This window comes from Silene latifolia, chromosome 4, assembly GCF_048544455.1.
Source record: "Silene latifolia isolate original U9 population chromosome 4, ASM4854445v1, whole genome shotgun sequence".
Lineage (NCBI taxonomy): Eukaryota > Viridiplantae > Streptophyta > Magnoliopsida > Caryophyllales > Caryophyllaceae > Silene > Silene latifolia.
The window spans coordinates 8,975,228-9,047,316 of NC_133529.1; the positions used below are offsets into that span (position 1 = coordinate 8,975,228).

At 40.9% G+C, this 72,089-nt stretch overlaps 4 protein-coding genes and 2 non-coding genes across 6 annotated transcripts; 4 read left to right on the top strand and 2 right to left on the bottom strand.

Moving 5' to 3' along the window:
• The first annotated feature begins 19,481 nt into the window (after nt 1-19,481).
• LOC141652034 (putative WRKY transcription factor 75) lies at nt 19,482-23,193 on the top strand. The gene is made up of 2 exons (XM_074459693.1): nt 19,482-19,904; nt 22,796-23,193. The coding sequence occupies exons 1-2, from the start codon at nt 19,552-19,554 to the stop codon at nt 22,971-22,973; spliced, it is 531 nt and encodes a 176-aa protein (XP_074315794.1). The 5' UTR covers nt 19,482-19,551; the 3' UTR covers nt 22,974-23,193.
• Nucleotides 23,194-37,026: 13,833 nt separating this feature from the next.
• On the top strand, nt 37,027-37,133 carry LOC141654453 (small nucleolar RNA R71). Its single transcript, XR_012548012.1, has one exon. It is a non-coding gene; the product is annotated as a small nucleolar RNA R71 (small nucleolar RNA).
• Nucleotides 37,134-49,521: 12,388 nt separating this feature from the next.
• Nucleotides 49,522-50,947, top strand: LOC141652828 (putative carboxylesterase 2). Its single transcript, XM_074460433.1, has 2 exons — nt 49,522-50,104; nt 50,305-50,947. Exons 1-2 carry the CDS (start codon nt 49,621-49,623, stop codon nt 50,784-50,786), a joined length of 966 nt encoding a protein of 321 aa, XP_074316534.1. The 5' UTR covers nt 49,522-49,620; the 3' UTR covers nt 50,787-50,947.
• Nucleotides 50,948-53,772: 2,825 nt separating this feature from the next.
• Nucleotides 53,773-54,338, bottom strand: LOC141652035 (uncharacterized). The gene has a single exon (XM_074459694.1). It carries the CDS (start codon nt 54,214-54,216, stop codon nt 54,007-54,009), a length of 210 nt encoding a protein of 69 aa, XP_074315795.1. The 5' UTR covers nt 54,217-54,338; the 3' UTR covers nt 53,773-54,006.
• Nucleotides 54,339-61,051: 6,713 nt separating this feature from the next.
• Nucleotides 61,052-61,158, bottom strand: LOC141654454 (small nucleolar RNA R71). The gene has a single exon (XR_012548013.1). It is a non-coding gene; the product is annotated as a small nucleolar RNA R71 (small nucleolar RNA).
• Nucleotides 61,159-62,127: 969 nt separating this feature from the next.
• On the top strand, nt 62,128-66,147 carry LOC141651020 (uncharacterized). The gene is made up of 3 exons (XM_074458748.1): nt 62,128-62,658; nt 64,615-64,863; nt 65,329-66,147. Exons 1-3 carry the CDS (start codon nt 62,128-62,130, stop codon nt 66,145-66,147), a joined length of 1,599 nt encoding a protein of 532 aa, XP_074314849.1.
• The last annotated feature ends 5,942 nt before the right edge of the window (nt 66,148-72,089 follow it).

Here is a 72,089-nt window from a genome sequence, read left to right on the forward strand (position 1 = left end):
GAGATTAACCACGCAAGTTACGGAACTTGGGTACTTGATACTGGTTGTGGTTCCCATCTGTGTAATCATGTGCAGGGCCTCCGAAATCTCAAGCCTCTCGTAAAGGGTGAGGTTGACCTGCGTGTCGGGAATGGAGCAAGAGTGGCTGCCGTCTCGAGGGGAACATATGTGATCCGGCTTCCTAGCGGATTTGAGTTATCATTATATGATTGCTATTATGTACCCAGTCTTTCAAAAACATTATTTCATTTCGCACTTGACAAACTTGATTTTTCATTTGTAATTGAGAATAATACTTGCATTTTCTCTTTACACAATATGATTTATGGCAAGGCAGTCTCCATGAATGGAATTTATGTTTTAGATCAGACCACCGAAATATTACACGTAATGAATAAAAAGTTAAAGGTTGGTGACAAAGATCAAACGTATCTATGGCACTGTCGTATGGGACACATTAATGAGAAACGCGTTAAACAGCTCATCAAACATGGAGCTATCTCGGCCTTTGATTTTCAATCATTTGGCACGTGTGAATCATGTCTCATCGGTAAGATGACTCGTATTTCCTTCAAAGGTGTTGGAATGCGCTGGCGACCTATTAGGACTCATACACACGGATGTATGTGGACCTATGTCAATCACCGCACGAGAAGGCTATAGGTATTTCATCACTTTCACGGACGATTTGAGTAGATATGGCTATGTCTACTTAATGAAGCACAAAAGTGAATCCTTTGAGAAATTCAAGGAATACGAGAATAGGTACAGAACCTATTAGGTAGAAAGATTAAAACACTGCGTTCGGATCGTGGTGGCGAGTATCTTTCTCACGAGTTTGATCAACACCTAAAGGACTGTGGGATTGCCCTACAGTTAACTCCACCTTGAACACCTCAATTGAATGGTGTGTCCGAACGGAGAAATCGAACACTACTTGATATGGTTCGATCCATGATGAGTCACACGGTTTTACCTGATTCATTATGGGGTTATGCTCTTATGTCAGCCGCTCTAATACTTAACCGAAGTCCGTCTAAAGCTGTTGACAAGACTCCATATGAACTATGGAAGGGAACGGTCCCTAACTTGTCCTTTATACGGGTTTGGGGCTGCGAGGCTTATGTCAAGTGGAGACACGAGGATAAGCTCGGCCCGCGATCGGTCAAGACATACTTTATAGGTTATCCTAAAGGAACACTTGGTCATTACTTCTATTCGCCAACCGAACAACGTGTTTTTGTTGCGGCTAGTGCGACATTCTTAGAGAAGGAATTTCTTGAGAATGCAAAGAGTGATAGAACCTTCGACCTGTCGGAGGTTCCAGAACCAAATACCGAGCAACCATTGGAGGAACCTATTCCTTCAATCCCGGCATGTTAACATTCCCGAGGAACCTAGGAGGTCGGGTAGAGTCTCTATTCCTCCGGACAGATACATTGGTATGGTCGAGAAACATGACATAGATGACGTTCTACTCTTAACGAGTAGTGAACCCGCAACCTATAAAGGTGCCATGACAAGTTCTGACTCAAAGCTATGGCTTGAGGCCATGCAATCCGAGATGGACTCCATGTATGAGAACAACGTGTGGGATCTTGTTGACTTACCTGCTAAGGTTCGTCCCCTTCAATGCAAATGGCTTTACAAGATAAAGCATTCTGTGGAAGGTCAACAAGATATCTACAAAGCACGACTAGTTGCTAAAGGTTTCAACCAAGTGCCAGGTTTGCACTACGATGAAATTTTTGCACCCGTAGTCATGCTGCGTTCCATTCGGATTATCTTAGCGATTGCCGCTTTTCATGACTATGAAATTTGGCAAATGGACGTGAAAACCGCCTTCTTAAACGGCTTTTTGGAGGAAGAGTTGTACATGGTACAACCCGAAGGTTTCATTGATCCAGTACATCCTAAGAAAGTGTGCAAACTTAAGCGTTCCATTTATGGACTTAAGCAAGCATCAAGGAGTTGGAATCATCGCTTCGACCAAGTGATAAAAGACAATGGATTTACTCGATCGGTCGAGGAAGCATGTCTATATATCAAGTCGAGTGGGAGCAAGATTGTCTTCCTAATATTGTATGTTGATGACATACTCCTGATTGGGAATGACATACCTCTCTTAACTTCGGTGAAAGTATGGTTGAAAAACCATTTCCGGATGAAAGATGCGGGAGAGGCACAAAGAATTCTAGGCATCCGTATCTATCGAGATAGAGCACGACGGATGTTATCTCTCGATCAGAGTCTTACATAGACAAAGTCCTAGAGAGATTCAGTATGACTAACTCCAAGAAGGGGTTCCTTCCTATGGCTCCAGGGGTGCATTTGAGCCGATCTCAAGCACCGGAGACACCGGAAGAGAAAGAGCGCATGACACGGATTCCTTATGCTTCGGCTATAGGATCAATCATGTATGCCATGATATGCACACGTCCGGACGTGGCATATGCATTGAGTATGACAAGTCGATTCCAACAGCATCCAGGTGAATCACATTGGATGGCTGTCAAGAACAATCTTAAGTACCTACGGAGGACTAAAGATTGGGCATTGACTTATGGATCGAGATGACTCGAAATCTCAGTCTGGATTCGTTTTTACTCTTAATGGCGCTACGATCATTTGGAAGAGTTCCAAGCAAAGTGTTACAAACAGATTCTACGACTGAGTCCGAGTACTATGTTGCGTCTAGACATGTACAACGGAAAGCTCATCTAATCCGGGATTACGTGGAGCAAAAGGAAGTAGTGATAGAAAAGATTGCTACAGATGATAACATAGCAGATCCTCTCACTAAAGCATTACGACAAGATAAGCATGAAGGGCACGTAAATTCCATGGGAATCGAACGTGTTCCTGAGTTGTAGTACTCTTTTATGGATCAGATTCATTCTCTCTTGTACTCTATACGACATCATCGTTTTGATATTTTATATATATATTTTGTTTGTCATGTGGATTTGTACGACAAATTTTGAACACCACAAAGTGAACTGAACGAACATTATATCTTTTCGGTCCTTAATTGCCCACATGAGCTGATAACTCTGGCAATTATTTTGTGACGTTGGTTGATGGTGGGTTCAACGAGCCATAAGTCAACCGGTTGACTGACCAATCACAGAGGCGATTTATACGGATATTTCGTAGGACACACTTGTGACATCGACGTGGAGTCCTAAATGTTTTATAACATTCGGTGCCCGGTCGTGGATAGGACCTCCATGGTGATCCTAAGAGTCGATTCTTTTGACTATCGATTGTCTCTTGAGACTACGGCAGATTTTGGGTGACTTTGGTTTCTTTCTCACGGTCATCCGTAAAAGGGGGCCAAGTAGATTTTTCCGGGTCATTTCATGTCGTGCTTAGATCGGAAGGAGTCGAGTTGAAGGAAATATTCAGCCTTTATCAGTTACTCGATATTTCTCAGGGCCACTCGAGGAGTCAGAATCGAAATGCATGGCCATGCTCGGATACGGATTCGTTTTATCGGTTGAGTTACTCTCTAGTCGGGGAAACCACTCTAGATACAGATCGATTGTAAAATACGACCTTTGTGGATCCGGATCAGCAAATTGTTTTACATTGAGTGGGAGAAATTTTAAATGAATATGAGAATCGGTTATCGCACATACACTTGTACGGACAAGTGGGAGTTTGTTGAAATTTGTGTTCTCCGTTAGTGCGGATAACGTCATTGCACATGCACTTGTACGGACAAGTGGGAGCTTGTTGGGGTTTGTGTCCTTAACAGTTAGTGCAAGGACTTATAAACCTCTAAAAGGATCAAAGGGCATACTTTTGGTATTATTATCAGTTGATCCACGTTTATCAATAACGGTTGGCTTGCTAGATAAGTTTGACGTTATTGTCATACGGATGGCGGTGATCAACTGGTCCCTAAAAGTCACACCTATAGGATACGTTCGAGAGATGTGACGGTATGAAAATACTGACATGTAGATGCCAAATTTGACTAACCGGTTAGTTCGAGTTATTTGACTAATATTTAGTCAAAATGTGATGTTGAGATATTATATTTAATACGGATTAAATATCATGGGCTAAGCGAATTAACTGATTAATTCGTAACATTAAATATAAGCGATTTATATTTAATTAAATGTATATTGAATATAATTATACAATACTGTTTTGTCGGACACGTATTAATAATTGACTAACCCGTATTATTAGCTGATGCCTAAATTTCCGATAACCGATAACAGTTTATAATCAGACCGTGTCATATGCATTTAGCCATTGGGATTCGGACCACGAGTTCAAGTGAAGAGGAAATCAAAAAGCCCACGGGCTCTCCTCATACTCGGTTTGGCCGAAACACACAAAAGGAGAGCTCCTCTCCTTTTGTGATAGGGACAATTCATTTTACAGAAAACTAGGGTTTTGGAGAGTTTCTCTCTGAAACCTAGATCTCACATCTCGAAAACCTCACAACAAGTTCTCCCAATATTGCAAGGCAATCGGAGAACACCTTCTAGCACAAGGGCATATCTCGGACAAGTCTTGGGTGCAACAATTAGGAGGGAATCTCGTTTGATTTCTGTTCTTTACGCCGCACTATAAAGGACCCGAGGTTAATTCTTGTTCCTTATCGTTTCTCTATTGTTTTTATGTTTTATGACGATATTCGCATGTTAAATTTACGTTATAGTCCTAAATTTAGAGGGTCTTATACGGATATTACCCCTCAACTTCTTCTTTGGCAGGGGATACAAGATTGTTATCCCTGAGGAGGGCCAGGCCGTCTGTTGCCCTCCGCCGGGCCATACCGGCGTATACATGCGACATTTGGAGTACGGGCTCCGGTTTTCGCTGAATGAGTACGTCATGGCCATCATTAAAGCTAAGAACGTCGCTGTGGCCCAACTGCATCCGTTGGCCATGAGAACGATAGTCGGCTTTGTGTGGCTTTGTCTCTTCAAGGGGGAGGCCCCGACGGTAAATTTATTCCGCCGGCTTCATTTTCTCAGTAGTCAATCTCGGCGCGTCGGTTGGTACAGTGTGCACACGGAGAAAGGTTATGTCTCTGTTGACAAACTTACTTCTTGCAAAGACTGGAGAAATCGGTGGGTGTATGTTAAAGGTGGGATGACTATCCGCCGCCCCTATCCTTTCAAAGACCAAGTGAATTTGCGGTGTGAGACTAAGGCGGAGCATGACGGATGGGTCGGTAGGAAGAAGCTTAAAATGGATGCCGCAAGGTCCTTCTTAAGGAGGACGAGAAGGCGCGATGAGGCTTTTGAGTTGGACAAGAGTGGGTGCCGAAAAGATGGATCCCCCAACGCGAGATCATTCTTCGGGATGAGCCGCTTTGCCATGTCGGCCTCATACCGGCCCTAGCGTAGGGTGAGTGGGGTCGGTGTGAGGCCCATCACCGTTCTCATTGTGTCTCGAACTTTGATTTATTTCTTCTACTTAACTCTTGCTTTGTCTCTTTCGCAGGCCACTTTGGACCAGGACACTCGAGGATATCCTCCAGGAGAATGGGGCCTGCACAAAGATAAAATCGTTGCCAACTTGCATCCCAAGGCTCTAGCCCATGACCGCGGGGACGTCGCCGAATGATCTTATGGATCAACGGTGAAAAGCTTGAATGTGGTGGAGGCCCGGGCGAGGGTTGTAAGTAACATGCCGCGCCGCACGCGAAAAACAAAGCCTTCGGCGGTGATGGCGTCGACATCGGCTCCGCCTTCCATCCCCCTGTTCAGAAGGAGACGGTGGAGATCGTTTATATCTCCAATGGGGATGACTCCGATGAGGACGAGGGGTCGCCCCTTGTCCGTAAAAGAAAGAGAGCAGCCTTTACCGCCGATGCTTCGCCGCCCGACGAGGAAATGCACCCTTCGGCCAAGAAGGCCAAGCACGGTATTGATCTATCCGTGGCTCGGACTTAGCGGTTGATATCTCCAATGGGCATGTCTGTGTATGTTGATACTGATGCTTACTTTAAATTTTGTAGATCACCGATCGTCCGCCGCTCTTGTTGGGCGCAAGTGGAGGGGAATTTCGTGCAATGGGTGGTGATCAAGACGTCACCGTGAACTCTTCGTCCCGGAAGGCTTCCCTCTCCCGGCCCTACGGGCCAAAGTGATCAAAATGTCACCACTGTTCCCTCATCCCAGAAGGTTTCCGTCTCCCAGCTCATAGAGGAAGGCACGGAGCTGATCAAGGAGCTGGCGAGGTGGAACGATCTTACCGGTGCTCGTATCACAGAGCAGGAGAAAGCCGTGGCTCAATCCGCTTTTGAGCTTAATGCCAGTAAGAAGGTGGCCGCGAAGGCGAAGCTGGATCTTCTCAATGAGCAGAGGCTTAGGGGAGATCTTTGAGAAGGCGCTCTTGGGTGAAAGAAAACTCAGCAGACGTGAAAAGGAGGTCCTTGAGAGAGCCAAGGCGGCCGCGCGGCACCAAGCCGCGAAGCCTTGGAGAAGTGTAAACTTGTTCGAGGCACGCCGACCTCTACCTCCAGCGAGAGGAACGAATCCGGGGACCTATTTAAGGCCCGGCGGAGGTGATTCGGAGCAAAGAGGCGTCACCAGGCAAAAGGAGAAGGACATTGAGATGCTCCAAACCGTCATGCTCCCTAACATGTGTCTTGAATTCCGGATTTGGCCGAAGGAGCTGCTAGGGAAGTGATTGGGGAGCTCTTCCCTCTTGATGGTTCCTTTCCGTGGGCGAGATATGACGAGCGCTTGATGACAAGCTTGAAGCCAAGGAGAAAGCCGTGGCGGAGAAGGCCAAGGAGGCGGTGAGGGCGAAGATAGAGAAGGAGGCGGCCGCGGAGAAGGCAGCTCTTGCTGAGAAGGCTAAAGCGGCCAAGGAGGAAGCCGATCGGGCAAGGGCAGCTGAGGCTGCCGAGGCTAAGGCTGAGGCCGCTGAAGCTGAGGCTGCTAAGGGAACTGCTGGGTTGCCCATCGAAGAAGGTGCCGCTGCCGCTACTGATGGCGAGCAACAAAGGACATAGGGAGATGGTATCTGTAGCCTTTTGTCTTTTGGCTTATCCTTGTAATTTCTTGTAATTCGTTGAACATTTTTAATAAGAGTTCGTTTCTTCTGCCTCCGGCCTGGCCGAGGTTTTTACCTCACTTTTTTTTCTTGCGCTAGTATTTGAGCGTCTCAATTGTACTTTAGCGTCTATGTCTTCGTCTGGGTTGTCTCCTTACGTTATTAATTGAGTGTCTCTTTTGTTTCCGCCTCGGCTTGGCCGAGGCGGTCTAGAGTGCGTATCTCAATCGTGTTAACGCTTCTGAGGCATTTTGAACGCTTTGCGAGTACCACCTGCGCTGGTCGTTACCATCGAGGTGTCTGCTTCCTGGTGGTGATTGCCGCTCTTGTCGGTGTGTGACAGTGTGAGCCAGCATCTGTTCTTGTTATTGACTGCCGTGGCGTCTACCACTTGGAGTGACTGCGACGGCGTCAAACCTCTTGGGGTGACTGCCGTGGCGTCTACTACTTGGGGTGACTGCGACGGCGCCTATTTCTTCATGGAGACTGCTGTGGCGTCTACCACTTGGAGTGACTGCGACGGCGTCAAACCTCTTGGGGTGACTGCCGTGGCGTCTACTACTTGGGGTGACTGCGACGGCGCCTATTTCTTCATGGAGACTGCCGTGGCGTCTACCACTTGGAGTGACTGTGACGGCGTCCAACCTCTTGGGGTGATCGCTAGTGGCGTCTACTACTTGGGGTGACTGCGACGGCGCCTATTTCTTCATGGAGACTGCCGTGGCGTCTACCACTTGGAGTGACTGCGACGGCGTCCAACCTCTTGGGGTGACTGCCGTGGCGTCTACTACTTGGGGTGACTGCGACGGCGCCTATTTCTTCATGGAGACTGTCGTGGCGTCTACCACTTGGAGTGACTGCGATGGCGTCAAACCTCTTGGGGTGACTGCCGTGGCGTCTACTACTTGGGGTGACTGCGACGGCGCCTATTTCTTCGTGGAGACTGCCGCTCTTGTCGGTATGACAGTGTGAGCCGACATCGCATCGATAAAGACTACCGCTCTTGTCGGTATGATGATGTGTGAGTGGCGTCTCGCTTCTTCCTAGTGACTAGGGGGAAAATGAACATTTTGATGGAAGACTTGGACGATTTTTCATTAGGTAAAAACATGCGTCGGGGTGCCCACAGCTGTTTTGGACACCTCCGCCGCTACATAGAGTATTCCCAAGATTACCAGCGTCCTAATGGCCTATCAAAGGCACACCGTCCTAGTCAGCCGCTAGTTACATCCATGAGGTCGTCCTCCTGTTGTAAGGATAGACTTTTCCCTTTTTCTGATTTCTTTGCCACTGAGGGATTGCATGTTGCATCCTCTGGCGGCTATCTGGACGTTGACCACCTCGTCATTCTCGTCTTTGGAGACGAGCTTGTGTGCTTCCCCCCGGTCCGAGACATACATCAGTGTTAGGGCCCGGATGGACATCACTGCGTCAGCCTCACTCAGGGTGACTCGGCCTATGAGAACGTTGTAGGCGGACGAGCCGTCAATGACCACGAACTCAGCTAGGACATTTTTAGCCGCATTCTTTTCGCCGAATGTCACCGGGAGTCTGATTGATCCTAGTGGTACCAGGCCGGCCCCAGAGAAGCTGTATAGTGGGTTGGTGCAGGGGCTCAAGTCCTTGACTTTCAGGCCGAGGCTGAGGAAGCACTCCCTGAACATGATGTTCGTGTATGCGCCTGTGTCAATCAGGCACCTCTTGACTAGGTGGTTGGATATGTCCAAATTGACTACAAGTGGGTCGCTGTGAGGAGTGATGACTCCTTCATAGTCCTTCCTTCCAATGGTTATATCGGGGATGTTGGAAGCAGGGATCGCTGTGTTGGGCACAAAGTTGATGGCCTGATATAGCTCGTTCAGGTGCCGTTTGTGCCCATGAGCGGACCCTCCGTTCTCGTTGCCCCCGATGACAACATGGATCACTCCTATCCGTTCGAAGACGGATTTCTTACCCGAACTGTCGGCGTCAGTCTTTTGGCCTTTGGCAACGTACTTGCCGAGGCTCCCCTTCCGGATCAGCTCTTCAATGGCATTCTTGGATGCCGTGATCGTTGGTTAGATGGCGGTGTGGCGTGGTACTCACGATCTTGGCTCGTGTCACCGTCACTTTTTGGCTTGGGGGGTCTCTCCCACTTCTGGCCCTCGTTTTTGCTCAGGGCGAAGACCTCGGCGGCTGATACGACGAGAGGGGTTTTATCACTATACCGCCTCTGGTGGTACGTGCCCGAACTCCACCCGGCGCCTGTCGAGTCTTGTTTCCTGGCAGACTCTTCCGACCGTGACCTATTATTCTCACGGCGTCTTTCATCGGACCGTGACCCGTTGTTGTCACGGCGTCTTTCATCCGGGTTGTCCTCCCGGTGGCTCTTCTTTTCGGAGGGCTCGGCCTCGCTGGGGCCGACCCATGTCTTGTGATAGTCTTCTACCTTGATGGCCTGGTCGGCCATCCTCCTGGCGGCATCCAAGCTCAGGCCTCCGCACTTGATGAGCTCATTTTTTAAGTCTCCCCTTGGGAGGCCCTTCATCAGCGCGAAGGCCGCCAGTTCGGGATTAATTTCTCGAATCTGCTGGACCTTTCCATCGAACCTCTTCACATAGCTTCGTAGAGACTCGCCCCCCCTCCTGTTTGATAGTTAGGAGGTCCGATGTCTCCACGGCCCTTCTCTTGTTGCAAGAGTACTGGGCTAGAAAGGCGTCTCTTAGGTCAGCATAGTAGTATACCGAGCCGTCGGGAAGCCCTTTGTACCAACTTTGAGCCATCCCATGCAAAGTTGTTGGGAAGACTCGGCACCAGACCTCATCGGGATGCTCCCATACCGACATGTAAGACTCGAAAGCCTCAGCGTGGTCAGCTGGATCACTATCTCCTTTGTATGATAGGGGTGGCAACTTGAGCTTAGTTGGCACCTGGACTTCTAGGACGTAGGCGTTGAGGGGCTGTCTGACCACGTGTCGAACGACACGCGGCGATCGGCTCCTCGCATTCCTAATCCGGCTCCTCTCCTCGTAGCGGGAAGGACTTCTTCTTCGACTCGGACTTCTTCTCCAACTCTGCTGAGTCGGACTCCTCTGGTTCCTTTGGGGTAAGCCTCGTTCGTGTTGCGGGGACGCTGTCCTCCCATGAGTGCGGGAAGGACTTAGGTCTACCACGCCCACTTTGGGCTCCCCCGGCGACTTGGCTGGGTCAGCTTCTCCCAGTGCTCCGTTCAAATTTCTCGGAGTCACGTTTTGGGCCCTGGTCTCCTGGGCGGTTTCCGCCGCTCTTGTCGGCGTGACAGTGTGAGCAGGCGTATTACTAATTAGGTCCAGGACCATTTTCAGTTTTGTTATGTCAACCACATGTCCCATGATGGTGACCTGGTTGGTAGCGTGGCGTGTCCGGCATTATTGGCATCCCGAACTCCGGTTGGATTACTCCGCCGGTGGAGGGCTGCACGACTCCAGAATTGTTGAAAGTATCATCGTGGTAGAATGCGGTTTCGTCGGTCACGACTGCGTCTTGTTGTTTTGACATCTTAGCTTTTTGGGTGGGTTTTTGTTGTTTTTTTTTTTTGTTTGGGAATGAATGTGACTAGCTTCTAGTATCTCTCCCCACAGACGGCGCCAATTGTTCCGAGTGTAATTCCAGAGCAAGTATAGTTACCACCCGTGGCTTGTTGAATGATGTCTTGAGTTGGATTCTCCTTTGGTCTTAATCGTTCCTCTCGGCCTCTCCTGCAACAATGAACGAACTGAGGGCTTGGCTTTGTGCCAAGCGTACTCACTCCGACGCTCAAGTCAGTAAACTTAAAGGATAAGTTGTTACTTGGCTGAATGTATATTGTAGAGAGATAAGGAAGATATTACCAGATGAATAGTGTATTTAGGTTTAGTTGTGTATTTGTTGGATCCTTTCCTCAATGAAGGTTGAGGAGTATTTATAGGCTTTCACCTTTTGTCACGTAGTGGCCAAGTGGCCAAGTGGCTAGCAGGTGGAAAGACTGATCTACCCCTCGGCCGAGGTTTCTATGGCAGGCCAGCGGGCCCTATTGACTCACCGCCGAGGGATCTTGGATATGAGTACGCGGGTATGTGTCCCGGCTGGCAGGTTGTCATGCCGAGACCCAGGCTGACCGGCCGATGGGCTGCATCGGCTAGGCTATCTAAGTCGTTGACTTGCTGTGGATATCTTTGACCTTGCTCAATATGTTGACTTGGTCAGCGGTGCAGAATATGCCCCATCAGGAAGTATGGCCTAGAGTCATCATATCGAGCTCACGCCGCGGAGACCTGGCTATGGCATAGAAGGTACGGACATTTCAACTTACGTGCACTAGCCGACTTACACAAGCAGAATGTTGTGCAGGATTTTACAATGATTCAAGCAACTAAAGAACTATGCGAGCCTTGTCAACTTGGAAAGCAACACCGCCTGCCATTTCCAAAGGGCCAAGCATGCAGGGCAAGTAAAAAACTAGAGCTTGTTCACACAGACGTATGCGGTCCTCAAAGAACCTTATCTTGGAAACAGGTACTTTATCCTGTTTATTGATGATTTTACTCGAATAAAGGAGACAACTTTAACCATGAACATGATAATTAATTGATTACTACTACTAAGCATGCAATTGGCAACAAAAAGATGATAACAAATTAATCAAACCATAATCAAAGTGAAATTAGGTAAAAAGATGGTAACTTTGACTTCAAGCAAGCAAATATTCAAAAATAGGAGAAACATAAACAAAGGAAAATGAAATCAACAACTAAAACAAGAGGAAATAAGAAGTGACAAAGGAAATATACCAACAATTATAAGGCAAGAAAGATGATTGCATTGAATAATTGAAAAAGATGAAGAACAATGTTCGGCCTTCTTCCCCAAATATTTCTCTACCAACTCACTTTTTGATCTAAAATCTAGTATGGAATGTTATGTTTGCTGAAAATAGGGTTGGGTATTTATACAAAAGGGTCCATTAACGATATTACAAAGGTCGAAAATCAAAGAAAAGCCCAAAGGACCTCTATCCGGCGTTGGGAACGCCGGCCGCCTCTTGGGAGCGCCGGATAGAGGCCTGAACACCGGATGTAATCTCTGAACGCCCACTAGGCCAAATTTGAGCACCGGATAGAGGTAGGAACACCGCCCTGAAGTCTGAACTCCCATGGAAGTTGGGAAAATCTCAAGACGGTTCTCGATTTTCGCTTCGCTCCTTGCAAAAAGGTCCCGTCTCCATATCACCTCTCACTTTCTCCTAGAAAAGTGTGAAATAATATTATAATTACGCAAGGCCATATACAAAATGAATAAATGCAAAATCGACTATGGACTAGGCTAAATTAGCTAAAGAGTGTAACAAAATGAAGACAAAGTTAAGGGTTTAAGGCCAAAAATGTAGGGTGATAACATAGTTATCAATTATACACTGCGATATACATTTCAATTTGAGCTGTTCAGGTGGTTGTATCGGATCATGTTTCTATTTATCCCGGTTTTTTTTACCACGAGCCCGGGGTCGCTTCGGGAGTTAAACTATTCAATTTTAGCACCAAATAAAAAGTATTAAACTAATTTCAACTAGTATCCGATTTTCGCACGAGACTTGCTAATCGCATACCAACAACTTCAAATGTCATCGGGTTACTTCTCAAAAAATTTTAGGCCACTTTGTCTGACTCGATAAACCGTAGGTGTGATTTACGTTCATTTTTATTTCGGGACCCTAATATCCCGAAAACCATATATTATAATTTATACACTCCATTTTGAACCATTCAGGAGGCCGTATGCCCGTATCGAGTAGTTTTTCTTTTTTCTCCCGGTTTTTATACCACGTTTATGGGGTCGCTTCAGGATTTACCATATTCGATTTGAGCCCCAAATAACAATCATTAAAACATTTTTAACGTATATCCAATTTTCTCCCCTGAATGGTTTATTGGATACCGACAACCTCAAATGTCATTTGTTGCTCCTCAAAATTTTTAAGGCTGCTTTGTCTGACCCGAGAATCCATCCTTGTTATTTATGGACATTTTTGTTCCGGACTCTTAAATCTAAAAAATCATGTATTATACACTCCATTTTGAGCCGCTTAGGAGGCCGTATCGGTTCATATTTTTTTTCTCCCGGTATTTCTACTATGTTTTGGAGATTGCTTTAGGAATTACCCTATTCGATTTCATCCCTAAAAAACAACCACTAAGCCCTTTTTAACGAGTCTCCGATTTCCGTCCAAGTTTGGGTTATCACACATCGACAGTCTTAAATGTCCTCTGTTGCTCCTCAAATTTTGTGAGACTGGTTTATTTGACCTGAGAAATCATCCTTGTGATTTACGGACATTTTTTTTCCGGGGCTTTAGAATTCCGAAAAACGTGTATTATACACCTTAATTTGAGCAATTCGGGAGGCTGTATCGGGTCTTGTTTCTTTTTCTCCCAATTTCTCTTCATCGTTTATGGGGTCGCATAAGGATTTTCCCTATTCGATTTCGGCCCAAATAAAAAGTATTAAAACATTTTTAACGAGTATCCAATTTTCGCCGTTGACTAGTTTATCGCACACCGACAGCCTCAATTGTCATCCGTTGCTCCTCAATATTTTTGAGGCCGGTTTCTTAGACCTAATAAATTAAACTGTCCATGTGATTTACTGACATTTTTTCCGGGATCCAGATATATCGAAAATCGTGTATTTTACACTCCGTTTTGAGCCATTCGGGAGGCCGTATCGGGCCGTGTTTTTTTTTCGCCTGGTTTTTCTTTCACGTTTACTGGGTCGCTTTCAGGATTTACCCTATTCGATTTCAACCTCAAAAACAAGTATTAAAACATTTTTAGCGAATATCTAATTTTCGCCCGTGAATGGGTTTATCTCACACCGACAATATCAAATGTCATCTGTTGCTCTTCAAAAATTTTGAGGCCCCTTTGTCTGACCTGAGAAAGCATCTGTGTGATTTACGGACATTTTTGTTCTGGGACCCTTAAATCCCGAAAACGTGTATTATACACTTCATTAAGAGCCGTATGAGAGGCTGTTCCGGGTCGTGTTTCTTTTTCTCCAGGTTTTTTCTATGACGTGTTTGAGGTCTCTTCAGGAGTTACATTATTCAATTTTTGAGCTCCAAATAAATAGTATTAAACTATGTTTAACGAGTATTGGATTTCAATCTCTTTTTTTAATTTTCGGACACCGGGAACCTCGATGTTATCCGTTATTTCTCAAAATTTGTGAGGTCGCTTTATCTAAACCGTTAAATCGTCTTTGCGATTTACGGACACTTTTGTTCCGGGACTATGAAATTCCGAAAATCGTTTATTTGAAGAACATAATTGACGTATTTGATGAAATACGTCAGTTTCGCTCATAACCGACGCAACAATTACGTCGGTTTTGTTAAACAATCGGTGCAAAAAACTTAACTTAAAGGCGAAAAATGTATTCCCGCCAAAAGTGAGTACTTTTTGCGCCAGTTTATTAGAACCGACATAATTCAACAAAAGCAATAAGAATTTTTTCTACTAGTGTACTGTACGAGTTCTTTCGCGACTCTCCCTTGTTGCCTGCACTCGTGTCCTCTTTAGTCTCCATCCTTCTTCCCTAAGACACGGCTTGTGCCCCATCCACTACACATCCTCTCATCACTGATCAACCGCCTCAAACACCTTATACTTTTCTTGAAAATTCCCCTGCCACTAGCTCTTCATCCCCTCCACCGTCCCCTTCTCATCCTCCCCCAATAAACCTATTATCTGCTTATCCAACAAAATAACCAACCTAGATCCAAACATGCGGCCCTTAAGCGCCCATATCCCCTCAGGCACCCATCATGGTTAAGCAACCCTTAATCAACCTATAATGGCACGCAACCATGGGGAGGAGTTCACAACCCTCCTCTCCAACCACACTTGTGGTCTTTTATTCCTTCCGAATCCACTCAAATCATTATTGGTTACAAATGAGTGTACGTTTTGTATTAGGTATAGCCCCCAAAACACCATTCATATATACAAAACTCTTCTCGTTGATAAAGGCTTCCATCATTGCCTAACATTGACAATTCTGAGACCTTTAGCCCGGTTGTCAAACCCACCACCATTCATCTTCTCTTTTATCCTCCTATAACACGTAGTTGGTCACTTTGCCAACTCGATGTCATCAATGCCTTTTTTTAAGGCACTCTCTCTGACTCAGTTTAGACTCAGTTTACACGTCAGTCACTGGCTTTCCAGGACTCTTCCAACCCTACATATGTTTCCAAATTAAATCATGCTATCTATGATCTCAAACAAGTTCCTCGAGTTTGGTACATTGAGCTCAAAACTTATCTTCAATTTTACGGGTTTCGTTCCTCTTTATCTGTTTCTCTATCTTCATTTTCCATCACAACTCCGACATTATTATCTATCTTGATGATATCATTGTTATTGCTCAATTATCCTCACGTCTCATCTTTTTTCTTCATTCCTTCATCGTTCGCTTTTATTTGAATGATCTTGGGTTACTGTCCTACTTTTTGGGTGTAAAGGTTATCCCTACTACCTTCAGATTATGTCTTACTCAAACCAAATATCTTCATGCCATTGTCACGCTTTTTGGCATGCTTGATTGCAAACCGGCTTTCACCCACTTTACATCTTACTCTGCCGTTACTATCTCTATAGGGTCTCCCATCTCCAACCCAAACAGCTACTACAGTACTATCATTGATAACCTCCAATACCTCTATCTGACTCATCCTGATATAGCTTAGTGTAAACAAGTTGGTTCAATATATGCAGGTACCTTACGTCTCTCATTGAACCGCGCTCAAACGACTTGTTCGATGTCTTAAACGAACTATTCAGGTTGGTCCTAATCTATATCGTACTACACCTCTTATCTTACATTCATATTGAAATGTGATGCAAATTTGGCTGGTGATCGATAAGGACAGTTATGTCTTAACCACTGGTTATATTCTATTTTTTGGGTAAAAGTCTGATATCTAGGGTATCTCTTAAGCAACATGCGTTGACCCGTTCATCCCATTGAGGCTGAAATCTGTGTCATTGCAGCCACTACGACCGAGGTAATGTGGATCCATGGCTTGTTGACAAATCTTATTGGTATTCCCGTATCTTTCCCGCCTGTTGTCTATGTGATAATTTAGGGGCATACACTACGACCCAGTTTTCCCTTTGAAATGAAACATTTGACTCTTGCTTTTCATTTCGTTCATGAGCAAATTCAGTGTAATACTCCATTGAACCGAAGAAGTTATTCGGGTGGGGTAACCCCTTGAAGAGGTCCATTGGTTGACTTAAAATTTGACTAGTGCTTAAAGGGATTGGAAGTACTACTCATATCAACAAAGTGCACTTTCTTTTCTGGTTATCCATGTTAAAGAACTCCACAGTTAAGCGTGCTTGACTGAGAGTAGTCTTAGGATAGGTGACCTTCTGGGAAGGTTCCCGGGATGCGCATGAGTGAGGACAAAATGCGCTGGAAAGGACCCGTGTTGATCTGTGGGCTATGTACACTGCCTGGCGAGCTACCATGAGTGACCGCTCCCGACTTAGGTTTGGGTCGGGGTGTTACAAGTGGTATCAGAGCAACCCTGCGAGCGTCTGGCGAGCCTATGGTTTAGAGTACCCGGGTCACCGACCTAGCGGGGGAGGATTCTGGGATTGGCTAGTTGGTTGCAGTCAGATGCTGCCAGGCGCAACGAGGACGTTGCGTTCTTCAAGTGGGATTGTGTAATACTCCACTGAACCGAAGACGTTATTCGGGTGGAGTAACCCCTTGAAGAGGTCCATTGGTCGGCTTAAAATTTGACTAGTGCTTAAAGGGATTAGAAGTACTACTCATATCAACAAAGTGCACTTTTTTTTTTCTGGTTATCCATGCTAAAGAACTCCACAGTTAAGCGTGCTTGACTGAAAGTAATCTTAGGATGGGTGACCTCCTGGGAAGGTTCCCGGGATGCGCATGAGTGAGGACAAAATGCGCTGGAAAGGACCCGTGTTGATCTGTGGGCTATGTACACTGCCTGGCGAGCTACCGTGAGTGACCGCTCCCGACCTTAGGTTTAGGCCGGGGTGTTACATTCAGCAAGGCCAGTTACGTGTTTAACATATCTCTGTTGATATCAATTAACATATGTTCTTACGAAATAGTTATCTCTTGCTCGGTTCGAGCTTCTTTTAGCCAATATCGGCCTATTTTTATGATCGTCCATCTTGTAAGGGCATGTCAAGAAAATTACCAATTCCTAGTTGTTTCCATATTCTGATATTGGCTTTGTTTAGGACAGTTTCCTTTTGTGTCCTAGCTTCTCTACTCATTTGTATAAATTACTTACACAATTTACTGAAATACCAATTACTCCCTTTATCCCGGTTATTTATTGTCCTTTTCTATTTTTGCGTATCTCAGTCAATTGTTGTCCTTTCTATTTTAAGAATGAACTTGAAGAGCAATTTGATCATTCACACTCAACTTATCGCACTTGTCATTTAGTAATTGGTTCCCTCCTCTTTTCTTGGTCTTTATGCCAAAACCAAAGGACAACAATTGACCAGGACGGAGGGAGTATAAAATAGGTAAATTAAATAAATCATTGAATACAAAACTTATGCTTTAATGTTATCCGGCAAGAATAGAGCCGTAGAGGAGGAGTCACGGGATTCACGGACGGTGTTGGTGTTCAAAAGGATTTAGTAATTTCTCGAAATATTATGTGTCGGGAAAAACCTTACCAATTTTGTAGCATACTACAACTACGCTAATTAATACCACTTGCTAATCAATACTATATATTAATTCCAGAAACCAAGGGATTTCAATGTAATTAAAGAAATTTATACAAATTAAATATACTATATAGTTTTAAATCGATAGCACCGTGTGATGGACCTGATAAAGGGGTCTCAATGTAAATATTATATAGTTTTGGTTAAAAGTATAATATAAACATGTCTTGATGAAGAATATTTATGGAAACTACATTAAATTAAAGTAATTAAATTTAGAAAACACAATAATATAGTAATTTTCCTTAAAATTAACATGCCCCGCTTATGGAATTAATTAGTATCATCATAGAATTATAAATTAAGTTAAATGTAGTAAAAGTAATAGTAGCAGCAATGAGATTAATAAAATTAACGGTATTAATGTGGGAGTAGTGAAAGTTATAATAATGACAGTGGGAGTAGTGAATGTAACAACGAATGTAGTAAAAATAACAGTGGTAACAATGAGAAAAAGTATGAACAATTAAATAACAAATCGACTCAAGAAAATATTTTTATTTATTTAAATACAGGCCGGATAAAATTAACGAGAATAATGAATTTAACAAAAAAAAAGAGTAATTAGTAAAAGAAACAATAGTAACCACGGGAGTAGTGAACGTAATGATATTAACAAAAAATATCGTGAAAGTAATAATATTAATAGCGGGATAGTGAACGTGTCTCATAATTTGAAAATAAATTTTACATTTCATTATAATTGCAAGATATGTCATAAAAAAATATATTACTAATAGTAAACGTGTGAGTTAGACAACTCCAACATAGTTTATTTCATTGAAAATAAAATTTAACGGTAAATAGAGGTAGCCCGGGCGAAGCCGGGCACCAAACCTAGTGTTAACTATACTAGTACTCACATTGTATTAGCTTCGAGGCGGAAAGCTTCCACTTTCCAATTTACAAGCCACAATACTTTTTTCCTTGACTAGGACAACATAAAAGCTAATGTACTAGTTTTAATGAATCTTATTCCATCAATCCATCTCAGAATCCATGTAAACTTAATCTTAATCTAATGTAAAGCTTTAGAAATGTGTAGATTTACTTGTTGGCTACGTCTAATCTTTTTGCTTCGAGAGTGACCACGCTAACCGATCGAGTACCTAACGATAAAAATATTAACAAACTAAACGAGGGCGAGCTAATATAAGGGGTCGAGCTTGGTCTTTGGGACTTGTAATCGGCCCAAGATAGGGGACGGGTCAGGCCGGGCTGCATGTGGGTCAGGCGTATTAAATAAATAAAAAGTAAAAAGTAAATAAATATTTAAGACAACTTTACAAATACAATAATCCGTATTAAATAAATAAAAAGTAAATAAATATTTAAGACACCTTAAAATGAAATCGGTAAATAAACGATCAGATATAAACTACTACGGAGTATATACTCCGTAGTTTTCAGGGTCGAAACATGTAGTATAAACTCATAACTTCATCATTATTTTCACTAAAAAAACCCTTTTAATTATCAACATACATTTTTGTGTTTCCCGTTTGTAGTTTTGTAGTTATTACTTACAAACAATTGTATTAGTGACATTACCCTTGACTTTTAAACTGTTCTATGTAGATTTGGAAACTTGGTAGCCGCCTAACTTTATTATTTTTTTCTACATTTTCTATCTTTCATGACTAGTCCATAAGTGTCCAAAACGTTTTCTCACTACTACTATTCTTCATATATATACTTGCCTAAAAAACACAATAACTCTATATCTCTCATTGTTATGGAGAACCTAGACATTATTACTTCTCCATTTTTCTCAACAAACATGACAACCTCTCATAATACACTCATGCCATCGTCGTCGTCCTACTACGGTGATGATGAGTATAGGGATAATGGGGTGCTAGGGATAGGCATGGATGAATTCGGACGCGACGATGGTAAGCAATTAGCTAGGGAAATTGGATCCTCTAGTGATGGAATAATCAAAGAAAGCAAGAAAGAAGGTAAAGATAAGAAAATTAGGAAGCATAGATATGCATTTCATACTAGAAGCCATGTTGATATTCTTGATGATGGTTATCGTTGGAGAAAATATGGACAAAAGGCTGTCAAAAACAATAATCATCCTAGGTATGTTCTTCATAAGACAGTAATTAATTAGTTAATTATATTAATTCACTTTTTTTATTAAGTTGTAGCTCAATTTGATCATCAATTTTTTTATTCTGAACTTAATAAATTCATGGTTATATCGTTTTATATTCTGTGTGAGAGGTATTTTAATCAAAGGCAGGGATCGATGGAGTATATATTGTGCTAGGTCATAATTAAATAAAATTTATGCATGGGATTTAATAAATCCAAAGATTTAAGAAGCATGATTGTTGTTTGAAGAACAATATTTTTTAAAAGAAAATATATATACCAATTCAAAGATTTAGGACTTTTCTTTTATTGGTAGTCCATAGCAGATAACGAGTCTAATCATATTTCTGAATAATAGTCATAATAAGGCCTTATGTATGTGTGCCTTTCGATCATAAGTATTGAATGCAGATGTCAACTAACTTAACTTGTGAATTTATGAGCAGTGATACTTATGACCTGAGTTTAAATATGTCAATATTATTAAATTTAAAAAAAAATTAGGGTTACATCTAACTTAACTTTTAATAAATAATAAGAGTCATACTAAAGCCTTATATGTATGTGTGCCTTTCAATCATAAGTGCATGCAGACGTCAACTAATTTAACTTGTGAATTTATGAGTAGAGATACTCATGGCCTGAGTTTAAATACCGTCAATATTATTAAATTAAAAAAAAGGGTTACATCTAGATTAAACGATGACTTTAGAGAAAGATGAGGAATTTTATTTGATTTACTAAAAGTAAAAAAAAATTCTTAGCACGTGAAATCATTGATCTAAAATCGTACGGACTATACTCCTAAAAGACAATGGAAAAATGCCATATTTTCGAGTAATAATAGTCGTGTAATATTAAAAGAAATTTGATTGGTCATTTTATGATAAAGTCTTAATTTAATTGAAATATACTTTGAATACAACTTTTGTGACGAAGATTGACAAGATCCTATTGTCATCAAGAAATTGAAGAGGTTCATCTAATCAAGCAACTTATTTACGTATAGCACGATATTGTTTATCACTGTTTGCCCTATTGAAAATAGCCGTCATGAAAACATCATACTCTTATATAATGCATAAATTCATGCATGATTGATGCATTTTGGGTTGATTTTCTTTGTTTTGTCTGAAATTTCTATTTCCATTGGTATTAATAACTTGGTGTCGGTCCAGCATCTATGACTTGTATCGTGGTCATTTGACCTAAAACCCTAAATAAAATTATGAAAAATATGCATTAATCATTCATCGATCCATAACAATTTTCCATAGATCGAGTTGGGTTTATTTGCAAACTAAAATGTGTCCCACGCAAGAAGGAAATGGCAAACTTGGGCGAGTTTTAAGTTTTAACGTATGAGATTATCGGGTTTAAAGGATTTCGATAAAAGATTGTTTATTACAAGAAAATACTTTGTAGCTTCCTTGTTCATAACTCATAAATAGTCATAACGAGGGCAGACCTAGAAATAAAAATACTTATGTCAAGGTTTCCATATTTAAGATTTTTCTGGTAGTAAAAGTCGATAATCTTAACCGTTTTTTGGAAGTTTGGGGTAGCGAATGCTACTCTCTCCTACTAGGTTCCTCCATGGTCATAATGATGTGAAATTTCCAGGGGCAAATTTTCTAAACTATATGGATAACAGTCCACGACTTGGCAGCTGGTCATTTAAATTGAATATGTTTAATGTTTAAAATGTGCTTATATCAACATAATTGGATAAGTGTCTAAATTAAGATGTGTTTTATTAGGCGGCATAACTTTGAGTCGACTTAGTTTCTGTTGAAGATATTACGGTTATTATTGTAATATATCGTAATCGGAACAATATTAGTGTTAAAGTATAAAATCGATTTTGGGACTCCAACAATTAGTTTAAACTTTTGGTTGAGATAATTTCATAACATGGTATCAGAGCCAAGGTGACCAAAGGTCACGGATTCAAATCTTGACAGCCTCCAATAACTCACGAAGTGGAACTTCAGCACATGGTACAGGAGAGCCTGTGCATTAACCACTCTTCCAGCCCAATGGGCGCTCGAGTGACGAGGCATAATAGAATATAAATATAATAGTTGGACCTCAACCATCACTTTAAGGTTTTGGATGAAATGGTTCATCCATCTATCATGGTATCAGAGTCATGTGACTAAAAGGTCACAAGTTCAAATCTCACCGCCCCCCAAATTTCTAAATGAGACCTGTAGTTGCATCCACACTTAAAGCCCAATGGGCATCCGTGTGAGGGGGCGTGTTAAAGTATAAAATCGTTCTTGAGATTCCAACCTTAAGTTTAAGCTTTTGATACGATTCGCTTTATGAATTCATCTCCTCTCCATTTCTAATAGTTTCAATTATGAGTCACTTTGGGGCGTTGTTTTAGGTCAGTGCGTAGTTAAACGGGGTTAGTTAGTAAAAATTTAGCTAAAAAGTGTATTCATTCATTTCATTTGCATACATTTATTTAAATTATATAAAAGGAATTTTGAACAAATATATAGAAATGAAATCAACCGAGGGAATTTAACTATTCTTTGTCATATTACCTATTATGTGATTTAAGTTTAGTCATTCGAGTCACTTAGTATTGGATTGGATACGTTACATAAGAGTCGGTGGTTTGTGGCGGGAATGATTTTAGACCCAACAAACCTTAATTCGACTCTGAGCTTGGATCATTGGCCCCAAACAGTTTAAAACTTACCCCAAAATCTCAATTAGTTTTTTTTCTGATTTTTTTGCCAATTTTTTTCCCCAATTTTCCAGAGGTGTCATGCATGCATGCAGCTACGTACCTAGTATTTCAAAATACTGTATCAGCCATTACTAGACTAACTATGAGTTAATGAGATTTTAAACAATTGCAGAAGCTATTATAGATGCACATATGCAGGGTGCAATGTGAAGAAACAAGTGCAAAGACTAAACAAGGACGAACAAGTAGTGGTGACAACCTATGAAGGAGTTCATACACACCCAGTTGAGAGATCTACTGATAATTTCGAGCATATTTTGAAACAAATGCACATTTACGTTCCTCCTTGATTTTATGTTTTTTATTACTTGTATTTACGTCGTTTATACTCACCATCGAACCTCAGCAATATGGGCTTCACAGTTAAGCTCTCTTGGTTTGGCACGAAGCTAGTCTTGTATTGTTACGTTTCGAAAACTATTTTTGATTTGTCAATATACATCATATATACTTTTATTATTCTCCCAGCTCGTTCTTATTTTTCTGTTGATAATTTGAATATTATTGTCATTTCTACTCATTTTCCATTTTGTTTCATTATTAAAGGAATGTAACGGTTGATTATTATTGATATTCAGTGATGGAGCTAGGGGGCTAGTATGGGCGCTCGCCCCCGCTGACGGATGGAAATCGCAAAAGTTTCACTTGAAATTTTCGAAAAAACTTCAAATTTCCCTTATACCATAATCCGTTTGCCCCCGTTGAAATTTTTCGGCCACGCTGGGCAGGGTTCAAAATCTCGGCCGAGTTGTATCGTATCGGCCGAGTTGTATCGGATTTTCACTCTACCGATACGAGATATCGCCCGAGAAATCACCGAGATTCTCCGCAATCCGTCCGTGACGACCGATTTATGACCGATTATACCGATACCGCGACTACGACCGATACCGAGATTTAAACCATGACGCTGGGTTCAAATCCTGGCTCCGCCACTGTTGATATCCTGAACGAGTATAAATACAAAGTATAAGGGAGTTATGCAAGGCTAATTATATGGGATATTTACTTAATTTATTAACAAATATAATATCGTAAGTAAATAATAACTTATTTACACAATATATATTCTAACACGCCTCGATCTGCAGTCAAATCTGGAGACTTACGAACGTTAGGTGACTATCCCTAAAATCATCGAATAGGACGAGAGGTAAACCTTTGGTGAAAATGACAGCTATTTGCGAACGAAACTGAACATGATGTACACGGACATCGCCACAAGCCACCTTTTCAGGGTCAAAGTGAATATCAAGTTCAATGTGTGTGATGTTGCTTGGGAACATCGGGTTCCTAGAAAGATAAATGGGGCTTATTGTCATGGTAGACAATAGTAGCCTTAGACACGGCGGTGATGTAGTTCAAGGAGCAGATTTCGAAGCCAACAAGACTCAAAAACAACATTAACCACACCCTTGTACTCAACTTTGGCACTAAACCGAGACATAGTGGGTTGTCATTTTGAACCCCAGGAAACGAGGTTGTCACCTAAAAATACACAATACCCACGAGTAAACGGCGAGTATCAGGACACCTCGCCAATCTGTGTCGCCGTCAGTATATGAAGTAAGCGAGCCAAGACCAAATTGTAAAGTACTCTTACCATACCGTAAGACACGCTTGAGAGCATTATTATTCATTTACGTTTTCATGGGATTATGCATAAACAAACATACTTGTTAAACCGTGCAATGTATCTCAAATTAATCAAAAAAACTCCCCACTAGCCAACTACCTCCCATGCTGATGGTATCAAGCTATACCTCGCAAGTGCACGATTTTATCGTTGTACACTATTAAGGGTCGATCCCACAAGGAGTTGAGAAGATTACTAATTGTTCTAATCCTATCGTTTAGCTAAGTCAACAATAAGGGATGAAGGTTATACTAAAACTACCAACAACAAGGTAAAACCACTAAATAAAAACAAACTAAGAGAAAGAGCAAGATAAAATAAATAGATGGAAATCAAATAATTTAAAAGCCTAAGACTCGGTTCTCCCCAAACAATTCGTAATTCCACACAATCGAATCTCTAGGCTGATCACAAGGGTAGTTAGGTGAGGAGGTGACGACTCTAATTCGCCTAAGACCCCCCTCTCGGGTTCGAAATAGGACACTAGTGCTACCCACCAACCCCCCTCTCGGGTTCGAAGGTCGGAATCCCTAACTCAATACCCGACTACCCCAAAAACATGCATTATTCCGAAGGTAGTCCAATATTTGCTAAGGTCATTAAGCCCCGTCAATTCCCGGGTCATCCCACTCCCTCTCTCGAGGGTCGATTTCAAACGCTAATTTAGAGGTGTCCTACCCCGGTTCTCCCTTTCGGTCTCAACTGAGGTCAACAATAGGGTCAATTCTCGGGTATCCAAATTACAACCTAACCAACTCTCGTTGGTGGTCAAGGGTTGTAAGTCGACACTACCCAAAAGTCAACCCATAAACCAAGTCAATCCTCTAAACTACCCTCACCAATTTCCCCAAATAATTAGCCTTTATGAAATTCAACTAATGAAATTACTCATGTTGGGTCAAACCGAGCCCTAGTGGAAGACTACTCACTAATCATGGTCCTAATTGCAAAATAAACAATAAAGATGGAAACTTTGGTCATAAACATGGTGAGAAGATGAAATTCACTATTAAACATGCAACAATCTAACAATGGGAGTAAGGTAAGATGATTTAATCTAATAATGAGAGTGATTAAACCTAAAGACACAATCTTTAACCAAATCAACTCAAAGATTAAGTCTTTGAGGACAACTACCCAAGGATGAACAAATGAAAGAGAAACAAAGGAAAGATCAACAATAAAAAGATGAACAATGATGGAAATAACAACAACAAACAAACAACAACAACTATTTTAACATAAACAATCAAACAAGCTTAAGAGAAGAACAAAATGTAAACAAATGAAGATAGGGAGAGAATTAATACCAACAAAATAGTGAAAGAGGAATTTGGATAGAAATAATAAAGAAGGAAATCCTTCAATCTTCTTACAAACCCAAATTCAATCACTAATTGATTGAAGAACTACTTTAATTAAGGAAAGATTAACAAAGAGATTAAGAAAGTTTAAAGCTTGAAAGGGTAAAAATTCTGGATCTAGGGTTGTGTGTACAAAAGGGTTTAAGAGGGTGTATTTATAGGTTCTACAAGGATTAGGACAGAAATTGAAATGGGCTTTGAAACACGTGTGTGCGCTCCTACGGTAACCGGCCGCGGTGCTGGCTAGTGGGAGATCTCTGGAAGTTTTGAACAAGTTTTGAAGTCATCAGGTGTGCACGGCCGGTCAACCGGCCGCCGCCTATGATCGGTGGGGCGACTTTGACTTTGAAGATTGACTTTTTGCCTTGGAGGAACTCCCGGCTAATTGGTCGGAGTCGTTGACCTACGGGAGATTCTGTAACTTTCTTCCAATTCCTTTGTTTCTTCAAGAATGTGTCTTCCCAATGGTTGACCGGCCGCCGGGCCACCGGCTGGGGATGCTTCTCCACACTTCTTCCTTCATTTTCCTTGTAAATGTACTCCCAGCCGGCTGGCCGGCTGCCGGCCTACCGGCTGAGGGTACTCCTCAGCATAATTCCCTTCATCTTTCATGCATAGCTTAGAAATCCCGTCTTTCTAGCTTCGTTTCGCCCGTTCCCGCCTCAATATCTGCAAGGGGGCCAAAGTGTCATAGTAAAGGGAATCGGGACTAGAAACGAGAGTAAAGGGGGCACAAAACCGCCTTAAATGGGGTCGAACAAGCATGAAAATAGAGGGAAAAAGAGTGCAAAATGGTCCTATATCAAACCTCCCCACACTTGAGCCTTACTCGTCCCCGAGTAAGTCCTCAACCAATTGCACAGAGCATTATTATGATAGATATGGAGAGTGGATGCACAATATAAGCATCACTCAACTAAACTATTACTTAAGCCGATCGAGTATTAGCGCACTCAACGCCCCTTCAACTCACAATTTGACACCCATGAGGGGAGAGTGCCCTATTGCAAGGCAAGTTGAGTCTTGCTACAAAACTTTCGACACATTCATCATGAAAGCACGTAATCAACAAGTAGAATGCATCTAATAAAATGATCCACTTTCCTCATCTAAGTGGCCGAATTTTTCAAACAACAAAACACGGTTTAGGTCGGGAGTACCGTCTCAGAAGTGCCAATTGAGGTGCCAACCCCCTAAATGTGACAAAAGCAACCCTTTGTGTGACCAATGCTCAAGAAACAAATTCAAGAGCGGGGAAAGGGAAGAAAGGGCAAGTCCGCCGAGAATTACAAAACCGACACAAGATTCAACCAAAGGACCCATGACTAAGGGGACCAAGGCAACGACACCCTCACGGTTTTCACTCGTCACTCAATGAAAGAACAAGGTGATTTTTGTGACAAAAAGTAACCAAAATCACTCAACTAACTCGACTAGCGAAAACGTGCCCGCAATCTAATGTGTAACACCGTCCTATGTCCAATGAAATGCAAACAAAGGGAAAAATGCACACGATATGAAGCAAGGGTTGTAACGGGGCTAGGGAGTAGGACGAAACGGGATTGGTGCAAGCACCGTTTGGATATGTGGAGTTCAAATCAAGAATTGCCGACACATCGTAACCCACTTCTTATTGCAACACATGAGACACGTTTATGCCCTAACATAGGATTGTTTATCAAAACCATGCAAAAATTGCATAAACCCAACTCAAATTGGAAAAACTCGAAAGTACTCATCTTATTTCAACAAAAGGTAACGTCTACACCGTAACAACGACTCGGTTTCCCAAGTTATGCAAAAATTGTGTAAACCCGACTCATTTTGGAAAAACATCAATTTGCCCCTTTTTATTTAGCAACGGCTTTTTCTACCCCTTTAAATGATGAGTAGGGGTGTCGCTTGCCTTTTTTTCTTTTTCTTGACAACAAACAAATATTTACAACACAACTAACTCATTTTTTTTTTTTTTTTTTTTTTTTTTTTGAACTTTTCATGACTCTTTTTTCACTTTTCTATTTTCTTTTTCAAAACCTCTTATTTATATAAAATGCCAAATCATACCAAATTCCGACCCAAACGGAGATGTATACTATCCGCCACTATGCCCCAAATCACCTCCTACAACACAACTACAAAAACCCACCAATTCTTGATTAAGGAAGGGTGGTTATGGAATGTAGCTATTTTAGTGGGTTTGCCAAATGAAAAGGCTAAGCTCAAAGGGGGTGAATCAAAAAGGGAAACAATGTAGGGAATAAAGCAAGGCTATTTGGCTATGTGAGGTTCATATAAACTGATTTTTGCTTCAGATCATATGCACAAAAATGTAATGCAATTTCATGACCTAAGGACGATGCGACACACTTGTGCGTAGTGATGTGACACGCCTCGCGAGGAGGTCTACTCTCAAACCTAGATGAGGGCGGGGTATGGATGTACCCACCCTAGGAGGCTCTACCCTTACCTTTGAGTAGCTAAGTCGAGCCAAAGGTCTAGTCTACGGCCCTAGGTCTCACAAGGTTGGTCTAAACTCTTTGGTCAAGCCCTCCTTCCTCGGCTAACTAAGAGGCCACGGGTGCGAGTCACGAGGAGGGGAAAGGCACTATTGGACACATTAGTTCATCATGGGGGTACTTGGTTCCCTTCCTTTGACCATGTTCTCCCTTAAAAGCTTATTTACAAACTCAATGCAAAAGAAAGAAATGCAACAAGTATTTACATGTGAACCAATGCATGCGGAAATTCAAACAAACATGAAATGAAACGTGCAACAAATTGGCTAAACCTAGCAGCACATCAACACCAAAATTCCAAACGGTCTCCCAAGGAGACACCCAAAGCAACAAAATTCCCATCCTCCTTCAAAATATCAAAGATACCAAAAAGAAAGAATAGTAAAAGGAGCAATAGATAGGAAGGATTATACCAAGCGGTCTTCTAGCTCCTTTTTGCCTCAAGTGGTCAATGTGCCAAGCCAAAAGGTTAGACAAAACATATATATACAATGCAATTTTTTTTGAATTTTTCAGAAATTTTTCGATTTTTAGGCATTTTCTCTAGTTTATAAACATTTACAAATATAAACAAATATGCACAAGAGTGGATATTTCCCTCCCCACACTTGAGATGTACATTGTCCTCAATGGACAAAAGCATAGGGAGTGAATAAGAAAAAGGAAGGAACATATTTTTGATTTTTGATTTTTGAAAAATTAAAAGGACATATTTTTGTTGATTTTTGATATAAGAACTCCCTCCCCACACTTATTTATTTACATTACTTCCAAATGGAAATAAATGTGTGGAGGGATTTCAAATTAAAAGCATGTTTTTGTTTTTTTTTTTTTAGGCCCTCCCCACACTTATTTATAGACATGGGAGGGCAATTTAGTGAAAGAAAATAACATGTTTTTGGTGATTTTTGGTGATTTTTCAATTTTTAGTTGGTTTTTATTTTGAAAGTGCAATGCATGCTCTATTCTATATGCAAAATTGAAATGACAATGCAAATTATGCTAAGTGAATGCAATTACTAAATGTGACAATATATTACAAAATTGAAATCTAATGCAATTCTATATGATGCAACTAAATGATTTATCAACTAAATGCATGCGAAAAATTTAAACATGAATGAGAAATTTGGATAAAAGGGAGAAATCATACTTGTCATTTGGAAGAAGAAGTAGAGCCCTCATTACTAGGCTCTACTCAAAGTCATCATCACCATCACCGTCTCCATCTTCATCTCCATCACCATCACCTTGAACTCCCCCGAACTCGGAGTCACGGATGAAATCGTCCGTGTTCAAGTGGACATCCGAGCTAAAATCCTCCATGGCTTGGCTCATACCAACAAACATCTCGGGTGCCCTCGGCACCACTAGACCCGCCCTCTTGGAAGATTGAAGGGGCACCCCCGAACCACCTCGCGTCATGTCCCTCCCCTTGGGTGGTAGGCGGGGTGGGAAAGACCGGGGCACTAAAATAGTCGGGCCGCAAGTTAATATCGCCGTACTTGAAGGTCCCATCTTCCGGATGTCCAGCATCCGGGAATAAATAGTAGGAGGGGTGAAGGCCGGAGGGGTGTTTGTATTGGTTCCTCATACAATCATCATAGACCGGGAATTGACCAAGAGAATGGTCATAGTAAATCCGGTCAAGTCTTTGTTGAAGCCCAAGCCGCTCACCGGCGGCGTTTGCCATGTTAATTTTCATCTCCTCCATGAAGGAAATGAGATCGGCGTGGAGAGGGGGCGATTGTTGTTGTTGTTGACTGGAGGTCCCCTCTCCGTGATGGAAAGGCTCGGGGACAAATGGAGTAGTCGGTGTGGCATACCGCAAGGTAGACCTTGCGGGAATGATGGGTCGGCCACGAGAATAACGAAGATTAGGGTTGATTTGTTGTGGGATAGAGGGGTCTTCTAGATTTTCAATTTCAAGTAAATAATTCTCCGAGTTGGGCACAACTTTCATTTTGTCGGGGTTGGGAAGAGGGATAGAATTTCTGTCGACGCCATCCACCCGAATTTGCCAATAGTCTAGGCCATCATTCGGGTGGGTCTTCAACCAACCGAGGTTGTGGTGGATATAATTTTTGAAAAACATCGTATCACCAATCATTGAACGCATGCCACCCAAGTTGACCCTCCGATTGAGCCTCTTCATCAAATGGGTGATGAGTCCACCCACGACAACGGCCGTATTAGAGGCCGGAGAATTGCTAAGCCTTTGTAATGTAAGGGCCAAGTGGTGGGCAATGTCAATTTTGAAAGTAGTGGGGTTGGAACGAAGATAAGAGCCGAGAATTTCCAACTCTTCCGTCCGGAAGTTGTGATTTTCCTCTCGGCCAAAGATGGTCCAACCCATGTACCGATGCCAAACCCGAATTGCCGCATTATGGACGGTGTTGGCGGCTCTCTTGACCCCCTTAACATCATCTAAACCCGTAATAGCCTTCCATAAGGCCCCATGGTCAAATGTCTCGGGTGCCTTGTGAGGAGGGCTAGAGTCAAGCCCAAAATGGGAAGCAAAGGTTGCAAGGGTCAAGGAGTAGTCCTTGTTCATCAAACGAAAATGCAAAAAGGCAACCTTTTGGGTTTGGCGATGCTTGTCAAGGCGGAGGGAACTCAAAAATTCCCAAGTAAGACGGACATAGGTCCGCTCATGAATTCCATACATCATTTTCATCCCCACCCCATCAAATAATTCAAGAGTAACTTGATCTAATCCTAATTCCCGCATAGATTGCCTATCAATAAATCGGGTAGGGGTAATGGGGCGCCGTTTGAATAGAACGAATTTACCTTTCATTGTTATGGAGGTGAATTGGAGATCCGAAAAGTCGGGATCGGAGCTCATGTCGGTCGCCGCCGCCGCTACCGCCTCCGCCTGCTCTAGTGCCAAGTCCCCTCTCCTCACTCTTTTCTTTGGGGCCATTTTGTGAGATTTTGATGGTGGGTGAAAGGTTAGGAAGGAGGGTGAGGTGGTTGTTGGGGTTGTTGGGGGTTGAGGTTGTGGTAGGGGGTGATGGAAATGGTTGATGGTGGGTATGAGGGAGGGAGGTTAGGGTTAAGAGTGAGGGATGAGAGAAGAAGGAGTCGAAAAAAATGAGGGAATTTGGGTGACTTTTGTTCTAAAAACACGATCAGTGTGCTCCCAGCCGGTCAGGAGACCGGCCGCCGGTCACCCGGCTGGGAGTTCGTGTAATTTTCAAAAATTTCGAAAAGGAATCAGAAGACTCCCAGCCGGTCAGAAGACCGGCCGCCGGTCACCCGGCTGGGAGGTCACCCATTGCCCAATTTACGCACATAAGCATCCCCAGCCGGTGGGCCGGCTGCCGGTGGGACTCCCCTTCAAACCAATTCGATACATTTCCTCACATATACGCACTCCCAGCCGGTGGACCGGCTGCCGGCCTGCCGGCTGGGAGTACTCTTCCTTGAAGATTCTCCAAAATTTGTATGATTTTACAGAAACTTCCCAGCCGGTCAGGAGACCGGCCGCCGGTCACCCGGCTGGGAATACACTCCTTCATACTTTCTCCAATTTACCCTTATTCCAGTTCCCATCATTTATTGGCCTAGATTTCCGCGTTTTCGACTTTCAAACCCGACTCGGGACGTCGGATAAAGGCCAATAAATGGTCAAACGCTTGTTCATCAAACAAAAACCCCAAATCTTCAACAATCATGACCGACAACAATCAAATTGACAAGTAGTATCCATCCAAAATTCCTCAAATTCTTCCTAAATGCATGATATATACAAAGATGCATGGGTTGCCTCCCATGAAGCGCCCTTGTTTTATGTCGTAGGCTCGACGGAGTTATGAATGACAATCAACAATTTTGAAGGTAGGTAGCAATGGAGCTCACACTCTTGATGATGGGAGTTCCGGCAATGTAGTGCTTTAGCCGTTGTCCATTTACCTTAAATGTTTGGTCTCCATCGGATACCTCAACCGACCCATAGGGGAAAGCTCGGACCACGGTGAAAGGCCCCGACCACTTTGACTTTAGTTTTCCCGAAAATAGCTTGAACCTCGAGTTAAAGAGGAGAACCAAGTCCCCCTCCTTGAATTCCCTCCTTATAATAGCTTTGTCATGGAATCGCTTGGTCTTTTCCTTGTACAACCTAGAGCTCTCATAAGCCTCTAGTCGAAATTCTTCAAGCTCATTGAGGTCAAGTAGCCGCTTCTCTCCGGCGCTCTTCAAATCAAAGTTAAGTAGTCGGATGGCCCAATGTGCCTTGTGCTCCAACTCAACCGGCAAATGGCAAGGCTTCCCATACACCAACCGGAATGGTGAAGTTCCTATTGGTGTTTTGAAAGCGGTCCGGTAAGCCCACAATGCATCATTAAGCTTGGTAGACCAATCTTTCCTTGACCGACTCACGGTCTTTTCAAGGATCATCTTGATTTCACGGTTAGAGATTTCGGCTTGGCCGTTAGCTTGTGGGTGATAGGCTAGGCTCCGCCTATGTTGCACCCCATGCTTCTTGAGTAAAGCATCAAGAGTCCTCTCCCGGAAGTGAGTTCCACGGTCACTTATCACAATTCGTGGAACTCCAAACCGTGGGAATATAATTGTCTCCATTAGTTTGGTCACTGATTTTGCGTCACAAGTCTTTGTTGGGATTGCTTCAACCCATTTGCTCACGTAGTCCACCGCAACAAGAATATACTCATTCCCATTTGATGAGGGAAAAGGGCCTTGATAGTCAATGCCCCATACATCGAATAACTCCACCTCAAGTATGTAGTTCATTGGCATTTCATGCCTCTTTGAAATGTTACCACTTCTTTGACACTTGTCACACTTCTTGACGTAGGTGGCCACATCGTGAAATAGGGAAGGCCAAAAGAATCCACATTGGAGCACCCTTGCGGCGGTTTTTCGTGAACTACCATGCCCTCCACTTGGCATGTCATGGCAATGAGAGATTATGGGTTGGACTTCTTCATTGGGGATGCATCTTCTAATTATCCCGTCGGCACAAGCTTTGTAGAGGCACGGTTCTTCCCAAAAATATTGCTTAAGGTCATGGAAGAATTTCTTTCTCTTGTGGGAATCATAACCGTGTGGGATGACCCCGGATACCAAATAATTTACATAGTCCGCGTACCACGGGGTATCCATCAAAGCTAGTGCGAATAGTTGATCATCCGGTAACGTGTCATCAATTGGCAATCCATCCTTATCCTTGACATGGAGTAGCCGAGAAAGATGATCGGCTACCACATTTTCTACACCTTTCTTGTCTCGAATTTCAATATCAAACTCTTGTAGCAAAAGTATCCACCGAATCAAGCGTGGTTTTGATTCCTTCTTAATTAGCAAGTGCCTCAATGCCGTGTGATCGGTGTGTACAATTACCTTAGAGCCCACCAAATAAGAACGAAACTTGTTCATGGCATATATGACCGCCAAAAGCTCCTTTTCGGTGGTGGTGTAGTGTGATTGAGCTTCATCCAAAGTCTTGCTTGCATAATATATGGCATGAAGTTTACCATTCTTCCTTTGTCCAAGCACCGCTCCCACCGCTACATCACTAGCATCGCACATCAACTCAAAAGGTTCTCCCCAAGTGGGAGGTTGCATGATTGGAGCGGTGATGAGAGCTTCCTTCAACCTATTGAATGCATCCAAACACCCATTAGTAAATTCAAATGGCACATCTTTTCCAAGCAACAAAGTTAAAGGTCGGGCAATCAAAGAAAAATCCTTAATGAATCTCCGGTAAAAACCGGCATGCCCAAGAAAACTCCTAATTCCTTTTACATTAGTGGGAGGGGGTAGTGTTTTGATCACTTCAATCTTGGCTTGATCAACTTCCAAGCCCTTACTTGACACTACATGACCCAAAACAACCCCGGATGTCACCATGAAGTGACATTTCTCCCAATTCAAGACTAGACCACTCTCTTGACATCTTTTCAAGACCTTACCCAAATTAGCTAGACATCCATCAAATGAGGTGCCTACGACCGAGAAGTCGTCCATAAACACCTCCATGATATTCTCGACATATTCGGAAAATATAGCTAGCATGCATCTTTGAAATGTGGCCGGCGCATTGCAAAGCCCAAAGGGCATGCGCCTATAAGCAAAGGTCTTAGAATGGGCACGTGAATGTGGTCTTTTCTTGGTCATTAGGGTGAATCGGGATTTGGAAAAACCCCGAAAACCCATCAAGGTAGCAAAAGTGAGAATGTTGGGCAAGTCTTTCCAACATTTGGTCAAGGAAAGGGAGGGGGAAATGGTCTTTCCTAGTTGCCTTGTTGAGGCGCCTATAGTCGATACACATTCTCCACCCGGTAGTGACTCTTGTAGGAATTAGTTCATTCTTATCATTGGTGACTACCGTGACCCCGCCCTTCTTCGGCACAACATGCACCGGGCTCACCCATGCACTATCGGAGATAGGGTAAATTATGCTTGCATCATAGAGCTTCAACACCTCCTTCCTAACCACTTCTTTCATAGCGGGGTTAAGGCGGCGTTGAGGCTCAATGGAAGATGCACTCTCATCCTCCAAATGAATGCGATGGGTGCAAAAAGAAGGGCTAATCCCCTTGATATCATCAATTGAGTACCCAATGACATCTTTGTATTTTCTCACGACATCAAGTAATTTTTGAAGTTCGGTGTCATTGAGTGCACTATTGACAATAATAGGGTAAGTATCATTAGGGCCAAGGAAAGCATGTTTAAGAGTAGAAGGAAGAGGTTTCAACTCCACTTGAGGAGGCGTAGATCTCTCCTCCTTTTTACCATCTCCTCTCAAGCTTTCAAATTCTTTGTCCGGGTCTTCTTCAATTGTTGCTTCCATAGCTAAAGCATACTCCCGGTGCTCCTTGCAATCCTTTACCTTGCCCTCAAGGAACCCTTGCAAACCCTTGTCTTCATCAAATTTCTTCATATCAACCCATTCTTCTACCACATCAATCATATAACAAGACTTTTCTTCCGAAGGCTCTTTCATAGCCTTGTTCAAGGAGAATTCAACCTTATCTTCACCCACTTGCAAAGAAAGCTTCCCATTCTTCACATCAATCATGGCACCCCCCGTAGCAAGGCATGGGCGCCCCAATATGATGGGAATATTTGAGTCTTCGGGGATGTCCATAACATAGAAATCACATGGAAATGCAAGTTTCCCCACCTTGAGTGGGACATCCTCCACAAGACCAATAGGGTATCTTACCGACCTATCGGCAAGTTGGAGAGAAACCCTTGTTGGTGAAAGCTCATAACCTTTCAACTTCTTGAAAATTTTGAGGGGCATAAGACTAATGCTAGCCCCCAAATCACACAAAGCCCTCTCAATGTGCACGGTCCCAATCTTACAAGGAATGGAGAAACTCCCCGGGTCTTCAAGCTTTTGAGGAGCCTCATTCATGAGAATTGCACTACACTCCTTGGATAAGTTCACCGTGGTTGTCGGGCTCAAGGAGTTTTTGTTAGAGATGAGCTCCTTCAAGAACTTGCCATAGCTTGGAATCTCCTTTACGGCATCAATGAAAGGCATAGTAATGTTGATACCCTTCATCATATCCATGAACTTCCCATACTTTTGTTCAAGTTTGGCTCTTGCCAATCTTTGTGGAAAGGGAACCGGTGGTACATAAGTTCTTACCACTTGTTGTTGAGGCTCTTCAACTTCCCTTGTTGGTTCATCAATCACTTTTGGAGTTTCCACAACAATTTCCACGAGTTCCTCTTCTCCCTCCTTTTCTTCAATTACCTTAGGAGGTTCAACCACAACTTGAGGTTCAATGACATTACCCGGTCTACTACTCTTCCTTTTCTTGACAAATTCCCGGTCTTCCAAATCCCTACCACTCCTCAAGTGGATAGCATTCATAGTTTTCGGATTTTCCTCGGTTTTACCCGGGAATTTCCCTTGGGAGGCTTGAAGTTGGCTCATTTGAGTAGCCAATTGGGAGATTTGGTTGTCCGTCATCCGTTGAGAAGCTTGCATTTGGGTCCTAAGTTGGTTGATGGATGAGGTTGTCTCGTCATGTTTTTGAGTGGAATGGTTGATGAATTGGGTTTGAGTATTGACAAGTTGGTTTTGTGAAGTCATCAATTGTTCCATCATGAGTTCCAAACTTGACTTTGGTTGGGTGGTTTGTTGGAAAGGTTGGGTGGTTTGTTGGAAAGGTTGGGTGTTTTGTTGAAAAGGTGGGTTGGTTGGTGGGTTGAGTGGTTGAAATTGTTGTTGCCTTGGTTGGAAGGTTCTCCCTTGGAAACCCGGTGGACCTTGGTTGAATGTAGTGTTTTGTTTTTGAGTTTGGAAGTTTGGTTGTTGTGATTTTTGTTGGAAGGTTGGGTTTTGGACATTTTGAGAGCCATAGGAGAAGTTTGGGTGGGCTCTCAATCCCGGGTGATATTGGTTGTTGTTAAATGCTTGCTTGGCCGGACTAGACTCCCATATCCCGTTCACTTGCTCCATACAACTTCCATCTCCAACCACCAAGGGACACTCATTGGGTGGGTGTCCTTGGTCTCCACAAAGCTCACAACTATAGACTTGGTTCCTCATAGAAGAATTGCTAGATGTTTTGCTTGAGCTCATCAAGGCTACTTGTTGCTTAAGCTCTTCTATCATCTCTTTCACTTCCACATTGTTGGCCGACTCGACCGTTGACTTCCCCTTCCTCTTGTGCCTATCATTGTTCCAATGAAAGGTACGAGAAGCCATTTCTTCAATAAGTTCTTTTGCCGTCTTGTGATCTATCTTATCCAAAGCTCCCTTCCCGAGTAGGAATCAAGGTTCATCTTCATATCATTGTTTAACCCTTCATAGAAATTGTTGATGAGCTCATCATCTCCAATACCGTGGTGAGGACATAGCCTTTGGAGGCCCTTGTACCTCTCCCATGCTTCATAAAGGGTCTCATCTTCTTGTTGGGTGAACCCTTGGAGCTCACTCTTAATTCTTGCGGTTCGTTGGGGTGGGAAATACTTGTTGAGAAAAGCCTTAGAGACATCGTCCCAAGTCCGAAGAGAGTCGGGTTCACAACTTTTAAGCCATTCCTTGGCACTTCCCCTCAAAGAGTAAGGGAAAAGCCTAAGGCGTACGGCATCTTCCGTGACTCCATTGGCCTTGAACATGTCACAACTATCCAAGAACTCGTTGAGATGCTCGTTGGGGTTTTCGGTGGCTCCCCCTCCGAATTGATTCCCTTGGACAAGTTGTAGCAAGGTGGCTTTCACATCAAAATTGTTGGCTTGAATAGGTGGCTTCACAATACTCGGATTCACCACCTTTTTCGGAGCCAAGTTATCTCTCATAGGGACCGCGGCCATTGTTACTTCCGTTTCCGGTGTTGCAAAAGGATTTTCGAAAGTTTCAAAGACCCGTGGTCCTTCTTGAAGGTTCTCAATTACTGGATTTTCTTGAGGAATCGGTGTTTCTATAAGCCCTCTTCTACGGAGTGAATTTAGTCTTCTCGCGGTTGCTTCGATCTCGTGGTCAATCGGTCTAATTGGTTGACCTCTTCGATTTCTTCTTCTCATGCAAGAAGTCCTACACACTCAAGAGAGAGATTAGTAACAAAAGACTTAGTCTAAACAAGAATGAAAACAATTAATATCTAGCCGAACTCCCCGGCAACGGCGCCAAAAACTTGATGGTATCAAGCTATACCTCGCAAGTGCACGATTTTATCGTTGTACACTATTAAGGGTCGATCCCACAAGGAGTTGAGAAGATTACTAATTGTTCTAATCCTATCGTTTAGCTAAGTCAACAATAAGGATGAAGGTTATACTAAAACTACCAACAACAAGGTAAAACCACTAAATAAAAACAAACTAAGAGAAAGAGCAAGATAAAATAAATAGATGGAAATCAAATAATTTAAAAGCCTAAGACTCGGTTCTCCCCAAACAATTCGTAATTCCACACAATCGAATCTCTAGGCTGATCACAAGGGTAGTTAGGTGAGGAGGTGACGACTCTAATTCGCCTAAGACCCCCCTCTCGGGTTCGAAATAGGACACTAGTGCTACCCACCAACCCCCCTCTCGGGTTCGAAGGTCGGAATCCCTAACTCAATACCCGACTACCCCAAAAACATGCATTTTCCCAAGGTAGTCCAATATTTGCTAAGGTCATTAAGCCCCGTCAATTCCCGGGTCATCCCACTCCCTCTCTCGAGGGTCGATTTCAAACGCTAATTTAGAGGTGTCCTACCCCGGTTCTCCCTTTCGGTCTCAACTGAGGTCAACAATAGGGTCAATTCTCGGGTATCCAAATTACAACCTAACCAACTCTCGTTGGTGGTCAAGGGTTGTAAGTCGACACTACCCAAAAGTCAACCCATAAACCAAGTCAATCCTCTAAACTACCCTCACCAATTTCCCCAAATAATTAGCCTTTATGAAATTCAACTAATGAAATTACTCATGTTGGGTCAAACCGAGCCCTAGTGGAAGACTACTCACTAATCATGGTCCTAATTGCAAAATAAACAATAAAGATGGAAACTTTGGTCATAAACATGGTGAGAAGATGAAATTCACTATTAAACATGCAACAATCTAACAATGGGAGTAAGGTAAGATGATTTAATCTAATAATGAGAGTGATTAAACCTAAAGACACAATCTTTAACCAAATCAACTCAAAGATTAAGTCTTTGAGGACAACTACCCAAGGATGAACAAATGAAAGAGAAACAAAGGAAAGATCAACAATAAAAAGATGAACAATGATGGAAATAACAACAACAAACAAACAACAACAACTATTTTAACATAAACAATCAAACAAGCTTAAGAGAAGAACAAAATGTAAACAAATGAAGATAGGGAGAGAATTAATACCAACAAAATAGTGAAAGAGGAATTTGGATAGAAATAATAAAGAAGGAAATCCTTCAATCTTCTTACAAACCCAAATTCAATCACTAATTGATTGAAGAACTACTTTAATTAAGGAAAGATTAACAAAGAGATTAAGAAAGTTTAAAGCTTGAAAGGGTAAAAATTCTGGATCTAGGGTTGTGTGTACAAAAGGGTTTAAGAGGGTGTATTTATAGGTTCTACAAGGATTAGGACAGAAATTGAAATGGGCTTTGAAACACGTGTGTGCGCTCCCGGCCGGTCAGCCGTGGCCGCGGTGCTTTGGCATTTGGGAGATCTCTGGAAGTTTTGAACAAGTTTTGAAGTCATCGGGTGTGCACGGCGGTCAATCGCCGCGCCATGACCTGACGGTGGGCAGCTTTGACTTTGAAGATTGACTTTTGCCTTGGAGGAACTCGGTACTGGCTAGCCAGTGCACGGTCGTTTGCTGGGAGATTCTGTAACTTTCTTCCAATTCCTTTGTTTCTTCAAACAATGTGTCTTCCCACCGGGTGACCGCCGCCAGAGGCCACCGGTGGGGATGCTTCTCCACACTTCTTCCTTCATTTTCCTTGTAAATGTACTCCGGTGGCATTTTGGCCATTCTTCACCTACAGGTGAGGGTACTCCTCAAGCATAATTCCCTTCATCTTTCATGCATAGCTTAGAAATCCCGTCTTTCTAGCTAGCCGTTTCGCCTGCCGTTCCGCCTCAATATCTGCAAGGGGGCCAAAGTGTCATAGTAAAGGGAATCGGGACTAGAAACGAGAGTAAAGGGGGCACAAAACCGCCTTAAATGGGGTCGAACAAGCATGAAAATAGAGGGAAAAAGAGTGCAAAATGGTCCTATATCACATGCATGCCGTCATCACCATCAACACTTGTCGCCGCCACCAGCAACATGTGTGTCGTCCCCACCACATGCAGGTCGACCAACACCACGGCCAGACCTCAGTATGTCACAACCACTACCTCAGTTGTCCCGCTTTTGCCTACCTCTGGAGCTGTCCGCCACACGACGCCTTTGTCCGATGCATGTACTTTTCATTGACAATAATTTTTTCAAACCCTAATTTCATTAATATAAATTAATTTAATCTCTGTAATTTGATGTAACATGGTTAATAAAGTTAATACATTAGAATTATTACTTGATCGACATGAGAATTAGCGTTCATAATTGAGTAATTTGATGGATATGATTAATTGTGTGAGTAATTAAAACAAAAAAAAGAGAGTTTGTTTATTTAGTTTTTTGGGGGCAAAGTAGGGTATGAAAAAGTAATGACAAAAGGTGCATAATAAAATAATAATCTATGTCCAAAAAGAGCAACTACATAATTAGAAATCTAATCAAACTAAAATATATCTTAGAGATATATTTGACACAATATAAAATGAAGTGATGTCCTGAGATACGGTCTCTCAATAATCCCCCCTACTATTAAGGTAATAAATAAAATTTTCTTTATTAGCTTTTCAATGAATATATTCTTATAAATAAACTCTAATTTTTTAAATATTTTTATAATTATGATTTTTTCATTAAAATAATATTAAATTGATATAAAATTATAAAGTATAAGTTGCTAAATTTTTTCAGTAATGTAATAATTATTACTGTAGAGAATAACTTGACACATACTTACTATTAGCTTCGTGACAAAAAAAAACATTCACTAAAAAAATTCACAAACTTCAATAAATTTTTTTATTAGTTTTTCATTTCAATTTTTTGTTTCATATCAAAATACAATGGAGTGAACGGATAAATATTAATGAGGTGCAAATTTTAAAAATATAAATTCTCCTATATACTAAGAGAATACAACTTCTCTAAAGTTTTCCCTCCAAAGTGCTCAAACTTTTATATGGAAACAAATTAAATTTTTATTTATTCAAACTAATATTCCATTAGTTTTCCATTTCAATTTTTTGTTTCATATCAAAATACAATGGAGTGAACGGATAAATATTAATAAAGTGCAAATTTTAAAAGTATAAATCCTCCTATATACTAAGATAATACAACTTCTCTAAAGTTTTCCCTCAAAGTGCTCAAACTTTTATATGGAAACAAATTAGATTTTCATTTATTAAAACTAATTTTCCATTTAAAATAATCTATACATAAAAACTATATCTCCTATTATTAACTTTGTGACGAAAAAAGATTTTCTTTAAAAATTTGATGTAGTTGAAATATTTTCATAAAAAACACAATTTATGGAATTATTCAATTCTTTTGATTAATTTTAATATTAGTTACTTCCTCCTAGTCTCTATTTTCTTCCCTTTATTTGTGGGCGCAGGTATTAAGGCGAGGAATAAAATAAGAGTAAAAGAGTTGGGTGGGGTTGGTGATAGAAAAAAAGGATGAATAATTAGGAGTTAAATAAGTTATTGTGGGGTCAAAACATTAAGGAGAGTAATAAAATATGGGTAAAAGATGAGTTGGGTGGGGTTTGGTGATAGGAGAGAGGGATAAATAAAATAAGAGTAAAAGTTTCCAAAATAAGAAAGGGAAAGAAAACCTGAATAATCCGTTTAAGGAAATAGGGAAGAAAATAGTGAATAGAAGGGAGTATATTTTATAAAAATTCGCGAGATATAAATCTAAAATTTATAATTAATACACTAAAAAATAAAAGGCATATATTTACCGCGCATTTGCGTGGGATCTACACTAGTGAGTTTATTAAGAGATTATTTTACAATTCTAAGAAAAAGTGGAACTAAAGATAATAAAATAGGTACAAATCATGATTAAAGATAAAATGATACTTATATATGTAAGTGGGTGTATATTTGACCCAATTTAATTTTAAGACGGATATCAATCAATCAATACTATATATTAATTCCAGAAACCAAGGGACTTCAATGTAATTAAAGAAAGTTATACAAATTAATTATATTATATAGTTTTAAATCACTAGCACCATGTGATGGACCCGATTAAGGGATCTCAATGCAAATATTATATAATTTGGGTTAAAATTAAATTATATAGAAGCTTGGTAATTTTCCTAAACATGGTCAATCTCCTTAAAATAAAATAATTAATTAAGATGGTCAATTTCTTTAAAATAAAATTATTAATTAAGATGGTCAATTTCAATGAGACTAAAAGAAAGAAAATGTCTGGTAATTTTCCTAAATATTTATAGAAGACTAGAAGATGGTCAATTTCCTTTAAATAAAATAATTAATTAGTATAAACATGCACACTTATGGTATTAATTATTATCATAATAAAATTATATATAAAATTTAATGCAATTTTATTAAACTTTATAGTTTATTAGATGTATAGAGATGTTAATTATTTAACATACAAAATATAATAAGTAGGTTATAAATAATTCAAGTTAGATTCCATAATATATAATATTGCATAATTCTTTCGATTTGATTTAATGCATGTATGTAAAATATTTATATAAAAATATAATCCTCTTAAAATTGCATGCCTAAGTAGTAAAAGTAATTTCGTCAGCAAAGAAAAGAATTGTAGTAAAGAAAAGAAAAGAAAAGAATTGCATGCCTAAGTAGGTTATAAAGAAAAGAAAAGAATTGTAGTAACATTGGATATAGTTATATGATAGTAATCACTCATTTGAGTAGTAAAAGTAACAATATTATCAAGAGATTAGTGAGAGTAGTAGAAACAACCACGGGAGTAGTGGAATAATCAATATTAATGCGGCAATAGTTAAAGTAACAATAATTACGGCGCGAGTAGTGAAATTATCAATATTAATGCGGCAGTAGTGACTGTAAAAATAATTACGGCGGGAATAGTAAAAGTAACAATGATTATGGGCAAGTAGTGTATGAAGAATAAGATGTAAATAGTCAAAGTCAATGTAATTAGTCTCCTGCTAGTTTTGTATATAAGATACAACACATGTACAGCTTAATTAATTATCATAAATACACACACTTTTATTTACTCCCTTCTCTCACTAGAATATCTTTCTACACACTTCTAAGAGCTTTCTCTTAACAAAGCTCCATCCATGGCGTATCGTCATTTCCATGGAGCTCAACTCATCACGATTCCTTCATTTCACATGGTATCAGAGCAGGTTTAGCCTGTCTCTTGATTCGTGATTGAAATCGTTTTTTTTCCGCATTTTACATACATCAAAATCAAAATTCCTAAAAATTAGGGTTTTTTTCTTTCCGTCGATCGAAATTTCTTCAATTTCAATCGAAAATTCGTTTGTTGAATTCTTCAAGTCTTGTCGTTTCTTGCTATTATTGTGATTTCTTGATTCTGATTACATTTTGACTCAAAAATCTCAAACAAATCGCGAATTAATTTCGTTTGCAATTCGTGTTTTTTTCCTGATTTTCCTCTTTTCCTTCAATCGATTCAATTAAATCTTCATAATTCATCATGACAATTGGAGCAGATTCTGCATCAAGCACTGCACATACTAATCCTTACGACGATCCGACATTTGTTTCGAATTCTGATCATGCCGGAATGGCGCTTACCACGGCCTTCGACGGTAGAGGTTTCTTTACTTGGAGCCGAGGAGTGATTATGGCGCTAGGAACAAAGAATAAGTGCGGTTTCATTGACGGTTCAACTCCAGCACCTGCGCAGAATGATCCGAAATTTTCGCAGTGGTTACGCGCTGATTATACGGTGCGCTGCTGGATATTAAACTCCATGACTTCAAGCATTAAGGAAGGTTTTATGACCTGTAAATCCGCTAAGCGTCTCTGGACAGATCTCAATGATATGTACGCACAGTCAAATGCGCCTTTGTTATTCCAGTTGAAGAAGGAACTGAAGAACTCCTCACAAGACAATCAATCTGTTGCCGAATATTACAACAAGCTCAAACGTCATTGGGACGATATTGATGATCTGGAGCCTTTACCTGGATGTTCTTGTGGAGCTCTAGATAAATGCTCTTGTAGCTTCTTGAAGAAATTTCTGGAAATCATCACTCGTGAGAAGGTTATGACTTTCCTCATGGGGTTAGATGATACTTATGACACTCTGAAGACAAATATCCTTTCTATGGATCCCTTGCCAAATTTGACTAAGACATACTCATTTGTTCAGCAAATAGAAAGTCAAAAAAGGCTCTCAAAAATGATGACTTCACAGAATGAATCCAGTGCCATGGCGGCTAATCGAAGGTTTAATTCTGGAAATTGGTCTAATTCTGGAAATTGGTCTAAGCCAGGGGAAGGCAAAGATGCAGGAGCACGTCAACCTTGGAATATCTGGACAAGAGACACATCTAGGGATGCTAAGAAACCGAAGAAGGAGAAGAGGTGGTGTGATCATTGTCAAAAAACGGGACACACTAGAGCATCTTGTTTCATTCTTCATCCTGAACTGAAGGAACAATATGTTGCCAGGCTTTCAGCATCTAATGCTTACAATGCTGAGTCAATGAATAAAGAAGACAATCCTTTGGTCTCGAATTCTTATGTGAATCATACTGCTGATACAAGTGGTTCAGCTGATGTCGATGTTGATCCAAAGATCATTGCAGCAATTTACAAGCAAATGATAGAGATGAAACATCAGGGTAATCTTTCTTATGGTGCAGTGGAGCATTCTGCAGTAAACTTTGCAGGTACAATTCTTGTTACCAATGCTGTTTCATGTTCTTGCTCTATACAAAAATCTGTCTGGATTATAGACTCAGGTGCAACAGACCACATGAGTTCTCTAATTGATCAATTTGTTGACCTGAAGACACTAAATAAACCAGTCAAAGTTGGCTTACCTGATGGGACAAGTAAGTTGGTAACACAGGTTGGAAATATACACATAAAACCAGGGATAGTCTTATACAATGTCTTGCACATTCCAGACTTCAAGCATAACTTGTTGTCTGTTGGGAAGTTGTTATCTGATAATGGTTTGTTGATAAGCTTTGATGTGAATACATGCCTTATACAGGACCCAGTCTATAAACAAGTTGTTGGCATTGGGCAGAGAACAGATGGACTGTACAAGTTGAAGTCAGACTTGAATCTGTTTCATCCTGCTCAGCATAAGTTTAGTAATAACACTAGCTTGCAAAGTAACAACATTTGTACTTGTAAGACTAATGCTAGTAATAAAGTAGGTTTGTTTCATGCTCGTTTAGGACACACTTCATTGTCTAAAATGAAGCACATTGAAGAGCTTAAATGTAATGGCATCAATCATATTCAATGTGAAACGTGTGTTCTTGCAAAAATGCATCAATTACCTTTTAATAGAAGTGAATCTAGGGCTTTACATGCTTTTGACTTGATACATGTCGATTTATGGGGTCAATATCGACATGCTACCTTCACTGGCGCCTCTTACTTTTTGACCATAGTGGATGACCATACTAGGGTTACCTGGACCTTTCTTCTCAAAGATAAAATTCAGGTTCCTGACACTATCAGAGGGTTTATTAATCAAGTTTACACTCAATATGGTGGTATAGTCAAAATAGTACGAAGTGACAATGGTACTGAGATCATTCAGCAATCCTGTCATAAGTTTTTTATGGAAAAAGGGATTGTGCATCAGAAAAGTGCACCGGGTGTCCCTCAACAAAATGGTAGGGTGGAGAGGAAACACAGACATCTAGTTGAAACAGCTCGAGCACTATTACTCTTTGGGCACCTACCTAAGAAATTTTGGGGGGAATGTCTTTTGGCAGCTACACATATCATAAATAAGTTGCCTACTCCTATCCTTGGTTGGAAAACACCTGCTGAGGTTTTATTCAAAAAAAAATCAAGCTATGATGAATTGAGGGTCATAGGATGTCTCTGTTTTGCTTTGATATCTTCGCATCCCAGAGACAAGTTTGCACCTAAAGCTAGGAAATGCATCTTTCTAGGCTATCCTTTTGCACAAAAGGCCTATAAGTTGTATGATCTCTCTACTCATAAGATCATCATAAGCAGAGATGTTGTGTTTCATGAAGACATCCTGCCATTCAAGTCAGGATCATTTTCTCCTTTATTAGATCAGTCTTCTTCTTTTCCCACTGAGATGGGTACTTTCTTTCCTCAACTTCATCCTCTTGATGTAGCAGATGAGGAATTTGATATATCACATTCACATTCACAAAATAATACAAGAGTTCCAGAAAATAATACAAATAATACTTCAAATAATAATGATACAATTACAGAAACTGTTGACAGTTCGGTTATTAATACTTCAAATAATAATGATGCTATTACTACTACTCCAAATGAAAATGTTTTTGTTCCTAGAGTTTCTACTAGACCTGTACATTTACCAGGTAAGTTACAAGATTTTGTGTGTCCTATAGTGCCACATAAAAGAGTGTCAGCTTCAACAATTTTTTCTCCTACCTCTACACCAGATCCCGTATCCTTATCTGCACAAAATTCAATTGTGTCATCACCTGCAAAGTTCTCCATTCCTGAACCATCCACCTACCATCAAGCAAAAACTAATCCACATTGGATTCAGGCCATGGAGAAGGAGTTGCAGGCCCTTGAAGAAAACCAGACTTGGGAATTAACACCTTTACCTTCAGGTTTTAAACCAATTGGGTCCAAATGGGTGTATAAAGTCAAGTATAAGGCAGATGGGAGTGTGGACAGGTATAAAGCTAGGCTAGTAGCTAAAGGTTACAATCAAGTAGAGGGTAAAGACTATAAACATACCTTTAGTCCCGTGGCAAAGTTTACTACTGTCAGGGTTCTTTTAGCTGTTTCCGCTGCTAAGGGCTGGCCCGTTCACCAATTAGACATCAATAATGCCTTTTTACATGGGTTTCTTGATGAGGAGGTATACATGAGACCACCTGATGGTTATGTTGCAGCCAAAGAGGGTGAAGTATGCAAATTAAAAAGATCATTATATGGCTTGAAGCAAGCTTCTAGACAATGGAATCTAGAGCTCACTAGGCTTTTATTGTCTCAGGGTTTTAGTCAATCTAAAAATGACTACTCTCTCTTCACTAAAACTGTAGATGGTCACTTCACAGCAGTTTTAGTATATGTAGATGACCTGCTTATCACTGGGACAGATCATAGTTTTATTTCTTCAATTAAAAAGGTTCTTGACAAAGCTTTTACTATAAAAGACTTGGGCCACATTAAGTACTTTCTAGGGTTAGAAATTCACAGGACTCCTCAAGGAATGTATCTTAGTCAAAGAAAATATGTAAGTGACATCTTAACTGACTGTGACATGATGCATTGTAAACCTGCTTCTTTTCCTCTCCCTAGAGGATTGCAATTATCCACAGAAGAGGGACATATTCTTCCTGATCCAGAAATATACAGAAGGCTGGTAGGAAGACTTTTATATTTGAATCTCACACGTCCAGATATCTCTTTTGCTGTCCAACATCTAAGTCAGTTTCTTAGCTCTCCCAGACAACCACACTTGCAGGCAGCTATGCATGTGGTGAGATATTTGCAAGGCACAATGAATGCTATGCTTCTTTATCCAGCAAATGGTCATTTTACTTTGAGAGGATATACTGATGCGGATTGGGGTACATGTTCTTTTAGTTGCAAGTCTGTCACCGGACAATGTCTTTTTCTGGGAGATGCACTAGTTTCATGGAAAACTAAGAAACAGAAAACTGTTTCTAAGTCCTCTGCAGAGTCCGAATATAGGGCTATGTCCTATACTTCGAGTGAGATTGTATGGGTGCAGCGCTTACTTGAAGATTTTGGCATTAATATTCCTCTACCTATTCAGCTATATTGTGACAATAGAGCTGCACAACATATAGCTGCCAACCCCGTGTTCCATGAACGCACCAAACATCTCAATATTGATTGCCATTATGTACGGGAGAAGGTGCAAGAGGGACTGATTGCTACAAGACATATATCTACTGGATCACAACTTGCAGATATACTTACAAAGCCTTTGGGGCAACAGCAACACCATTACCTTGAAAGGGGGGTATGAAGAATAAGATGTAAATAGTCAAAGTCAATGTAATTAGTCTCCTGCTAGTTTTGTATATAAGATACAACACATGTACAGCTTAATTAATTATCATAAATACACACACTTTTATTTACTCCCTTCTCTCACTAGAATATCTTTCTACACACTTCTAAGAGCTTTCTCTTAACAAAGCTCCATCCATGGCGTATCGTCATTTCCATGGAGCTCAACTCATCACGATTCCTTCATTTCACATAGTGAAATGTTATTACTTATTACTATTGTTTCATTAATAAGAGTAAAATATTAATATCGGGAGTGAATTTGTCTCAAATTTTATTTCATCGTAATTTTAGGATGTTATAAAAAATATATTAATGATAAATTTATGGGTTATGCAACTTTAAGTAATTTTATTTAATGAAAAAAAATTAATGGTAAGTAGAGGTAGCCCGAGCGAAGCCGGGCACCAATACTAATATATCGTATTAAGAGAGACTTAGTGATTATTGTTTATATGTTAGTTATTTAACTAGATAGATGTCTACTTACATAAGACTATAAGAGCTGCTCACTAAAAAAGCGTAAATTGTTTCTTTAATCTTTACATCTTAAAAGCTATAGCCCATGAACGGAAGAAATTAATTCAAGATAGAGATGGTGCAACCTCGCAACACTATGTAATGCAATAATGCATGGATAAGCATAAGTAGGAGTATAATATTTGTAGACGGACGCTTTCATCCACGCACGCCGAAAAACATGTTAATCATTGTTAATATCAACAATAATTTTGATAAAGAAATTTAATTCATTTTTTGTAAAGAGGTGACAAAATATAACACATGATTGCAAATTTGAAATAATACAACGGGAGAAATTCTTAAAACTCATTTCCTCGGAAAGATCTTAAAATTCGCTCTCCCACCTGACAATTTTGATAATTCACTGAAATGAAGTCTTAAAATCACTCTATATTAACACAAAATCTCATTGAAGGCGGCCATATCCGTCAGAAGCTTGTAACGGATACCATTTTCTCTTACAAAATACCCATGAAAGATGAGTGGGGAAGCACATGAAGGGTGTCCCACCTTATCCCCTCTCCCTTTTTGTGAGAGGTCTTTAGCTTGTAACGGGAGTAGCCCGTCACAAACAAGACGCTTTGCTATATTAAACGTGGCTATACCATTGAACCACACTACTCGAGTTCCTTTGTTAGATTATTAAATGTAATCATTTTAAAAAAGAAAACTTGCAAAGAGTCAATTACAATATTAAAAAAGTATCTAAGCTGCTCACAAGCTTTTCGAGCTGAGCTTAGCCTTGCTCGACTTGACTCACAAAGGACCTGAGTTGAGCTGGAGTTCGAATCGAACTTTAACCTAGCTTTGACCAAACAGATTTCAAGTTACTCGCAAACTGTCTCGTCTCATCAACACCACCTAATACCGCTTACGCTCTTTCAAAAAGTCGCCAAGTGTTTTTAACTCAATAACGAATAAGGCTACACCTAACACATTTGACCAAGTCTATTGTCTATGCAAAAAAAAAAAAAAAAAAAAAAAAAAAAAAAAAAAAAGAAATCCTCCGTTTCCTTTAAAGCACCAATGCATTGTCAAGTGTAAACTACTCAATACAACTATTTCAGTGTTCTTCACTCAATTTACAATGGATTCAACAACAACTAAACCACAAATATCCTACGATATGTCCCCATACCTTATAGAATACACAGATGGAACCATACAAAGACTAGCCGGATCCGAACGAGTTCACCCCGGTTTCGACTCTCGAACCGGGGTGACCTCCAAAGACATACTCATCAACCCAAAACTCCCAGCAAGAATATACACCCCAACCATAACCTCATACACCAATCACAAGCTGCCAATTGTCATCTACTTCCACGGTGGAGCTTACGTCATAGCATCCCCTGCTTTCCCACTTTACCACACCTTTTGTAACAACCTGGTTGCGTCAGCAAACGTCATCCTTGTCTCCGTTGACTATAGGCTGGCACCTGAACACCCACTTCCTGCTGCTTATGACGATGCATGGGACGCGACCCAGTGGGTTGCGGCCCATGCTGATGGTGATGGGCCTGAGCAGTGGCTGAACGAGGGGGTTGACTATAACAAAATATTCTTATCAGGTAACACTTTTTTTTCTTTTCAAATGAGCGAACCATGTCGCGGGTAAGAATTAAATCTTCTGGGCGAGCCGGGGAAGTGAACTACATGGTCCAGTGTGGTGGTCGAAATCGTGGTAGGGGGGGACTCAACCCCTCGTCATCAAAAAAAAAAAAGTAAGAGAGTTATTACCACTAGAGCTAACTCGTATTTTTCGTAGCAGGTGACAGTGCAGGGTCTACTTTAGCACATCACGTCTCATGTCGTGTTACCAAGTCGTGTTTTGATGAAAAGGTTAGTATCGAAGGGATGATTCTCATACACCCGTATTTTTGGGGAAAAGACCCGATTGGATCCGAAATCAATGACCCGAGAAAGGAGATGGTTGACAGATGGTGGTTGTATGTCTGCCCTACTGATAAAGGATGTGATGACCCGCTAATCAACCCGTTTAGCGATGAAGCTCCAAGATTAGAGACGATTACATGTAATCGAGTTATTGTTTTGGTTGCGGAAAAGGATATATTGAGTGAAAGAGGGAAGTACTACTATGAGGGTGTAACAAAGAGTGGGTGGAATGGTAAGGCAGAGTATTATGTATCAGAAGGGCAAGACCATGTTTTTCATATCTTTGATCCTGATTGTAAGAAAGCTGTTGACATGAAGACGACGATTGCTTCATTCATCAACCAAGAAATTGATTGAGCAGCATTTTTTCTCACGATAGTCAGACGGAATGAATTGTCTGAAACAAGAATTTGTGTTTCTTTTTTTCTTTTTAATTGGTTTTTGCTTTTTGTTTGTGAAGTGTACTGAAAGTTTGAAACTATAAATAAAACATAAGCAACCCTCACACTCTTTCAGAACCACTACATCTATGCATCTACCGCTGCCACCGCCAGCGCGCGGCCCATCAGCATTCAACAGCACCTGTATTTCCTGTGACGTAGTTTCCGGCCAACAAAAACATTTCCTCTATAGAGTTGGAAATCAGACAAGTTTACTGAACTGAGTATAACTGTTACTCTTAAATTATTGAGTACACATATAAATATACAATTTATATGTTATTAGACGGAGCAAGACCAGTTCTGAACATTTCGAGGCCCTAGACAAAATTGTAAAATTGAGCGTTTTAAAAAAAATTAGTTCAACCGTAACACAAAAACGATACAATCGCAGCACAAAAAAATACCAATAGCAATGTCGACAATCAACATGGAAAACGATAAAACCGTTGCACAAGCACAAAAAACGCCAACAATCAACGATCAAGAATTTAAATAACTAAATAAATAAAAATTGAAGGGAAAAAAATTAGAACATCCTAAGTCCTTGCTTCCTTGACTGACTGAGGTGACGGAGATGGATCGACGTCCGACAAAGAGATAAATGGGGGGTTAGCGAATAAGTAACGAGTAGTATTATATAAAACCAAATATATTTTTTTTTAGTTTATTTATAGCAACCATATGAACAAATTATATGGTAAAACTACAATCTTAGGCAAACCCTCTCTTTTTCCTCTCTCTTTAGGCTTTTATCTATGTGCCAACCATTTGTTACCTCTACGGTAAAAAGAAAATGTGACAAAAAAAAATGCTCTAATTCAATTTTCAACAATTGCATCATTATCCATTTTCCTGAATTCTAAAAAACAAGCTGAAATCCTTTTATCAAATTCATTATTATTCAATTTTATTCAGACAGCGAAAAAATTGCTTCTTTTGCAATATATTGTAAACAAGAATGCATCAAAGATGATGAAAATGAACCAGAAAACATCACCATGTCAACAAAGATGAGACCCTGCCTTGTTTCCACCCGAAAAAAAATCCGAATCAATATCGTCATCATCATCATCCAATGTCGGACGACGGATCCACAGGAAGCTGTGTGGTATGCATCATCCTAGTGTTTCTTTTTGTATGCGTTTTCTCAGGAGGTGTATTCTTAGTTTTGTATACGACACTACCCGTATCTCCAGCGACCTCTTGGTATCCCGTTGCTGGCATAGCTCTAGTTTGTCTACCATGGTTATTTTGGATACTTTTGTTTCTTTATAGGATCCTTTCACGCGCTTTAGGTTTTAGGATGGTTTGTTGGGGAACGGGTGCTTTTCCACAAGACAGTGTACACGCAGGTGGCGGTGGTGGTGGTGGTGATGGTGGCGGGGGTATAGACAAGGTCGACGGGGATTTGGAAAATGGCACCACTCAAGCAGGAGAGGTTCATCAAAGTGAGGAAACAACCGAGCATGACGACCATCATGGGGATTCACCTATGTCAATGGTATCACATGAAAGCGAAATGCCATTAAAATCGGCAATGCAATCATGATTGTGAGAATATTCAGGCAAGCAAACAATTTGTCGCCTCAAGAGCGAATACCCATCAACACACAAGATACAAGATACAAGCACATCATCTCAATAGGCATGAATGAAACACACACACGAACGAGAGTGCAACCCGTACCCATCCTCGTCCTAAACGATAACAATATGTACTTTGTCTATAGGCCAATGGTAGTTAACTTCCTTATTGTATTACACACCTTAAGAGTTAGACTAGAAGATAAAATTTTAATACCGCGCAAATAGCATATATAATAGCTTTTGTTGCTAAGATTGCCGGAGAAAATTTTGCACACGCAATTAGGCAGAATAATACAAGACTGAATGCGTTGCAAAATTAGGTGACAAGTCTACAACAAGACGTTTGTTACAATAGAGACGAGTAGACGCAATATTATACTTGCTAACTGAATTGGCGTCACCAGGCTCAAGCTCTTCATATTATTATATCATGTAAGTTCCTATATACGACACACTATGTTACAAGACAAATACGAAACCGGGACAGTTTATGGTAAACACAGTTTCTTCTAATGTTACGAGGCAAATACGAATTAAGAGATACAGAGTACCTTCAAAATTTTAAGATGTAGCAATATGACGATCAGGTACAAGAATTTGTAGTAAACAAAATGAGTCGGGTCGATTGTGCGCAAAGTTAAAAAAGGAGATAAATAAAGAAGAAAAACACATCCAAGATAACACACTACACTAAGAAAAGAGGAATCCACTTTCAAGATCCACAAAGACAAGCACTCTATGCAACCTTTTCAATTTCCAACTACTCAAGGACAAAGTTACGCAAATAGAGCTAGACCAATTGAACTCTCTACCAAATTACAGAGCAAATTTCCGGGTTTCAATCCTATGTACTCCAGTCTCCAATCCCTTTAATAGGGGGTCTCAAATCAAAACTCGACTCATACTCACACGAATGCCCTTTGGGCTTCAAGTGTGGCTCCTCATACCTCCTCATACCTGGTACTAATATTCCACTTTAGAATTAAGGGCACACACGCTTTAATATCATGTCAAGAAACCATCTAAACCAAAAGATTAATCTGATGATTAGTGTCTCAAGGTCGGTTTTATACTCTAAAAGTCTGCTTCTCAGAATCGGCGAAAAGAAGTGCAAAAGCTAAGGCTAACATACATAAACAACAAGATATTGGCCTAGCATTGTACTATTCCTCTTCTATTCATTCGGATAATTCAATCAAAGGTAAACAAATAATCACGACAGACCGCTTATTGTAATGCATTCTAGTTGTTTCGTTTCGCTAATCATGTAAGGGGCTTCCCATTTCTTTTTCACCATAATACACATTCAAAAAAAAAACTACCAATAAGATAACCACCAATTCTTATTTAAGACCGTCTTAAATTAAGACACTGTCACCCCCAAATAACATAGAAGTGCAAATAATAACAGCGGGTAGAGCCAAAAAGGCTTATAATTAAACATAAGACAATACTTGTACAGTTGTACTACATTCGAAATCATAATGAGAAAATTAATTATCCAACAACATACTACTAATAAATCCAAAGGATATTATATAATACAATTAACCAGCATAAATATGAACACCAACAGCAATAAGCAAGATAGTAATAAGACCAAAGTAAATGATAGTATGAACAAGAATGGAAGCACCACTAGTACGCATGTTTCCAAACTCAATCACTCTTCCATGTCCTGGTATTTGAAATAGTAGTCCTGGTTGCAATAACACGAACAGCACCACTGCTATTACTACTGGACCCCAATCCGCCATTTTTCCAATCGAAGATTTCTAGGGTTTTGATTTGTGATTTCTTGATTTATTTGGGTTGTGATTTAGAGTGAAGTAGAAAGAGGGGAGTTTTGTTTTGTTTAAATTACTTTAATGGGCGGAGTTTGGTGGTTATTTTGGGGTTAATATATGAACACAAATTCTCATTGATGGCGGTATATTTCGTCTTGGTGAAAAGACGGTAAATGTCGCTTAATTTTTAACTGAAAAATGTTACCATTTTAATGAAAAACTATTATAGCTTTAAAAATTATTTACCTTAAAATGGTTACATTTTCATCTTAAATGGGTGACATTTTACCCCGTCTTCAGCTGAAGACGAAATATCCCGTCTTCAGCAAGACTTGCCGATATATGAAAAAGTTTATTGGGAGGTGACGAGGCGGTTGCGTGTGACACTTGTAAGGTTGTGATGCTTTTGTTGTCGGTTTTGGACGGTTCCAGAGCGCTTTCCTGATAGACTCCAGTCCTGGTGTGACTTCCCTCTTTGATTTCCTTTTTGTTTTTGAACACAAATTCTCATTTATGACAAAGAAATTTAGTTAATATTAATAGCGTGTAAAATTACATGTTTGTCAAGTATGAAGTTCGAAATTTTCCATTTTAATTTTATTATTTCATAAGAGGTTTAATTTTTTCTCTCAATTTATTTCATAGGAGGAAGACTTAGACAGACATGGTTGAGAGTGATAGAGCACGATATGAGAGTTCTGGGGCTTGAGAAAAATATGGTGATGGAGAGGGCGCAATGGAGGGAAAGGATACATGTGAATTTTTAGTATTTGATGTTTTTTGACATATTTAGTGTTTTTTTATTTAATTTAAAGAAATTAAATTATTTATTATTCTCTCTTTTATTACACTTTTTTACCAACCACTTTCTTATAGATTTTACTTGGTTCATTCCGGATCTTTAATTCTATTTTGGTTTTTAAAAATCGTTTTAATCTTTTCTCTCAATTTAAATTTTAAGTTTTTATAAAAGAAATCCGGAATTCGATTTTAAAACCCCTAAGGCTCTGTTCTTTTGGACTGAAACTAATCTGATCTGAACTGAATTGAACTTATAGGATCTGAACTGAACTTATAGGATCGAATCGGGCGAACTTATAGAATCGAATCGAATTTAACTTATAGGATCGAATCGAACTTATAAGATTTGAACCGAACTTATAAGATCGAATCGAATCAATCGAACTTATAGGATCGAAATGAATTTAAATTAAGTGAGGTATAGGATCGAATCGAACTTATAGGATCTGAATCGAATCGAGGCCGAACTTATAGGATCGGCCGAACTTATAAGATCTCGAATCGAATCGAACTTATAGGATCGAATTAAAGCGAACTTATAGGATCGAATCGAATCGAATCGAACTTATAGGTTCTGAAGTGAACTTAAATTAAGTGACTTTAAGTCCAAAAGAACAGGGCCTAAGTTTACCTTGACTTCCCATTATATTTTCGTTCTTCTTTTTTGTTTTTCATCTTCCCTTTTTTTTATTCGCATTTTGAGGCGTGCGTTCACCCATGAAAGGTTCAAAAGGATGATTTATGTCAGCCGACCCCAAATCATTTTGGGATGAAGGCTCTGATGTTGTTGTTGTTGTTGTTGAGGTTTAATTTTTTTTTTTTTTTTTTTTGGTACGAAAGAGAAGTAAAGCCCCAAAAATTTATTATTAACTATTATACTGGGAATAGCTATCCAAAAAATGTTCTCCTTTAGGATAGGACGCAACTCAGTAAATGAAATATCTTAATGTAACGAAAGAGTACTCGAGGTGATCCCACGATTCACAAATTCTCATTTGTGACGGTCGATATCCGTCACAAGCTTGTGACGGGTCAAATAAAACCCACATATGAGGATAAAGACAAGTCCTTTGTGATTCCCTATACATTCTAGTTTTTGTCTTATTTATCCATGTTGGTGATATTTGACTCGTCACAAGTTTGTGACGGATATATCCGTCACAAGTGAGACATATTGCCCACGATTAGCTAATAAGTCCGCAGCCCTGTTTGCCTCTCTATATGTGTGTTCTAGCTTGATTGTCCATTAGGATCCCTAATTAAATCCTTGCATCGTCTGACTATAAACTTCAAATTATTGCTAACAAGCTGATCTTCATTAATAATAACACAAGGAAGATTATCCATATGAATAAGCAATTTCTTTAAGCGCAACAATCTTGCCTTTTCCAATCCAGCTAGAAGGGCGAGTAGCTCAGCCTTCATCGATGAACAAATTGCCACACGAAAGGTAGAAGGTTGTGATAAAATAACCGGTTTCATCCCAAAATATCCCTCCGCCTCCAGCTGAGACTGGGTTCCCTTGAAAAGCTCCGTCCGTATTTAGTTGAGTCCAACCATGGGGTGGAGAAAGTCAGCGAACAAAGATTTCAGTATTTGATGGGATTAGTGAAAATGGTAAAAATGGTGAGTTATACTTTACGTCAATTCAAATCTTATCAATATAAAACCAAAAACATTTCAGGTATTCTCCTTAAACCACATCATCACATATTTTTATTTTAATTTTATTTTTTAAGTAAATGTAGGACCCATAGAAAAATCTGGAATTAATTGTTGAAAAACTACTATGTTTAAGTTTTAGACATAAATGTTTACGTTTATATTTTCTACACGTAAATATTAGTGAATAATAACGAAAAATAAATAATTTAAAACGTAAATAATTCAGCCCAAAATTTTACTAAATTAAACCAACTGTTAAAAATTCAGTCCAAATTTTTTCTACAATAATATATTAGAATAACAATTAAAATAAATTACGAAAAAATACATCAACTGATAACAATCAATATTGCTACAAAAATACTAAATACTAAATTTAAGTTTAAATTAACCGTAAATGGAGTAAGAAATTAAAGAACAACTAGAATTTCCTTTTTAAAAAAAAAAAAAAAAAAAAATAAGCTATTAACTCATAAATATATTTAGTCAGGTATAATTTTTGTATATGACATGCATATTGCTTTATATACATTGCATTTAATATACTCTATACCATGTTTTAAGACTGCATTTTTGCAGTGTTTTAACCTATTATCAGTACAAGAGAAATAGAGTGTAAAATATTCATATGTTTTGGTTAATATTTTCCAAATGTTTATTATTTACGATAATGTTTTTAAAAATATACTCGTGCAATTTTACACGGGTTAAAAACTAGTGAATTATAAATTTTTAGGAATTGCAATTCTTTTACAATTGAGAAATTTATTTACGTAACCCAACCAAAAATGTTTCATAATTTTGATTCATTTTCGTTTATTTAGTTATACTTCATAATAACACCTTTTATAACTTTTATATTGCGTTATGTTTTTGTGATGAACTTACCTATTTTATCGATAATTGTAAATTTGTGATCGCTTTATTAGTAAATATTTTTATATATATTATCATCTCTGTTTAGTTACTTTGAGACACCATTTCTTACTCAAATCAGAGGCGGGATTATCCTCATTTATTATTCATCATTTTACCTCTAAGTAACTAAAGGTCGGGATTTAGTCTTAGGCAATATCTATTGAGAGTTGCTAAATCCCGGACAATAATTTACTCAATCCCACACATTTTTACGCGTTATTCCAAATGTGCCCCTCTCATTTCTCAAATCACCCAGAGAGATACAAGAGAGAATGTAAAAAAAAATGCAATAAACATACACTACCCCAAAATCTCAACCCTTCCCCACCACGCTTCCAACGCTGCCAACCACCACTTCACACCATTGTTCTAGGGCCGACCAACCAACCCTGCTTCTCTCCACGCGCCTAGAACCTGACAACCTGCACTCAGTGATCACCCCTCTGACAACCTACAATCTGCAGCAACCGCAGTAACACTACCACTACAAATCCTCCAAAGACATAAAGAGTATCCTAAATTCCTAATACCAAAGTTCTTATACATAGCCAAACAAGAACACCAAATAAAGTAAGACTCTTATAAAACATGTTAGCCAACTGAAAAACCAAACCAAAACTTACTTTTAGTAATTATTTTAAGATAATTAAATTGTGATTTAACACTAAAACTTAATGATATAGGACCATTTTGCACTCTTTTTCCCTCTATTTTCATGCTTGTTCGACCCCATTTAAGGCGGTTTTGTGCCCCCTTTACTCTCGTTTCTAGTCCCGATTCCCTTTACTATGACACTTTGGCCCCCTTGCAGATATTGAGGCGGTAACGGGCGAAACGAAGCTAGAAAGACGGGATTTCTAAGCTATGCATGAAAGATGAAGGGAATTATCTTTGAGGAGTACCCTCGGCAGATGGCGCAAGGCCCGGCCAAGTGGGAGTACATTTACAAGGAAAATGAAGGAAGAAGTGTGGAGAAGCATCCCCAGTAGGTGGCCGGCGGCCGGTCGGCCAGTGGGAAGACACATTCTTTGAAGAAACAAAGGAATTGGAAGAAAGTTACAGAGGAATCTCCCAGTAGGTCCGCCGTGTAGCCTACCAGTGGGAGTTCTCAAGGCAAAAAGTCAATCTTCAAAGTCAAAGTCGCCTGACCCGGTGTCGGTCGTCCGGCCGGTTAACCCGCCGTGCACACTGATGACTTCAAAACTTGTTCAAAACTTCCAGAGATCTCCCCGGCCCAAGCACCGCGGTTGGTTGACCGGGAGCGCACACGTGTTTCAAAGCCCATTTCAATTTCTGTCCTAATCCTTGTAGAACCTATAAATACCCCCTCTTAAACCCTTTTGTACACACAACCCTAGATCCAGAATTTTTACCCTTTCAAGCTTTAAACTTTCTTAATCTCTTTGTTAATCTTTCCTTAATTAAAGTAGTTCTTCAATCAATTAGTGATTGAATTTGGGTTTGTAAGAAGATTGAAGGATTTCCTTCTTTATTATTTCTATCCAAATTCCTCTTCCACTATTTTGTTGGTATTAATTCTCTCCCTATCTTCATTTGTTTACATTTTGTTCTTCTTTTAAGCTTGTTTGATTGTTTATGTTAAAATAGTTGTTGTTGTTTGTTTGTTGTTGTTATTTCCATCATTGTTCATCTTTTTATTGTTGATCTTTCCTTTGTTTCTCTTTCATTTGTTCATCCTTGGGTAGTTGTCCTCAAAGACTTAATCTTTGAGTTGATTTGGTTAAAGATTGTGTCTTTAGGTTTAATCACTCTCATTATTAGATTAAATCATCTTACCTTACTCCCATTGTTAGATTGTTGCATGTTTAATAGTGAATTTCATCTTCTCACCATGTTTATGACCAAAGTTTCCATCTTTATTGTTTATTTTGCAATTAGGACCATGATTAGTGAGTAGTCTTCCACTAGGGCTCGGTTTGACCCAACATGAGTAATTTCATTAGTTGAATTTCATAAAGGCTAATTATTTGGGGAAATTGGTGAGGGTAGTTTAGAGGATTGACTTGGTTTATGGGTTGACTTTTGGGTAGTGTCGACTTACAACCCTTGACCACCAACGAGAGTTGGTTAGGTTGTGATTTGGATACCCGAGAATTGACCCTATTGTTGACCTCGGTTGAGACCGAAAGGGAGAACCGGGGTAGGACACCTCTAAATTAGCGTTTGAAATCGACCCTCGAGAGAGGGAGTGGGATGACCCGGGAATTGACGGGGCTTAATGACCTTAGCAAATATTGGACTACCTTGGGAATAATGCATGTTTTTGGGGTAGTCGGGTATTGAGTTAGGGATTCTGACCTTCGAACCCGAGAGGGGGGTTGGTGGGTAGCACTAGTGTCCTATTTCGAACCCGAGAGGGGGGTCTTAGGCGAATTAGAGTCGTCACCTCCTCACCTAACTACCCTTGTGATTAGCCTAGAGATTCGATTGTGTGGAATTACGAATTGTTTGGGGAGAACCGAGTCTTAGGCTTTTAAATTATTTGATTTCCATCTATTTATTTTATCTTGCTCTTTCTCTTAGTTTGTTTTTATTTAGTGGTTTTACCTTGTTGTTGGTAGTTTTAGTATAACCTTCATCCCTTATTGTTGACTTAGCTAAACGATAGGATTAGAACAATTAGTAATCTTCTCAACTCCTTGTGGGATCGACCCTTAATAGTGTACAACGATAAAATCGTGCACTTGCGAGGTATAGCTTGATACCATCAAGTTTTTGGCGCCGTTGCCGGGGAGTTCGGCTAGATATTAATTGTTTTCGTTCTTGTTTAGACTAAGTCTTTTGTTACTAATCTTTCTCTTGAGTGTGTAGGACTTCTTGCATGAGAAGAAGAAATCGAAGAGGTCAACCAATTAGACCGATTGACCACGAGATCGAAGCAACCGCGAGAAGACTAAATTCACTCCGTAGAAGAGGGCTTATAGAAACACCGATTCCTCAAGAAAATCCAGTAATTGAGAACCTTCAAGAAGGACCACGGGTCTTTGAAACTTTCGAAAATCCTTTTGCAACACCGGAAACGGAAGTAACAATGGCCGCGGTCCCTATGAGAGATAACTTGGCTCCGAAAAAGGTGGTGAATCCGAGTATTGTGAAGCCACCTATTCAAGCCAACAATTTTGATGTGAAAGCCACCTTGCTACAACTTGTCCAAGGGAATCAATTCGGAGGGGGAGCCACCGAAAACCCCAACGAGCATCTCAACGAGTTCTTGGATAGTTGTGACATGTTCAAGGCCAATGGAGTCACGGAAGATGCCGTACGCCTTAGGCTTTTCCCTTACTCTTTGAGGGGAAGTGCCAAGGAATGGCTTAAAAGTTGTGAACCCGACTCTCTTCGGACTTGGGACGATGTCTCTAAGGCTTTTCTCAACAAGTATTTCCCACCCCAACGAACCGCAAGAATTAAGAGTGAGCTCCAAGGGTTCACCCAACAAGAAGATGAGACCCTTTATGAAGCATGGGAGAGGTACAAGGGCCTCCAAAGGCTATGTCCTCACCACGGTATTGGAGATGATGAGCTCATCAACAATTTCTATGAAGGGTTAAACAATGATATGAAGATGAACCTTGATTAGGCTCGGGAAGGGAGCTTTGGATAAGATAGATCACAAGACGGCAAAAGAACTTATTGAAGAAATGGCTTCTCGTACCTTTCATTGGAACAATGATAGGCACAAGAGGAAGGGGAAGTCAACGGTCGAGTCGGCCAACAATGTGGAAGTGAAAGAGATGATAGAAGAGCTTAAGCAACAAGTAGCCTTGATGAGCTCAAGCAAAACATCTAGCAATTCTTCTATGAGGAACCAAGTCTATAGTTGTGAGCTTTGTGGAGACCAAGGACACCCACCCAATGAGTGTCCCTTGGTGGTTGGAGATGGAAGTTGTATGGAGCAAGTGAACGGGATATGGGAGTCTAGTCCGGCCAAGCAAGCATTTAACAACAACCAATATCACCCGGGATTGAGAGCCCACCCAAACTTCTCCTATGGCTCTCAAAATGTCCAAAACCCAACCTTCCAACAAAAATCACAACAACCAAACTTCCAAACTCAAAAACAAAACACTACATTCAACCAAGGTCCACCGGGTTTCCAAGGGAGAACCTTCCAACCAAGGCAACAACAATTTCAACCACTCAACCCACCAACCAACCCACCTTTTCAACAAAACACCCAACCTTTCCAACAAACCACCCAACCTTTCCAACAAACCACCCAACCAAAGTCAAGTTTGGAACTCATGATGGAACAATTGATGACTTCACAAAACCAACTTGTCAATACTCAAACACAATTCATCAACCATTCCACTCAAAAACATGACGAGACAACCTCATCCATCAACCAACTTAGGACCCAAATGCAAGCTTCTCAACGGATGACGGACAACCAAATCTCCCAATTGGCTACTCAAATGAGCCAACTTCAAGCCTCCCAAGGAAATTCCGGGTAAAACCGAGGAAAATCCGAAAACTATGAATGCTATCCACTTGAGGAGTGGTAGGGATTTGGAAGACCGGGAATTTGTCAAGAAAAGGAAGAGTAGTAGACCGGGTAATGTCATTGAACCTCAAGTTGTGGTTGAACCTCCTAAGGTAATTGAAGAAAAGGAGGGAGAAGAGGAACTCGTGGAAATTGTTGTGGAAACTCCAAAAGTGATTGATGAACCAACAAGGGTAGTTGAAGAGCCTCAACAACAAGTGGTAAGAACTTATGTACCACCTGTTCCCTTTCCACAAAGGTTGGCAAGAGCCAAACTTGAACAAAAGTATGGGAAGTTCATGGATATGATGAAGGGTATCAACATTACTATGCCTTTCATTGATGCCGTAAAGGAGATTCCAAGCTATGGCAAGTTCTTGAAGGAGCTCATCTCTAACAAAAACTCCTTGAGCCCGACAACCACGGTGAACTTATCCAAGGAGTGTAGTGCAATTCTCATGAATGAGGCTCCTCAAAAGCTTGAAGACCCGGGGAGTTTCTCCATTCCTTGTAAGATTGGGACCGTGCACATTGAGAGGGCTTTGTGTGATTTGGGGGCTAGCATTAGTCTTATGCCCCTCAAAATTTTCAAGAAGTTGAAAGGTTATGAGCTTTCACCAACAAGGGTTTCTCTCCAACTTGCCGATAGGTCGGTAAGATACCCTATTGGTCTTGTGGAGGATGTCCCACTCAAGGTGGGGAAACTTGCATTTCCATGTGATTTCTATGTTATGGACATCCCCGAAGACTCAAATATTCCCATCATATTGGGGCGCCCATGCCTTGCTACGGGGGGTGCCATGATTGATGTGAAGAATGGGAAGCTTTCTTTGCAAGTGGGTGAAGATAAGGTTGAATTCTCCTTGAACAAGGCTATGAAAGAGCCTTCGGAAGAAAAGTCTTGTTATATGATTGATGTGGTAGAAGAATGGGTTGATATGAAGAAATTTGATGAAGACAAGGGTTTGCAAGGGTTCCTTGAGGGCAAGGTAAAGGATTGCAAGGAGCACCGGGAGTATGCTTTAGCTATGGAAGCAACAATTGAAGAAGACCCGGACAAAGAATTTGAAAGCTTGAGAGGAGATGGTAAAAAGGAGGAGAGATCTACGCCTCCTCAAGTGGAGTTGAAACCTCTTCCTTCTACTCTTAAACATGCTTTCCTTGGCCCTAATGATACTTACCCTATTATTGTCAATAGTGCACTCAATGACACCGAACTTCAAAAATTACTTGATGTTGTGAGAAAATACAAAGATGTCATTGGGTACTCAATTGATGATATCAAGGGGATTAGCCCTTCTTTTTGCACCCATCGCATTCATTTGGAGGATGAGAGTGCATCTTCCATTGAGCCTCAACGCCGCCTTAACCCCGCTATGAAAGAAGTGGTTAGGAAGGAGGTGTTGAAGCTCTATGATGCAAGCATAATTTACCCTATCTCCGATAGTGCATGGGTGAGCCGGTGCATGTTGTCCGAAGAAGGCGGGGTCACGGTAGTCACCAATGATAAGAATGAACTAATTCCAACAAGAGTCACAACCGGGTGGAGAATGTGTATAGACTATAGGCGCCTCAACAAGGCAACTAGGAAAGACCATTTCCCCCTCCCTTTCCTTGACCAAATGTTGGAAAGACTTGCCCAACATTCTCACTTTTGCTACCTTGATGGGTTTTCGGGGTTTTTCCAAATCCCGATTCACCCTAATGACCAAGAAAAGACCACATTCACGTGCCCATTCGGCACCTTTGCTTATAGGCGCATGCCCTTTGGGCTTTGCAATGCGCCGGCCACATTTCAAAGATGCATGCTAGCTATATTTTCCGAATATGTCGAGAATATCATGGAGGTGTTTATGGACGACTTCTCGGTCGTAGGCACCTCATTTGATGGATGTCTAGCTAATTTGGGTAAGGTCTTGAAAAGATGTCAAGAGAGTGGTCTAGTCTTGAATTGGGAGAAATGTCACTTCATGGTGACATCCGGGGTTGTTTTGGGTCATGTAGTGTCAAGTAAGGGCTTGTAAGTTGATCAAGCCAAGATTGAAGTGATCAAAACACTACCCCCTCCCACTAATGTAAAAGGAATTAGGAGTTTTCTTGGGCATGCCGGTTTTTTTAGGAGATTCATTAAGGATTTTTCTTTGATTGCCCGACCTTTAACTTTGTTGCTTGGAAAAGATGTGCCATTTGAATTTACTAATGAGTGTTTGGATGCATTCAATAGGTTGAAGGAAGCTCTCATCACCGCTCCAATCATGCAACCTCCCACTTGGGGAGAACCTTTTGAGTTGATGTGCGATGCTAGTGATGTGGCGGTGGGAGCGGTGCTAGGACAAAGGAAGAATGGTAAACTTCATGCCATATATTATGCAAGCAAGACTTTGGATGAAGCTCAATCACATTACACTACCACCGAAAAGGAGCTTTTGGCGGTCATATATGCCATGAACAAGTTTCGTTCTTATTTGGTGGGCTCTAAGGTAATTGTGCACACCGATCACACGGCGTTGAGACACTTGCTAATCAAGAAGGAGTCAAAACCCCGCTTGATTCGGTGGATACTATTGTTACAAGAGTTCGATATCGAGATTAGAGACAAGAAAGGTGTAGAAAATGTGGTAGCCGATCATCTTTCTCGGCTACTCCATGTCAAGGATAAGGATGGATTGCCAATTGATGACACGTTACCGGATGATCAACTATTCGCACTAGCTCGATGGATACCCGTGGTACGCGGACTATGTAAATTATTTGGTATCCGGGGTCATCCCACACGGTTATGATTCCCACAAGAGAAAGAAATTCTTCCATGACCTTAAGCAATATTTTTGGGAAGAAGGTGCCTCTACAAAGCTTGTGCCGACGGGATAATTAGAAGATGCATCCCCAATGAAGAAGTCCAACCCATAATCTCTCATTGCCATGACATGCCAAGTGGAGGGCATGGTAGTTCGCGAAAAACCGCCGCAAGGGTGCTCCAATGTGGATTCTTTTGGCCTTCCCTATTTCACGATGTGGCCACCTACGTCAAGAAGTGTGACAAGTGTCAAAGAAGTGGTAACATTTCAAAGAGGCATGAAATGCCAATGAACTACATACTTGAGGTGGAGTTATTCGATGTATGGGGCATTGACTATCAAGGCCCTTTTCCCTCATCAAATGGGAATGAGTATATTCTTGTTGCGGTGGACTAGGTGAGCAAATGGGTTGAAGCAATTCCAACAAAGACTTGTGATGCAAAATCAGTAACCAAACTCATGGAGACAATCATATTCCCACGGTTTGGAGTTCCACGAATTGTGATAAGTGACCGTGGAACTCATTTCCGGGAGAGGACTCTTGATGCTTTACTCAAGAAGCATGGGGTGCAACATAGGCGGAGCCTTGCCTATCACCCACAAGCTAACGGCCAAGCCGAAATCTCTAACCGTGAAATCAAGATGATCCTTGAAAAGACCGTGAGCCGGTCAAGGAAAGATTGGTCTACCAAGCTCAATGATGCATTGTGGGCCTACCGAACCGCTTTTAAAACGCCAATAGGAACTTCACCGTTCCGGTTGGTGTACGGTAAGCCTTGTCATTTACCGGTTGAGTTGGAGCACAAGGCACATTGGGCCATCCGTCTACTTAACTTTGACTTGAAAAGCGCCGGGGAGAAGCGGCTACTTGACCTCAATGAGCTTGAAGAATTCCGACTAGAGGCTTATGAGAGCTCTAGGTTGTACAAGGAAAAGACCAAGCGATTCCATGACAAAGCTATTATAAGGAGGGAATTCAAGGAGGGGGACTTGGTTCTCCTCTTTAACTCGAGGTTCAAGCTATTTTCGGGAAAACTAAAGTCAAAGTGGTCGGGGCCTTTCACCGTGGTCCGAGCTTTCCCCTATGGGTCGGTTGAGGTATCCGATGGAGACCAAACATTTAAGGTAAATGGACAACGGCTAAAGCACTACATTGCCGGAACCCCTATCATCAAGAGTGTGAGCTCCATTGCTACCTACCTTCAAAATAATTGATTGTCATTCATAACTCCGTCGAGCCTACGACATAAAACAAGGGCGCTTCATGGGAGGCAACCCATGCATCTTTGTATATATCATGCATTTAGGTAGAATTTGAGGAATTTTGGATGGATACTACTTGTCAATTTGATTGTCGTCGGTCATGATTGTTGAAGATTTGGGGTTTTTGTTTGATGAACAAGCGTTTGACCATTTATTGGCCTTTATCAAGCGTCCGAGTCGGGTTTGACGATAAAAACGCGGAAAACGAGGCCAATAAATGATGGGAATTGGAATAAGGGTTTATTGGAGAAAACATGAAGAAAGGTAGTCCCAGCCGGGTGACCGGCGGCCGGTCTTCTGACCGGCTGGGAAGTCCCTGTAAATTTTAAGGAATTTTGGCGAAAACACAAGGAAGAGTAGTCCCAGCCGGCAGGCCGGCAGCCGGTCCACCGGCTGGGAGTGCGTATATGTGAGGAAATGTATCGAATTGGATTGAAGGGGAGTCCCAGCCGGCAGGCCGGCAGCCGGCCCACCGGCTGGGGATGCATATATGCGGAAATTGGGCAATGGGTGACCTCCCAGCCGGGTGACCGGCGGCCGGTCTTCTGACCGGCTGGGAGTCTTCTGATTCCTTTTTGAAATTTTTGAAAATTACGCGAACTCCCAGCCGGGTGACCGGCGGCCGGTCTCCTGACCGGCTGGGAGCACACTGATCGTGTTTTTAGAGCAAAAGTCACCCAAATTCCCTCATTTTTTTCGACTCCTTCTTCTCTCATCCCTCACTCTTAACCCTAACCTCCCTCCCTCATACCCACCATCAACCATTTCCATCACCCCCTACCACAACCTCAACCCCCAACAACCCCAACAACCACCTCACCCTCCTTCCTAACCTTTCACCCACCATCAAAATCTCACAAAATGGCCCCAAAGAAAAGAGTGAGGAGAGGGGACTTGGCACTAGAGCAGGCGGAGGCGGTAGCGGCGGCGGCGACCGACATGAGCTCCGATCCCGACTTCCCGGATCTCCAATTCACCTCCATAACAATGAAAGGTAAATTCGTTCTATTCAAACGGCGCCCCATTACCCCTACCCGATTTATTGATAGGCAATCTATGCGGGAATTAGGGCTAGATCAAGTAACACTCGAATTGTTTGATGGGGTGGGTATGAAGATGATGTACGGGATACACGAAAAAACCTATGTCCGTATCACTTGGGAGTTTTTGAGCTCCCTTCGTCTTGACAAACATCGCCAAACCCAAAAGGTTGCCTTCTTACACTTCCGATTAATGAACAAGGACTACTCCTTGACCCTTCCGACCTTTGCTTCCCATTTTGGGCTTGACACTAGCCCTCCTCACAAGGCGCCCGATACCTTTGACCATGGGGCCTTATGGAAGGCTATTACGGGTTTGGATGATATCAAGGGGGTCAAGAGAGCCGCAAATACCGTCCATAATGCGGCTATTCGGGTTTGGCATCGGTACATGGGTTGGACCATCTTTGGCCGAGAGGAAAATCATAATTTCCGAACGGAAGAATTGGAAATTCTCGGCTCTTACCTTCGTTCCAACCCAACTACCTTCAAGATTGACATTGCTCACCATTTGGCCCTCACATTACAACGACTTAGCAACTCTCCGGCCTCTAATACGGCCGTTGTCGTGGGTGGACTCATCACCCATTTGTTAAAGCGGCTCAATCGGAGGGTCAATTTGAGTGGGCTGCGGTATATGATCGGTGATACCATGTTTTTCAAGACCTATATCCACCACAACCTCGGTTGGTTGAAGACCAACCCGAATGATGGCCTCGACTATTGGCAAATTCGGGTGGATGGCGTCGACAGAAATTCTATCCCTCTTCCCAACCCCGACAAAATGAAAGTTGTGCCCAACTCGGAGAATTATTTACTTGAAATTGAAAATCTAGAAGACCCCTCTATTCCCCAACAAATCAACCCCAATCTTCGGTATACTCGTGACCGTCCTATCATCCCCGCGAGATCCACCTTGCGGTATGCAACACAATCAACCCCTTTTGTTCCCGGGGCCTCCCAACAAGGGGCGGGGTCATCTAGTCAACAACCAATGCAACCACCCCCTCTCCACGCCGACCTCATTTCCTTCATGGAGGAGATGAAAATTAACATGGCAAACGCCGCCGGTGAGCGGCATGGGCTCCAACAAAGACTTGACCGGATTTACTATGACCATTCTCTTGGTCAATTCCCGGTCTATGATGATTGTATGAGGAACCAATACAAACACCCCTCCGGCCTTCACCCCTCCTACTATTTATTCCCGGATGGTGGACATCCGGAAGATGGGACCTTCAAGTACGGAGATATTAACTTGCGGCCCGACTATTTTAGTGCCCCGGTCTTTCCCACCCCGCCTACCACCCAAGGGGAGGGACATGACGCGAGGTGGTTCGGGGGTACCCCTTCAATCTTCCAAGAGGGCGGGTCTAGTGGTGCCGGAGGGCACTCGGAGATGTTTGTTGGTATGAGCCAAGCCATGGAGGATTTTAGCTCGGATGTCCACTTGAACACGGACGATTTCATCCGTGATTCCGAGTTCGGGGCAATTGAAGGTGATGGTGATGGTAATGATGATGATGGAGATGATGATGGAGACGGGAATGGTGATGATGACTTTGAGTAGAGCCTAGTAATGAGGGCTCTACTTCTTCTTCCAAATGACAAGTATGATTTCTCCCTTTTATCCAAATTTCTCATTCATGTTTACATTTTTCGCATGCATTTAGTTGATAAATCATTTAGTTGCATCATATAGGATTGCACTAGATTTCAATTTTGTAATATATTGTCACATTTAGTAATTGCATTCACTTAGCATAATTTGCATTGTCATTTCAATTTAGCATATAGAATAGAGCATGCATTGCATTTTCAAAATAAAAACCAACTAAAAATTGAAAAAATGACCAAAAAACCAAAAACATGTTAATTTATTTCACTAATATGCCCTCCCATGTCTATAAATAAGTGTGGGGAGGGCTTAAAAAAAAAACAAAAATATGCTTTTAATTTGAATTCCCTCCACACATCTATTTCCATTTGGAAGTAATGTAAATAAATAAGTGTGGGGAGGGAGTTCGCATATCAAAAAAAAAACCAAAAATATGTCTTTTTAATTTTTCAAAACCAAAAATCACAAAAATATGTTATTTTCCCTTTGAAAAATCAAAACTCAAAAAAAATATGTTCATTTCTTTTCCTTTTTCTCTCCCTATGCTTTTGTCCATTGAGGACAATGTACATCTCAAGTGTGGGGAGGGAAATATCCACTCTTGTGCATATTTGTTTATATTTGTAAATGTTTATAAATTAGAGAAAATGCCTAAAAATCGAAAAATTTCTGAAAAATTCAAAAAAATTGCATTGTATATATATGTTTTGTCTAACCTTTTGGCTTGGCACATTGACCTCTTGAGGCAAAAAGGAGCTAGAAGACCGCTTGGTATAATCCTTCCTATCCCTTGCTCCTTTTACTAATCTTTCTTTTTGGTATCTTTGATATTTTGAAGGAGGATGAGAATTTTGTTGCTTTGGGTGTCTCCTTGGGAGACCGTTTGGAATTTTGGTGTTGATGTGCTGCTAGGTTTAGCCAATTTGTTGCACGTTTCATTTCATGTTTGTTTGAATTTCCGCATGCATTTGTTCACATGTAAATACTTGTTGCATTTCTTTCTTTTGCATTGAGTTTGTAAATAAGCTTTTAAGGAAGAACATGGTCAAGGGAAGGGAACCAAGTACCCCCATGATGAACTAATGTGCCCAATTGTGCCTTTCCCCTCCTCGTGACTCGCACCCGTGGCCTCTTAGTTAGCCGAGGAAGGAGGGCTTGACCAAAGAGTTTAGACCAACCTTGTGAGACCTAGGGCCGTAGACTAGACCTTTGGCTCGACTTAGCTACTCAAAGGTAAGGATAGAGCCTCCTAGGGTGGGTACATCCATACCCCGCCCTCATCTAGGTTTGAGAGTAGGCCTCCTCGCGAGGCGTGTCACATCACTACGCACAAGTGTGTCGCATCGTCCTTAGATCATGAAATTGCATTACATTTTTGTGCATATGATTTGAAGCAAAAATCAGTTTATATGAACCTCACATAGCCAAATAGCCTTGTTTTATTCCCTACATTGTTTCCCTTTTTGATTCACCCCCTTTGAGCTTAGCCTTTTCATTTGGCAAACCCACCTAGATAGCTACATTCCCATAACCACCCTTCCTTAATCAAGAATTGGTCGGTTTTTGTAGTTGTGTTGTAGGAGGTGATTTGGGACATAGTGATGGATAGTATACATATCCATTTGGGTCGGAATTTGGTATGATTTGGCTTTATATACAAATAAGAGGTTTTGAAAGAAAAAAAAAAAAAAAAAAAAAAAAAAAAAAAAAAAAAAAAAAAAAAGAAATGAAAAACAAAATAGAAAAGTGAAAAAGTCATGAAAAATCAAAAAATGAGTTGTGTTGTATATATTTGTTTGTTGTCAAGAAAAAGAAAAAGGCAAGCAACACCCCTACTCATCATTTAAAGGGGTATAAAAAGCCGTTGCTAAATAAAAAGGGGCAAATTGATGTTTTTCCAAAATGAGTCGGGTCTACACAATTTTTGCATAACTTGGGAAACCGAGTCGTTGTTACGGTGTAGACGTTACCATTTGTTGAAATAAAAGGAGTTTTATCAAATTTTTCCTACTTGAGTTGGGTTTATGCAATTTTTGCATGGTTTTGGTCATCAATGCTATGTTAGGGCATAGACGTGTCTCATGTGTTGCAATAAGAGATGGGATGTGATGTGTCGACGATTCTTGATTTGAACCCCACATGTCCAAACGGTGCTTGCACCAATCCCGTTTCGACCTTCTCCTTAGCCCCATTGTAACCCTTGCTTCATGTTTTGTGCATTTTTCCCTTTGTTTGCATTTCATTGGACATAGGACGGTGTTACACATTAGATTGCGGGCACGTTTTCGCTAGTCGAGTTAGTTGAGTGATTTTGGTTACTTTTTGTCCCAAAAATCACCTTGTTCTTTCATTGAGTGACGAGTGAAAACCGTGAGGATGTCGTTGCCTTGGTCTCCTTAGTCATGGGTCCTTTGGTTGAATCTTGTGTCGGTTTTGTAATTCTCGGCGGACTTGCCCTTTCTTCCCTTTCCCCGCTCTTGAATTAGTTTCTTGAGCATTGGTCACACAAGGGTTGCTTTTGTCACATTTAGGGGATTGGCACCTCAATTGGCACTCTGAGACAGTACTCCGACCGAGACCATGTTTTGTTGTTTGAAAAATTCGGCCACTTAGATGAGGAAAGTGGATCATTTTATTAGATGCATTCTACTTGTTGATTACGTGCTTTCATGATGAATGTATCGAAAGTTTTGTAGCAAGACCCAACTTGCCTTGCAATAGGGCACTCTCCCCTCATGAGTGTCAAATTGTGAGTTGAAGGGGCGTTGAGTGCGCTAATACTCGATCGGCTTAAGTAATAGTTTAGTTGAGTGATGCTTATATTGTGCATCCACTCTCCATATCTATCATAATAATGCTCTGTGCAATTGGTTGAGGACTTACTCGGGGACGAGTAAGGCTCAAGTGTGGGGAGGTTTGATATAGGACCATTTTGCACTCTTTTTCCCTCTATTTTCATGCTTGTTCGACCCCATTTAAGGCGGTTTTGTGCCCCCTTTACTCTCGTTTCTAGTCCCGATTCCCTTTACTATGACACTTTGGCCCCCTTGCAGATATTGAGGCGGAACAGGCGAAACGAAGCTAGAAAGACGGGATTTCTAAGCTATGCATGAAAGATGAAGGGAATTATCTTTGAGGAGTACCCTCGTGGTAGGTGGCCGAATGACGGCCGGCCAGCCGGGTGGGAGTACATTTACAAGGAAAATGAAGGAAGAAGTGTGGAGAAGCATCCCCGG

What these genes read in the sequence shown, in the direction of transcription:
- LOC141652034 (XM_074459693.1), top strand. Translation starts at nt 19,552, where the DNA reads ATGGAGAACCTAGACATTATTACTTCTCCATTTTTCTCAACAAACATG. An exon ending in AAAAACAATAATCATCCTAG is followed by an intron (nt 19,905 to 22,795) that starts GTATGTTCTTCA and finishes AAACAATTGCAG; the next exon opens with AAGCTATTATAGATGCACAT.
- LOC141652828 (XM_074460433.1), top strand. Translation starts at nt 49,621, where the DNA reads ATGGATTCAACAACAACTAAACCACAAATATCCTACGATATGTCCCCA. An exon ending in TAACAAAATATTCTTATCAG is followed by an intron (nt 50,105 to 50,304) that starts GTAACACTTTTT and finishes TTTTCGTAGCAG; the next exon opens with GTGACAGTGCAGGGTCTACT.
- LOC141652035 (XM_074459694.1), bottom strand. Translation starts at nt 54,216, where the DNA reads ATGGCGGATTGGGGTCCAGTAGTAATAGCAGTGGTGCTGTTCGTGTTA.
- LOC141651020 (XM_074458748.1), top strand. Translation starts at nt 62,128, where the DNA reads ATGAATGCTATCCACTTGAGGAGTGGTAGGGATTTGGAAGACCGGGAA. An exon ending in TTCCTTGTAAGATTGGGACC is followed by an intron (nt 62,659 to 64,614) that starts GTGCACATTGAG and finishes GTGGGCTCTAAG; the next exon opens with GTAATTGTGCACACCGATCA. An exon ending in TAGCTCGATGGATACCCGTG is followed by an intron (nt 64,864 to 65,328) that starts GTACGCGGACTA and finishes GCGGTGGACTAG; the next exon opens with GTGAGCAAATGGGTTGAAGC.